Source organism: Alnus glutinosa, chromosome 4 (genome assembly GCF_958979055.1).
Source record: "Alnus glutinosa chromosome 4, dhAlnGlut1.1, whole genome shotgun sequence".
In the NCBI taxonomy this organism is placed as follows: domain Eukaryota; kingdom Viridiplantae; phylum Streptophyta; class Magnoliopsida; order Fagales; family Betulaceae; genus Alnus; species Alnus glutinosa.
In genome coordinates, this window is record NC_084889.1 from 24,892,331 (window position 1) to 24,947,337 (window position 55,007).

Here is a 55,007-nt window from a genome sequence, read left to right on the forward strand (position 1 = left end):
AAGTCTTCGTAGTAATTTCTATTTCCTGTACGTTCTTATCACTTCAGAGAGCAGCAAACCTTACACTTTGCCTGTAATTTTTCGAGACTTTGTAGTAAGTTCCTATACTTCAGCTAAGCTTCAATACTCACTTTGGTGTTTCATGTTTGTATCATTAGGTAAAATTCTGGTTTCTTTTAAGAGCTTTTGATATTGTGCAGGGCTTTCCACTTAGTTTTAAGAGTTAAATACGTTTTGCTCCATATGGTTTAATGCCTTTATTTTTTGTTCCCTGTAATTCATTTCCTATCGTAGATGGTATCTCATTTATGTCTAAAGACGAAGATAGTACCTCTGTTCAAAAATTGATGGAAGTCCACGTGAACACCTCTCAAAAGCATTCTATGCATTAAAAAAAATTGAAAATTTAAAAAAAATAAAATAAAGGAGAGGTGGCTCGACCCACCCCCTTTTTCTCCCATGAGTCCCGTCCTCAATAGCCTTCACTCCTCGTGACCATGCCTTCCCATCCCATGTGACCTACCTTCTGATCATCACCGCCAAACCCACATTTTCGGTACTTTGCCCTTATCAGTTGCGTGTTACTCACTATCTTTCACTAGTTTCACCTTCTCAGATCTGTTTCGCATTATTTTTACAGTATTTGCATTCTTGATTTTTTAGATACAAAGCTAGCTCTAGTTCTATAAGATCTTTTTTATTTCTCCAAATGGTTGAATTTGAAAAGAAAAGAATTTGATGGAAATGGAGATTTCTTGTGGAACATCACCTATAAATAGGTCCGATCATCTGTAAATACCTACTTCTTTAATCGATCAAGAAACCTAAGGCCCAATAGTGCTGAGTCCCCCATCCAACATCCAAGAAGTAGGTATCCTTCAGGAAAGATCAAAGAGAAGGAGAAGGAGACCCTCAGCATGACACGGAGTGAGAAGAGGAAGCAAGTGCGAGGGAGGAGGTGGATGTGGCTGTCGGGATGGTCCCCGATCCCGTGGCAGCAATGATGGAGGGCTCGGCCATTCGGAGCAGCCACTCGAAGGTCTCGCCATCCGACCGGTGACCCAGCTCGCGCGTGAGCTGGAATATGCAAGCCACGCAGAGGGCTGGCATGTGGATCCGACAGCCGAGAAATTTGTAGAGCAGGAAAAATGAGGTGGCACGATCTAGTTTGAGATGAAGCGGCTGGGGGATCGAGCATATCACGCCATGGTTCATCATCCCCAAATGAGGAAGCCAATAAATTTTTTAACATTGATGGCATTGGGTTTGGTTGATAGAGATGAAAAAGTTATGGTGAGGAAAGAGAAGAGGAAGAGAAGCCAAGGAGCCCCCATGGATGAGTGGGAAAGTTCTCTTTTGCTGTTTATGGCAAAGCGGTGGCTTGAGCCACCCCTCCTTTATTTGTTTTTTTTTTTTTCTTTTTTTTTTCTCTATTTTTTAATGTTTTTTTTTAAGCTTTATTATTTTCAATTATTTTCAATTTTTTTAATGCATAAGATGTATGTCAGCTTCTTAGAAGTGTTGACATGAACTTCCATCAATTTTTGGACGGAAGTACCATTTCCGTCTTTAGCTATAAACAAAGTATCCTCTACGATACGAAATGAATCACAGGAGACAAAAAATAAAAGCGTTAAACTATAGCGGGATCAGACGTATTTAGCCCTAGTTTTAATTTATTATACAATTATGATTTAGTATGGCATTGTAAATTCATGATGAAGGCTATCACAGAAGATATTATGACATAGTTTAGGCAATCAAATTTAGTTGTCTTTAATAATAATGCGTATTGACAAGCTAATAATTGATACAATTCATGAAGGTTCTTAGTTATTATCCAACATTAAGAATTATGTTCAAAGAAAAGATCCATTTTTAGATTCTTTCAAGAAAAGGATGAATTTTAGTATGTACATTAAAGAATCATCTGTGATGACTCCATTGTAGTTGAATGATCTACCGGTGATATTGGTGGGGAAGACAAGAAAGGCTTGGGTGGGATTTGCAAGGAATCGAGGCTTCCTTTTAACATATCCACAACTCTACTCATGGATGGTCGGTTTGAGGGGTCCGTCTGTATGCACCACAAACTCACTATTATCAACTTCTTTGCACTTTCTTTATCTTCTTCATTCATAAGGCCATGCAATCCTAGTTCTTCATCTAGTTCAAGACGCTTGTAAATCCAATGTGGAAAAAATAATTCACTGGTGCGATCAACCCCGATTTCAATATTCTTTCTCCCCCAGACCATTTCTGAAACCATCATTCCATAGCTATAAACATCTGACTTGTGAGAGACTCTTCCGAAATTTCTACAAATTAGTTCTGGAGCTACATATCCTGGAGTTCCTCTTGCACCCGACATAGATATGATACTCTCTTCTTTAGCGCATATTTTTGCAAGGCCAAAATCAGAAATTTTTGGGCAGAAGTTCTCATCCAAAAGAATGTTGTGAGGTTTTATATCAAAATGCAAGATTCGTGTGTTGCAGCCTCTATGTAAGTACTCTAGTCCACGAGCAATGCCAAGTGCAATCTTGTGTATAGTCTCCCATTCCAATCGACAATCAGCCTTGGAGGGATTTTCTTTGTATATGAACTTCTCGAGAGATCCATTAGGCATAAATTCATAGATGAGAGCTCTTTTAGAACCCTCAAAACAAAAGCCCATAAGAGTGACAATGTTGACATGTGATGTCCTACTAATGCTTGCAACTTCGTTGATGAAGTCCTCTCCATTACCTCTTGATTCTTTTAGAACCTTCACTGCCACAAGACAACCATCTTGTAACTTCCCCTTGTAGACACCACCAAAGCCCCCTTCGCCTAATTTATTTTTGAATAAGTTGGTCATGTTCTTGATATCTGAGTAACTGTATCTTCTAATGGCAAGAGGTCCATTGTTCCTTAGAAAGGCCTCGACATTCTTGTGGGTTTCACTTTCCTTTTTCCAGATAATTTTACACAACAAGAGCATTCTCTTGAAGCAGCAAAATGTAAGCATCATAACTCCAACAGATAAAGCTGTGGCGACTGTAATCAAAGAATTAATATAAATTCTGAAATTAGGTAGTGAATAAACCAGATTAATTCAAACTAGCAAGCTATAGTTGGTTTTCTAAACCTTGAAAAAATCTCATTTTCTTGTCGTGGAACCAGACTAAAAATGAAGAAGCAAATAATAAGGTAGGCCTAGCATCCAGTACCTTAAGCAGAATAAAAGAGTTAACTTTCAATTGATACGCAGACCGGGAGCCTCAAACAAAAATCATGAATTATGAAAGTTATGTATATATTCCAAGTCATAGGGAACAAAAAATAAAAAATAAAAAATAAATCATAGGACGGCTTAATATAAGTTGAGAGCCAAGGAAAAAAGTTGAAATAAGAGGGTTTTAATGTTAATGTAACAATATAATAATTTTTTTATTGCATGAAATAATACTCCATGATTACCGGCCAATACTCCAAGTTGGAGCTAATTGGAGCGATCGATTACCAAAACTGTTAGCAAAACCTTATATCATTGCATGAAATAATACTCTTAAGGAATTGATAATTAGCCACACCCCACGGAAAGGGTACGTACAGTGGAAAGGGAGTTGGTATTTATATGTGTTGAAGAAAGGATCGATAGATCACTTCCGGAAGCAATTAATAATTCTTGTAATTAAGGTGTTCAAGCAAGTATCTTAACGTTAATATCAACTAGAAATTCGATTGAAGAAGTATCTTACCCAATCCTATTATTAATTTTACTTTGAAATTGCTGCGACTCCCTGCATGTAAAGTTGTAAAGAATATTAGTTTTAGTTGAAATAATAAAGCACTTAAGTGAAAGACTAACAGAGCCAAATTGACATGCTTTGAAATCTCAACAGTATTTATCGAAGATAATTCCACATAATATATCTTACAATAAGAAAGTTAATTCTATTACAAATAAGCCAGAGGGAGGAGTTGAATCTTAATCAGCTAAAGCTAGTGCTGCAGAAAGAGTGGATTGTGGATTGCGGCATGAAATGATATAGCAGCAAGTCATACATGCATGCATTACGAATAATAATTAGGTTTATATATGTGCATTCTTTTTGGATTACATGTGTGATACAAGCCTTAAAAAGAACTTACCTTCGAAAACGATTTTCAAGAGAAAAGTGCCTAAGAACTTAATGCACTTGGTTAAGATTACATTTAAGTAATATGGGACACTTACGATCGTAACAATGTGTGTATACGCGAGTGAGTGTGTATGGCCTTGCATATCTTTTGGCATTTACCTGCTCTACTTTTGCAATTGAATCAATCAGCAGAAGAATGGACGAAGCTAAGGGATCAGGACTGGAGCTCCCATGGCCCCCTCCTCCCACCAAAAAAATGGTCAAAAAGTTCTATTAGCATATTTAGGATATTATTTTAGATCCTTATTAATATGATGGTCCCCTTAAAAAAATTTCAATGCAGTCCGACCCCTTTAGAGTTAAGTTCATAATTTCATTCTTGCAGGTACAGTACTTAACAATCGGCCTAAATATATAACATACTATTTTCAAAAATTAGTATCTCAGTTTATTCAATTTTTTTTTTTTTTTTGGTTTCATAAGAAATAGGGCTAAATACATTTGATCCCTCCTATGGTTTAATGCTTTTATTTTTTGTCTCTTTTGGTTCATTTCGTATTGTAAATGGTACCTTATTTCTGGCTAAAGACGGAAATAATACTTCTGTCCAAAAATTGATAGAAGTCCACGTCAACACCTCTCAGGTGTTGGCACGTGTCCTATGCATTAAAAAAAAAAAAACTTAAAAAAAAAATGAAAATAATAAAACTTAGAAAAACTAAAAGCTTTAATTTTTTTTTTTTTTTTTTAAAAAAATAGAAGGTACTGGTTCATGCCGGTTTGGGGGTGGCCAAACTCCCATGGCCCAAATGGGGTGGTTCGGCCACCCCCACAAGGCCAAAGAACCAAAAAAGGGTTTGGCCCCTTGGGGGTGATTCGGACACCCTCACAAGGCCAAAGAGCATTAAAAAGAAAAATGGTTTAGGGGGTTTAGCCCTTGGGAGTGGCCGAAGGCCAAAGAGGAAAAAAAAAAGGGTTTAGAGGTTTGGCCCTTAGAGGTGGTCGAATCAGCTTTGCATTGACTTTATAGAAGGAAGTACTATCTCCGTCTATTAAAAATTTAATAGACATTAAAAAAAGTTTGGAAGGAAGTATTATCTTCGTCTTTCGCCATAACCAATATACCATCTGCGATACGAAATAAATCATAGAAAACAAAAAAATAAAATCATTCAACCCCATAGGGTAGAAACGTATTTAACCCTAAGTAATATTTAAAACCCGAAATTGACTTCTATCCGACATGGAACAATCCCAAATCCCAATCGATATATAATAGATCGAGGCATGAACATTCTAGTGATTTCCTCTCGTTTGACTGTGGACAAGTTATGGTGTTGACGTGGAACTATATATAACACCATGTAAGGCTGTAAGAGATGAGAAGAGCATTCTTCTGGGGCTTGGGGGACCCCGAGCATGACACCAGTCAATATAACTTTGGTGTTTAGCAGTCCGTTTAGTGTTCAGAGAGTTTGCCAAGTTTGACCCGTCAGTTGAACTTGCGACTTTTATGTTTTTTTTTTGCTAACCAATATCGATAAAGAAATTGGGTAAGGAAAGAAATGGCATTAAAATGAACTTGATTGCAACTTGCAAGTGAACTTTTGAAACTCTTAGTGCGATCAGTACATGTTTGCTCAATATATAGGGATGATTAACTTGGTAGAATGATAGTAAATTAGTGGTTCTCATAATTAATTCATCGGAAATTAGTTGAAAACAGCAAACACATAAACAGATCGAAAAGGGGAAAAAAATTGGGCTAATCAGATTGCAGCTGTCACAGAAAGTGAGGAAAAGATGAATCATTTCCAATTGAATGAACAAGTATGGTTCAGCCTAATTAAGCCATCCAATTAAGAAAGTGATCGAGAAGAGAGCAAGCATACCGGGCTTAATTTGGACATGAATAAGATTGCACTTGGTCACGGCAATAGCAGACAAACAGCTGCGTGGCGTTAGAACCGCATACCCCATCAGATGCCTCACACGGCCTACACAAACTCGCCAATACATCGTTGTATTCCACATCAAAACCTTGATTCATTGCCTTTTGAAGTACGTACTACCTCCGGAGCTCCATCCTCAGGGTCTTCAAGAAGAGCTCTAGCACTCCGGAGAATCGGAACCTTGATACTGTGGGGTTGCATTCCGCTACAAGTTGTGGAAGATGCTGGATGCCCAAGGGGGATTCGTCTACGATGTAAAGCATTACTTTTCCCATCACTAACTTCAAACTGGCTGCAATTAAATCTATTTGGGGCTGGAGGTATGTTGTCTTGAGGAGGCGGGCAGTCGTAGAGTAACGTTATGTCTTGAACGGTTGAAGCGTAATCAAACAAAGCGGAATTCAAAGTGGTATTGTGGAACTCTGGAAGTAGAGCACAAGGACCCTCGCAGATGTCCGACCTTGCAATTGTAAAGGTTCGAGTAGATGTGTTGATGTTTAGCACGCGGAATTCTAGTGCTTCAAATCTGAGAACTGGGTATTCATTGTTGCGGCAGTTGAGATTGTACCCATGCTGACCGCAATATTCAGGTCGGCTGTCTCCCCAGAAAGGGTACGGAATGTTGATCAGGCTTCCACAGTTATAGGGACGGTTGCACACCACAGAAGGTTTGTTCATCTCCGACGCAATAAGATGGTGGTAGTATTGTTAAGAAGAAGGAGAGGATGATGATGGAAGAAAGAGAGAGATGGACATGATCCATTGTTTCAAATATCTTGGAGAAAAGAATGAGGTGAGAGATGGGTTTGGAGATGATATTAATTGTAGAGGACGCAGCATAACGTTGACCGTTGAGTGGAGACTTGAATGTGATATTGATTACGTGTTTACACGCGGAAGCCAATCGATGGGATGCAAATATTTGTAATATTTGTAGTTGTATTCCTAAAATTACGGATATGACTTTTAGATATTACATATGTTATATTTTTGTTAATCGCATTCGTGCGTTTATTATGGTTATTCATGTCATTATTATGCGCTATCCGCATATTAGGTAATTGGACTTTAGGGCCTAGTTTAGCCTTTTGGATATCTATTAGGGCCTATTTTAAATGATTTTAAAAATAATTTAAATCAATTTTTAGTGTTTTGTACTTGTTTTAATTTTTTAAGCCCTAATCTTTTGAAAATATGTTAATTTCACATTATTTTCGTCTTTTTGTCAAAGTGTTATACAAGAAAGTAACACAACCAACCAAACAAATGTAAATATAACATATACTTAATTCGAAACGACGACATTTTGGTATTAAACACCAAAACAATATCATTTTGATGAATTTATTAAATATAACATATATAAAATATACAAAATATATATTATATATAAAGGGTATGCAAATGCGGTTAATAACCGCATCTGCATGCCCTAAAACCGTTATCCACACCGGTATTTGCGGATAACGGATGCGAACGATTAATATCCGCCCATATGTACACTCCTATTATAGATGAGCTTATTTTGTCACACTAACAATTAGCTTGTTTGAACTTTGCTGCGTCAAAAAGAGTGCAAATGTAAGTGCAGACCATTGCAAGTAACAAATTCTAGATAAGTATGAAATTAATCTACAGAGATTGGTAAATACTAAGTAAAATTCATTTATTTTGCAGAATAGTAAATTGAATTGATTTTATTATTGTTTCACTAAAAAAGTTGAGCGATTGAGAATTGTAAACTAAAATTAAATTAACTAAGCTAAATTAATATAAAGTGAATTGGAGAAAATTAATGAGAAACACTAAGGCTTAAAGGATTCATCTATTATGTATTCTTGAGACATATATTTTAACTCAATTAGGTAAAGAATCAACTCTCCAAATTGAAAAATAATACAATTGTGTATTAATCAAAGATAAAATAAATTAAACACAGATTGGTTGAGAATTTGATTTAATAACATGTTACAATAAATTAAGCATTTAATATATTTTCGAATGATAACATATCGAAAAAAAAAAAGAAAAAGCATTTGATATAAACAAAAATTATAATAAATTAAAATAAATTTTTAAAATGAAACTACTCTCAAATTGAAATCAGCCTCAAAATTTAATAATTTATTTATAAAGAACAAATAAAATAGTATGATAAAGAACGCATAATAAAGACACTAGGCTTTACCCTTAATTTAAAAATTTAGCTACTCGTAACTATGAAAATAAATTTGATAAGTAATATACTAAACATTAACGAAAATAATAAATTAAAGCGGAAGAAAAATTGCTCTATGTCTCAGCCTCCATAGCTAGAATAGTCGTGCAATGCTACTAGTGAGAGAGCAAAGAAAGAGTCTTCAAAAGTAATCGGAAGTTCTCCCTCTCTGTTGCCGGGTTGCTGCCTTTGATAATCAATCCCTTTTCTTTGGGACTGTAGCCAGCAGCCTAGTAGAATTATGAGACATTATGGGTCCCACGGTTTGGTTTCACATTTTTGCTTCTTTCAATCACTTCGGCTTTAACAAAGAGAAGTGATTGTTACACTTCAAGTGTACAACACCTTGCACCTTTATTTATTTAATCTTTTATTTCGTTTCTCAAAAGTTGACATACTCAAAAAGGGAAAAGGAACTTGAAATGGAGAGGATTCTTCCGGGGCTTGAAAAGTTGAATGACTTTAACGGATAAAATAAGCATATTTAAGCTATTATCAAACTTCAACAAGGAAAGGTGAATTTGATCATAAGTTTGGTGGGAATCTGGGCTGGTGATAGACGCAATAAAATGGCCAAAGGATCTCAACAGTATTTAACGAAGATAATTCCACATATATATCTTACAAAAAGAAAGTTAATTCTATTACGTACAAATAATCCAGAGGGAGTTGAATCTTAATCAGCTCATGTGGATTGTGGATTAATTGCGGCACGAAATGATATAGCAGCAAGTCATACATGCATGCATTACGAATAATAATTAGGTTTATGGGCATTCTTTTTGGATTACATGTGTGATATAAGCTTCAAGTAGAACTTACCTTCGAAAACAACTTGCAAGAAGAGAGTGCCTAAGAGCTTATAGGCCTTGCATGTCTTCTTACATTTACCTGCTCTACTTTTGCAATTAAATCAATCAGCAGAAGCAGAGACCGAACTAAGGTGGGCTGGGAGCCGCCATGGCCCCTCCCTGGCCCCCTCCTCCCACCAAAAAAAAATGGTCAAAATATTTTGTTCTGCAGAAGTTTGTTTGCTACAGAATGTTAGTAGCACATTGTTGTTTTTAGTGGAATTGGGGAAATTGTCGTTTCTACTCAACTACGTCGTTGGTGTGTACTGGAGTGAATATGTTGTATTGGTTTTTGTAAAATAGTCAAGCCCCTAAGGGGATGTTTGGATGCATGATTCTTCTCTATTTTTCTTAAGCTGATCAGAAATTTCCTTCATCTCAAACGCGTATAAATTTCTGGCCACCTGGTAAATGTGGGTGACTTGCTGTGGGACATGTTCTCACACAAGGCATGGCTTGGACAGTCCCAATTAATGGCGATTTTCTCTCTTTTAACTGTTGACAAGTAGTTAAGGTATTGGCGTGCACCTATGTAAGGCTGTAAGAAATTTCTTGATCCTGCCCTGCAGACAACTATATACTATGACCCAGTCAATTGGGATAATATTTTTATGTATGGTTCCAAATTTCTCCCAAAAACTTGCAACTTTTGGTACTGAACCACTGCAACCTGCAAGTGAACTCATGAAACTCAAAAGGGTAAGAGAAGAGAAGCAACAACTAGATCTCTGGTGTTTGTGATTAATCGCCTACCTTCAATATTATAGCATAAAACTCTATGAACAGAGTTTTTTTTATAGGGGGTATTATCGATAAAATTGCCCAGGGGAAATAATAACTCCAACAGCATCAACTGCTAGATTTCGGCAGAAATTAGATGAAAAGAGAAATGAATTGGCCGGGCCAATCGTCTTACACTTTTCCGATGGGTGATTTGATCAATCTTAGCTGTATTTTTGAAGTTTTGTATTGGTATGACTACTAGAAACGACAAAAGGATCAAGGCCCTTTGGCCTACCAAATTGATCGACCAACAAACCATAGCTATGGTAGGCGATTGTTAATTAACTGTTCGGAGTGCCAAATTAAAAAGAAGTTGATTATACCACTATGTGGCCTATAGCTAATTAAAGCATGAACCAAGAACAATACCGGTAAAAAGCCTAATCCAAGAAAGTGAGAGGAGAAGAGAGCATGCATACCGGGCGTTGGACATATATAAGAAGATTGCACTTGGTCACGGCAATAGCAGACAAACGGCTGCGTGGCGTTAGAACCGCATACCCCACCTGATTCCTCACACGGCGTACAGGGACTCGTCAATTCATTGTTATATTCCACATCAAAACCTTGATTCATTGCTTTTTGAAGTATAGTAAGTACTTCCTCCGGAGCTTCACCCTGAGGGTCTTCAAGAAGATCTGTAGAACTAGTATTCCGGAGAATCGGAACCTTGATACTGTGGTTGCATTTCTCTACAAGTTGTGGAAGATCATGAATGCCGAAGGGGTATAATTCGTCTATGATGTAAGCATTAATTTTCCCATCACTATCTCTAACGCAATTAAATCAATTTGGGGCTGGAGGTATGTTCTCTTGAGGAGGGCAGTCGTAGAGTAACGTTATGTGGAACTCTGGAGGTAGAGCACAAGGACCCTCCCAGAGGTCCGACCTTGCAATTGTAAAGGTTCGATTAGCTGTGTTGATGTTTAGCACGCGGAATACTAGTTCTTCAAATCTGAGAACTGGGTAGTCATTGTTGCGGCAGCTGAGATTGTATCCATGGTGACCGCAATATTCAGGTCGGCTGTCTCCCCAGAAAGGGTACGGAATGTTGAAGCTTCCACAGTTATAGGTACGGTTGCACATCACAAAACGATCGGCGCCGACGTCGTCGCTGTCGCAGAAAGATGGTGGTAGTATTGTTAAGAAGAAGGAGAGGATGACGGTGGAAGAAAGAGAGAGATGGACATGATTCATTGTTTAAAATATGACAGAGAAAAATGAATGAATGATAAAAAGTGAGAGATGGGTTTTGTAAATTAAAAGGGAGCATATTGTTGAATATTGGAGAGAGGTGGAATGTGAAATAGATTGCATGTTTGAATTGTCGTATCAGAGAGAGAGAAGACGTGACGCGCGTGGCTATTGAATCCGTACGTTAGAAACTTTGGTTGAAGTCAAGCTGGCGGGCGATGGCGGAGGTGAGGCTACGAAAGCACCATGGAGTTTCCTATTTTCCAATTCCACAAATAAAGATCGATAATTAAATTTCGCGGCATGTTCAACTTGTATAATGAAAGGCATATAAATATTCTTTCTTTTTCTTTTTTTGTTGCTTAACTTGCTTTCTTTTCAAACTTCAGATCTCAAAAAAACAAATCAAAGCAAAAGCCTAGAAACCCTTAATTTACCAAATGATTTCTCCAGAACTATTTTTGTTCTTGAAACCAACTTATTTTCAATGATCATCGAAGTGATATTTTGTTGTTGTTGTTGTTGTTTTTTTATTTTTATTTTTATTTTTTTTAACAAAAATAATAATAATAAAACAAAATTTTCTAATCAGAATGGAATCAGATTTAAACCAAATTTCTTAAAATGCTCTTATTTATACAAATAAATATCCCCAAATACCATTTGTTTTTTTTCCTAATTAACCACCAAAAAAAAAAAAAAAAAATCAATTCGTATTCGTGGTCTCAATATATATCATGAGAATGGTTGAGAATTACATTTGATCTCATGAGAACATCAGAACATGCATGGACTTCTCATCGATATTTTGCTCTGTCCAATCTCACCCCTCTAATTTTAATTAAACTTTTAGGGTCAGTTTGATAACATTTTTAAGCACTATATATGTTCGAGAAATGATTCCTACACTCATTTCTCACAACAGCCCCACAACAAGTTGATGTGGCTGGTAATATTTTCTTATTTTTTTACAAAAAGAAAAGAAAGCAAAACAAAAAAAATAATAAAATATTACCAACCACATCAGCTTGTTGTGAGGCTGTTGTGAGAAATAAGTGTAGGAATCATTTCTCTATATGTTCACTTCTCGACTCCTAAAAGAATTTTTTTTTTTTCAAAATCAGACGTGTATGTTTTCATCGCTAACACACTTTTCAAATAAAACACAAATCTCCGATCTTTTAAAAACTCAACATTTTGAAAAAAATAAAATAAAAAATTATTCTAAATATACCATCTATTAAAGAATGGGTTGGGCACCATCTAGCAACTACGTACCCAAAGTCCCCAATGCAATTAATTCAGTGGCATTTATTAATTATTGCTATATATATATATATATATATATATATATATATATATATATATATATATATATATATATATATATATATATATATTAGTTTTTTTTTTTTTTCCTCTTTCTAATTGAAAAGACAGGAGAGAGTGACTAGATTAGCTACTCTAACTTATTGTGACTATGGTAACACCTGCCGGCCTATTGGACACCGTTCAAAAAGAGCTTAAACGATGAAAATAGTAAGCAATCTTTCAAGATCAATTGAGGCATAACTTAACAATAGCCTAACCAATAAATTTAGCAACACCCAAGCCAATGAACAAGTCAAATAGTTCCAAACTCTTTCCATATATTGCAAGATTCGAACTTAAAACCTAACCACTGAAACAGTCCAAAATTTCACTATATCGTACCCTCGGTGGTAATTGCTTTCAAGTTCTTGAACAGAAGTAATTACGATCTTGACTATAGAACCGACAAAGGTTATAGGAGTACTCGAACAATAAAACCGTAGAACATAGAAAAATTACTTTCAACCTAGTAATCGCTTTCGTCACGTGGGTTCGAGTCTATGAGATTAGGCATAATGGTTTTGACCTAATATATATATATATATATATATAAATTTTTCGTTCATAGTAGAGACTGCATACGTAGCCTTAGAAAAAGTAACAAATTAAAAAAGAAGCTACAGAAATTAAAACCCTTGAAGTTACTGGTTTAATAATAATGAAGGGATGAAGGCATTGGTCATAGGTACAAGGGCATGCAAGTCTAGAAATCAAGGAGCGAGTTTATATATATAAAGAATAAAGTTTTTCTTTAAATTAGGTTAGAATTTTTTTTTTAATCTAATTTATTGAATTGATGTGTCTAATTTTAGACACACATGTTAACTTATTAGACTAATTTAAAGAAATTTAAAGAAAACTTTATGAAGGGTGGGTATTTTTATGAAAATTGTTTTAACTTTATGAATGGTATTTTTGTTATTGGGAGACATTAACATTGTTTTGGTAGTTTAATTAAGGGAAAAATAAACACAATTGATAATTTGGAAGGGACAATATTGATAATAAAATGGTAGTTTGATGGGGTATGTATACTTTTCCTAATTAACAAATACAGTTCTTAAAATGCATCTAAACTGTTGGCCTTTCAAGAAAGCCAAACTCCCGATCCCTTTTAAAAACAACTACTTAATTGGATATATACTTGCTTACTTCTTTAAATAAGTGCAGAAAACTCAACTTCCATGGCCTTAATATAAATAGCTCCAAGGCCTTATCACATAGCTATCAATAATAATGAATATAGAAAAAATATATGCAGATGTCAAAACAAGCAAGCAAAACAAAACAAAAGTACTAGAGAAAAAGAAATTAAAATATATGATGAAGTGAAAACAAGCAAGCAAAACAAACGACTGTGGAGAAACTGCGGGCGGCATTAACCAGGGATCTTACGCCAAGAATCAAATGTCTTGGCAATGGCCCCCAGTGAATACTAGCCTACCTAATACCACTAGGAGGAAGAGACATGAAAAGAATTAAATAAGTAAACAAAATATCTATGGGCATGTTGTACGTGCTAACAAAAATCCACCATATATATGAATATCCAAGGCAACTTGAAATCTAGGATAAGGATCTTTTTTAATTCTTAAGAATGGAAGGAGCTGAGCCTGTAATGCTCAAACTTAAGACAATTTATTTTAAATGAACCATCAAGATTACGCCATATCCTCTATTTTCAGGGAAGAAAAAAAAAGGGGGGGGGGTTCTTTCAACCTATCAGTCTATCACCCCCTCCCGTCAAGACTTTTTTGGGTGGTCGACAACTCCATGCCAAGCTCGTTATAAGATGGTGTACCACCCATTAAAAGTTTTGAAGGGGCGACCTTAACTAGCTTGCTTGGGCTAGTTGACCACTTCTTAAAACTTTTTTTTTTTTTTTTTTCTCGTAACTAGCAACCTTTTGAGATTTTTGAGGTGGTCAAGCCACCCACAAAAACTTTTAATGGTGGTTGGCCACCCCTTCAAGAGTTTTGAGAGTGATGTGACTACCTTCAAAAGCTTTGAACGTAGTCAATCATCCTTAAAAAAAACTTTTAATAATGGTCTGCCATACAAAGAAGAGGCGAGTTATGGCCGGGGTGACTAGCCAATTGCCCTCAAGATGAAGGCATGCAATTCCTAAAATCTTAACTATATATTTAAAGTAAACGGTCAAAATTATGCTGCGTCATCCATTGAAAAATAAAAATATTTTTCGAAAGAGGCTTATTTGGTCAATCACATTCACCCTAAGGGTGTCGTCGGCCACGGTCGAGCCACCTTCCTTAAAATGTCTTGAAAGACTGGTCGGAACACCCATTTTAGGGGTGATTATTTTTGGACTACAAATGAATAATACGTCAAAACTATTACCGTTCATTAAAATGAATTTTTTGAAGTTCCAACCCCTACAATTTTAACAATCACAGAAAATCCTAAATCCCTGAACAATTCATGTGGCATGATGCACGTGGATCCCATATGAGAACAGGCAGGTCATGTAATCATGCCATTGAATTTCTTAACAATTAACGTGTGCCTAACATGAGATTAGGCAGATCATGTAATCATGTCATGGAAAAAACACTTGTCAGAGCAATAAAGAGCATACCTTTGCAGCGTTCTCCACTGGTGCTGCCATCCTTGCATAAGCACAAGAACTGTGAACTGTTGTACCCACAATACCCACCGGAGCTCTCACAGGTACCGCACTCCTGAAGCGGCTTCCAATTAAGCCCAAACCCATTTTTTATGGCCCCAATAAAACCACCAGTCAGATTGCCAAGATCGATCTCCGTCCTCATCACAGTCGCCACCACTTTCTCCTGGCAAATACTTGCCCATTCAAACCCTGCCGCCGTCTCTTCCCCCTCCACAAAAACAAAAGACCGGTTCCCATTATATGATACCCCCAAGCATCCTATGTAAGGCACCGGTACGAGTGCTGTGTAGGAGGAACTGCAGTTAAAGTAAAAACTGAGGTTCAGATCTCCACCGGAAAAGTTCAATGGCAGCGTGCCGAGAGTAACGTTTTGACGCACCCTCGGACACGATTGGTTCGCGGTGTCGATGTCGACGAGGGTGAGGGTGTATTGAGTATAATCTATTTCCTTTACGTGGTATGTATTGCCGGGCAAAGCAAGTATAGGTTTCTCGCCAACCGACGGGCACGTGAGACCGAAGCCCTTGTAGCCACAATATGATTCATCGGAAGTGGCGTTATCATCGTGCAGCCAAAAGGGGTAGCTGATCAGTACATCACCGCAATGGTGCGGGGCGCATAGTGGTGAGAAAGAAGTAGAATTGGTGGCTAAGGAGTGGAGGAAGAAGAGGGAGAGAATAAGGAGGAGCAAGCTTAGAGGCTGTGACATTGTTAAATGTTTGAAACGATGATACACAAATTGAAGTTGGTAAACTTATATATATATATATATAAGCTTGTGTTGGAATTGCAGAATGGTCCTTTTTTTTGTGCTATTTACTATTTAGATCTCAACCCCAATAAGATAAACCTGAGTTTGTGTGTTAAGGCTTGTTAATTCCGTACATGTGACAAAGTTTGCAACATCACATCCTTGAAAAAAAAAATTAAAAAAAAAATAAATTCATAGGTCTCGTTTGGTTTGTGAAATAAGTATTATAATAAAAAATTCAATAATTATTACTGGAAATGAAAAAGAGTGGAATAGAATAGTTATTCCTACTACTTAATTTGGTCATAACACATATTTTAATTGGAATCAAATCAAAATTATTAAAACCTCTCACATTATTTATTTATTTATTCTTAAAAAAAAAACTCAAATTATATATATATATATATATATATATATATATATATATATATATATATATATATATATAATTGAAAACTAGGTGGCCGCGACCACCCCCGAAGACCACTCAGGGGGTGGTCGCGGCCACCTTTGACTCTTTGGTGGGTGGCGTGGCCACCCTTGATGTTGCTTGGGGGTGGCACAGGTCACCCCGAAATGCTCTAGAGGTGGTTGCACTGTCCCTGGCTCCTTGTGGCTGACCGACCACCCCATAGATGTAAATTAGACTAGGTTTTTTTTTTTTTTTTTAAAATAATAATAAATTAAATATGAGAGGAAATAGAAATTAATGAGTTTTTTTTTTTTCCCTGAAAAATGTAGTCTATTTATAAAGGAATAACTATTCCTTTCATTTTTTAGAGGAATATATATTCTTCTTCGTAAGAGAATAGTTATTTAAATGAGAATACTATTATATGGAATAGATTCCTACTAAACAAAAGAATGACTATCATTCCATTTCAAGGGTCTATTATACGAACCAAACCGAGCCATATATATTCTTATCAAATTATCATCCTATTGAAAATATTCTTCAAACTATCATGCGTATCAATACTTCATAATTATTTTTGACTCGATTTTATGAGTAATCGTAGAAGAAGTAAACCACGGACACTGATTTTACATATTTTCCGACATTTAAAGCACTTAGTCTAGGGCTGAGTCGTTGCACTTAAGATAGATTTATATTTTGACTTATCATGTTAGAAAAAGTCTCTGAAATTCAAATGGTCAGCACCTCCATTTGGACCAAAACTATATGTAGGAAATGAATCTTTCATGAATAGTGGACGCGCTTTGTTTTGGATCGAAAGAAGTTCGACAAAAACTCCTCCACTTTTATACTTTTATTTTAATAAACCCTTCATCAAGTTTAACTTTTTTGAGGCCAGCTTATCGTGTGAATTAGGCAGTGACTTTTAAGGCCAAAAAGATTAGTCGATATTTCTTCACAATGTTCCAAGAAATCTTTGTATACTTCAAACTCATTGTGGGGTCCACCGAAGAAAGCATGTCTTAGCTGAGCAATATTAAACTGAAAAAGATCTCTCTCAGATAATTATCTTAAAAAAAAAATGGCAATAAAATATAAGGAGACGTGTAGCATTCCTTTCATATTCGTAATCCTCCGTCAACGTACACTTTAAGAATTTCTTAGATGTTTTTGTTAGTGTATTTCTGGGAAGGTAGAAAGGAAATGGAATCGACCAGAAGACCTCCGCGTCAAGGGGATAGCTCAATCAGCCAAAAATTACGCCTCATGAAACGAAAGTTATTAGTTTAAATCTCTAGTTACTCTCCTTTTATGTGAACATGTCAAAAAAAAAAAAAAAAAACCTCATTACTTTTGTCATAAATATAACCCACAACTATAATTTGTGTCATAAATATAAAATATTATTGACCGTTTAATACATAGTATTATGACATTTAATTCGACATATAAATTGCTCTGTCCGTAAGTTTGTTACGGAGGGACTATAAATATTATTTATCAGAAATGCTCGAGAGCTTTGAACTCATTATGGACATGAAACTTGAAATTAAAAAACCACTTTTATCTTATATATTTACTTAACATATAAGTTAATTATTTGAATTCTTCACTGTTACTTTCTTAATTAGTGGCCTGTCTTTTATATTTCCTTTTCTTTATAAAAGCTCAGGAAGGCAGTCATAGTAGGTGAATTGACACAAATTAAAAATAAATAAATAAACGACAGCAATAAATGTGTTTGGTATATGTTATTTATTTATTTATTCATTTTGGTTGCTTCAAGAAAGATGAAAGGGAAAATATTGCGAAGTGATAAGAACCTAATCAAACTTAAGCTATATTTGTTTCGCCGAAAATATTTGTAAATAAATAATTTTTATATTTTTTGGTGTTTGGTGAGATCCAAAATAATATTCAAGCTGAAATTATTTTTGGTTTGACCAAAAAACCTTCTCTAGTTTCTAATAAAATATGAGTCAAATGAATTTAATTTCTAAGTGACTTATTACTTAGAGATGATTGGGCTTAGGAATTTATTTCCTAAAGGGCTTAAGCCACTAAAGAGCTTTGGGCTTTTGAAATTTATTCCAATAGGCTTAATAGAAGTTAAATGAGCAATGAGCCTAAGGGATAAAACCTAAGTCCATACTTAAGAGTGTGCAGTAGTGGGGTAGGGTTAAAAACCCTAGGCCCAGGCACATGGGAGGAATATTTTCTCCTCATGACCGTGTGATGCAAGGTGAAGGAGAGTGTTTTTCTCCCATTGGCCGTGCATCCTAAAGGATAGGACTATGAGTCCTAATTCTTCTATGACTGTAGTCCTAGTTCTATTTTGACTCTAGTCTTAGTTTTTCTATGACTCAAATCATAATTCTATTACAGCTCCAGTTTATCTCCTATACCAACCGTGATTGTAAATTCAAGTCTACTAATAGAGGACCATAGTGAAGCGTAAATTACACATTCATTAATGATATAATTCATTGATTCATAAGTTGAAAAACTACGAGACTTCAAGTTTTACAAATATTTTTGTGAAAGACACAAGAATGTACAAGAGAGTCGTGACAGATATTCAAGAGAGAATATTTGGTTTTCTCCAGGGTTGGCAATTCGGGTTCACGGGTCGGGTTCGGGTCAACCCGACTGACCCGATTATATAAACGTGTCAACCCGAACACGACCCGATTAATAATCGGGTAACCCGAACACAACCCGACAAACCCGACTAAAAAACGTGTCACCCGTTTACCCGACACGACACGACCCGACACGGCATCAATTTCACTGTTTTCACATGTTTCAACCTTCAATTTTTTTTTTTTACCTTCAATTTTTTTTTTTAATCGGGTTATAATCGTGTTGGCGGGTCAACCCGCGTAATCGAGTTATAATCGTGTTGGCGGGTAATCGTGTTATCGGGTCAACCCATGCAATCGGGTCATAATCGTGTTGGCGGGTCAACCCACGGGTTAGCCCGCCAAACACGATTATAATCAGGTCATAATCGGGTCAACCCGATTATGACCCGAACCCGATTATAACAAACCCAAACCCGGTTTTTTCGTGTCGGGTTCGCGGGTCGTGTCAAAAATTGTCAACCCTAGTTTTCTCTAGTTTATGCCTCTACATATTCTATTGATTTGAAATAGTTTGTGAATTCATACTCATGATCATAATCAGTCATTAAAGAGAAGATCTGAACGTTTAATCAAGAACACCATGAACGTCAAGAACGTGTTCTTGCTCATTCAACATGCAAGGACATTTTCAGCCAAAAGTAAATAGCTGTACTTGCCTAGTAGAAGCCGAATTTGATTGTAAGTATCACGAACTTATGTCCTTGTTTAATCTATCCTTGTTTATCTTGAAGCAAAAATTTTCGTGGGATAGGTTTTATGCTGCGCTTACTCTGTATGTACAAAATTCCCAACAAATCAATTTTCAGCTAAAGCTTCTTAACTACCTCCTCTGACACAACATTGTCACAACTGTCACTGTTAATAATAATCTTGCAAACTTTCTCCGTGATCGTGGAGGTGGAGCGAAAAATATTCGTTTTTAACCAATCTTCTTCAGAGTCACCTTTTGGAGCGAGCAAGCTTTCTTTGACAACAAAAGTTTCGTTCCCATCTCCATACGAAATCTCATCTTCATTGCCATCATAAAAAACTGGATCTCCGATGTCAACTTCTTCTATTGTCTTATCTTCAATCAAGAGATTCTTGCATGTTCTAATGGTAGGTTTTCGGCAATCTATTGCTTGATGATCAGGCTCCCCACATTTGAAACAGCAGAGTTGGAGTTGAAACTCTAGCCTTTCATAAGTTGAGGATTAGGAGGAGGCTCTTGAGGACGAATTGTGATTTTTGATATAAATGTGTGTGTGTATAGACTCAATATTGGATAGTTAAAGATTCTATATATAAGCTTATAAGATATAGTATAAATAGACTATTTTATGATTAAAAAGATAATATGTGATTTATTACAAATATAAAGTTAATGATGTTAAGTTTTATAAGTTTATAAATAAAATTAATTTAAAAAAATTAACTCGAATGATAAAATATTAATAATAATAGTTAAGTAACTAATTACTAGTATGAATTTATTAGAAAATATCAACAATAAAGATATTTACTTTATATAAGAAATGGATAAATTAATTAAACAGTTCGTGAACAAGTTCGAATTGAACTCATTTAAAAAATAAATGAACTAAGTTTGAACATATTATTTAGTTTGATGATAAGTTTGAGCTCGGCTTATATTCAAAAAAAAATAAAAAAAAAATAAAAGAGATAATCTTGAACATTCAATACTCAAGTAAAATCAATTCGACTAATTGGTAAAATTCAGTGGTCTATTTGTAAGTACGGATACCATTATGTTATTGTCCGAATATGGTAAAATCTTACTGATCAAGGGAGCCCACATTGCTAATTTATGAGATATCAAGTATTGAGAAAGTAAAATCAATCAATGTACAAACTTATGTACCCATCATGTGGTAAATTGAACCGTAACTAAATTTTTTTTCTCCCTGCTTTGTAATATTTTCTTATTGTACTTAAAATAATAATAATAATAATAATAAAAGTATTGAGAAGGTGGCATTGGGCCCGTACCCAATATTCACAAATTAATGAGAACAAAAAAGTCAATCCTACTGTTACTAATTTGATTCTTCATGACACATAGGTTCTTATCATTTTTCATGATATGACAAGCTAGAGTACTAATCAAAGTCTAACACTCGTATTTCCGTGAATTACCAGCTCTAAAGGAAATTGAATCTGGATTTTTTTAATTTTTTTTTAGTTTGAAGGAAAAAGTAATACCAACTTGCATGTAGTGGGGTGACCTGAGTCAAAAAGGTAGGTCTCATGCCCTTCACCCATAGTTTAGGATTGGCTGGTTTTTGATTTGGAGTCGAAGCTTATATTTGAAGTGGGACTCTGTGTTGGATTTGGATCCATAAAAATTATTTTTTGAATTGCTAACAATTTGGACAAGTAATATAAGAGAGTTGATCATGTGTAACCCATTTGTCCAAATAAATTTTAAATTGTTCGGTCACCTTCCCGACATGTGGATCCCATGCATATAGGCTCTCTCACATTACCTAACTAAATTGCTATCAATTAGAACAAGTAATTTCCATGAATCCAGAGGTGTTTAACCTTTTGTAACATTCCAAACTTTTTTCACTAATTTTTTTATTAATCTGTTTCTTGAACAGGTCACACTTCTTATTGAAGTAATATTTTAGCAAGCACATTGTTAAATTTCATGATCCCCATATTTCATTATGATCCTTAAATATCAATATGATTAGAAATTAAGAAAAGTCATCTCACTTCAAAAATGGAAAAAATGATCTTGACAAAATATTAATCCCAGGAAAATTTTACTGATTAATTATTGTAATATTATAGAGAATTATTGTAATATTTTTTTCTTTTTAAAGTCTTCCAGTTGTTCTTAAATTGCTCGAATTAGTCTATCCATTTGCTCAATGCATTTGCAGCCCAAGTTTCGTCAGTTGAGCCGATTAAGTTGCTATCCAACAATGTCTTAAAAATGTACAAATCCAACAACCAACTCCAATTTAGGAAAAATTCAGATTATATTTTGAAGGGACAAATTTAACATTAGTACTTGTGGTTAACTTAAATTACAAATCGTTTCGTGCAGTATAAAAAATAATTTAGAAGTCATCGGGGTAAATCAAAAGAACAATTTAGTCACTACAATCAAATTCCGTCAAAACATTTGACGAATACTGTTAATGTTGCACGTTAACACTAATAGAATGATTACACGTGTCATTCATAATAAAAAAAATATTAAAATATTAAAAATATAAAACCTAAAACTTTAAAAATTTATTTATTTATTTTTTTAAAAAAAAGTAAAAAAGAAAAGGGATGGCTCCCAGCCCATGGGTTCTTATAAATAAATAATAAAAAAAAAAGAAAAAGAAAAAAAAAAAAGAACTTCTATTTTTTTTTACCAATTCATAGTGAAGCCTTCATAGTAACTTTTATTTCTTGTGTGTTCTTATCAACTCAGGGAACAACGTACAAACCTTACACTTTGCCTGCAATTTTTCGAGACTCTGTAATGAGTTCGTATCACATTTCCATTTGGGGTTTCAATTCATGTTTGTATCATTAGGTAAGATTCTGGTTAATTTTAAGTGCTTCTAATATTGTGTAGGGTTTTCCTCTTAGTTTTAATTTATTATACAATTATGATTTAGTATCGGTATTAAGATTATTTCCATTTAAAATGAAATTGATATTATATATCCATTTTACGGTCAGGATTTAAAGTTAATGCATCTAATGGTGTACGTGCATATTTTTATATTATTTAAATTTTTAAAAGAATGTGTCAACATTGACTTTATATACACCATTAGATACATCAACTTTAAATCATGTCCTTTAATTTGAAATGGATAGCCTCATTTTATTAAATGAAATGAAAAGGATCATATTCCAGGTACTTATATCAAAGTATGTAACAAATTACCAAGACTCACGGTATTGTAAATTCACGATGAAGGATATCACGACAGATATTATGACATAGTTTAGGCAATCAAATCTACTGTCTTTAATAATAATGCGCATTGGCAAGCTCATAACCGATACAATTCTTGGAGATTCTTGGTTCTTATCCAACATTAAGAATTCTATTCAAAGAAAAGATCCATTTTTAGATTCTTTCAAGAAAAGATACATTTTAGTACATTAAAGAATCATCTGTGACGAGTCTGATGACTCCATTGTAGTTGAATGATCTGTTGGTGATCTTGGTGGGGAAGACAAGAAAGGCTTGGGTGGGATTTGTAAGGAATCGAGGCTTCCTTTCAACATATCTACAACTTTACTCATCGATGGTCGGTTTGAGGGGTCCGTCTGTATGCACCACAAACTCACTATTATCATCTTCTTTGCACTTTCTTTATCTTCTTCATTCATAAGGCCATGCAATCCTAGTTCTTCATCTAGTTCAAGACGCCTGTAAATCCAATGTGGAAAAAATAATTCACTGGTACGATCAACCCCGATATCAATATTCTTTCTCCCCCCGACCATTTCTGAAACCATCATTCCGTAGCTATAAACATCTGACTTGTGAGAGACTCTTCCAAAATTTCTACAAATTAGTTCTGGAGCTACATATCCTATAGTTCCTCTTGCACCCAACATGGATATGATACTCTCTTCTTTAGCGCATATTTTTGCAAGGCCAAAATCAGAAATTTTTGGACAGAAGTTCTCATCCAAAAGAATGTTGTGAGGTTTTATATCAAAATGCAAGATTCGTGTGTTGCAGCCTTTATGTAAGTACTCTAGTCCACGAGCAATGCCAAGTGCAATCTTGTGTATAGTCTCCCATTCCAATTGACAATCAGCCTTGGAAGGATTTTCTTTGTATATGAACTTCTCGAGAGATCCATTAGGCATAAACTCATAGATGAGAGCTCTTTTAAAACCCTCAAAGCAAAAGCCCAAAAGAGTGACAATGTTGACATGGGAGGTCCTACTAATGCTTGCAACTTCGTTGATGAAGTCCTCTCCATTATCTTTTGATTCTTTTAGAACCTTCACTGCCACAGGACAACCATCTTGCAACTTCCCCTTGTAGACACCACCAAAGCCCCCTTGGCCTAATTTATCTCTGCAAAAGTTAGTCATTTTCTTGATATCTGAATAACTGTATCTTCTAATGGCAAGAGGTTCATTGTTCCTTAGAAAGGCCTCAACACTTTTTTGGGTTTGACTATCCTTCTTCCAAAAATAAATAATTTTACTTGATGAGAACTTTCTCTTGAAGCAGCATATTGTAACCATCAGAACTCCAACTCCAACAGATAAAGAGACTGTAATCAAAGAATATAAATTCTGAAATTATGTAGTGAATAAACCAGATTAATTCAAACTAGCTATAGTTGGTGTTCTAAACCTTGAAAAAATCTCATTTTCTTGTCATGGAACCAGACTAAAAAAGAAGAAGCAAATTATAAGGATGGCCTAGCATTCACGTACCTTAAGCAGAATAAAAGAGTTAACTTTCAATTGATACGCAGACTGGGAACCTCAGACAAAAATCATGAATTATGAAAGTATATATATATAATAAAATAAAATAAAAAGTTAAAGGATGGCTCAATATAAGTTGAGAGCCAAGGAAAAAAGTTAAAATAAGAGGGTTTTAATGTTAATATAGCAAAATAATAATTTTTGTATTGCATGAAATAATACTCAAGATTACCAATACTCCAAGCTAAGTTGGAGCGATCGATTACCAAAACTGATAGCAAAACCTTACATCGATCATTGCATGAAATAATACTCTTAAGGACTTGATAATTAGCCACGCCCCTAGGAAAGGGTACGGTGGAAAGGGAGTTGCTATTTATGTGTTAAAGAAACGATCCATAGATCACTTCCAGATGCAATTAATAATTCACGTAAGGTGTTCAAGCAAGTATCTTAATGTTAATATCAGCTAGAAATTCGATTGAAGAAGTATCTTACCCAATGCTATTTTTACATTTAATTTGATATTGCTGCGACTCCCTGCATGTAAAGTTGTAAAGAATATTAGTTTTACTTGAAATAATAAAGCACTTGAGTGAAAGACTAACAGATCGAGCCAAATTGACATGCTTTGAAATCTCAAACAGTATTTAACGAAGATAATTCCATGCATATATATATATATATATATATATATATATATATATATATATCTTACAATAAGAAAGTTAATTCTATTACAAATAAGCTAGAGGGAGGAGTTGAATCTTAATCAGCTAATTAAAGCTAGTGCTGCAGAAAGAGTGGATTGTGGATTGCGGATTGCGGCATGAAATGATATAGCATTAAGTCATACATGCATGCATTACGAATAATAATTAGGTTTATATGCGTTCTTTTTGGATTACATGTGTGATATAAGCCACAAGTAAAACTTACTTTCGAAAATAATTTGCAAGAGGAGAGTGCCTAAGAGCTTATTGGCCTTGCATATCTTCTTACATTTATCTACTCTATTTTTGCAATTGAATCAACCAGCAGAAGCAGGGACGGAGCTAAGGTGGGACTGGGAGCTGCCATGCATGGCCCCTCCCAGGCCCCCTCCTCCCACCCAAAAAAATGGTCAAAAATTTCTTTTAGCATATTTAGGGTATTTTTTTTAAAACCTTATTATGATAGTTCCCTTAAAAATTTTCAATCCAGTTCGACCCCTTTCGAGTTAAGTTCATAATTCCGTCTATGCAGGTACAGTACTTAACAATCGGCCTAATCAATATATAACATACTATTTTCAAAAATCAGCATCTTAGTTTGTTGGAAATAAATTTCACTCATCCCGGCCCAAGGAGGAGACAACAGGACTCCCGAAAAGTCCTATCCCAGGAGATATACACTAGCAACTGTTTTCGATAAATTAGATATCAGTTATCCCACTAAATCCAAATTAGGACTCTACTTCAAGTTGAATTGAAGTATGAGTAATAATTCAATCAGTAGTCCTATTCCCGGTATAATCGGGATAGGACTCCTAGTGATCATATCAGATATTTAATGAAGGATCAGAATCAAAATAGAACTCTTACAGCAGTTCTAGATCAACAAGGAGCAGGAAACTTAATTCAGGTACGTTGATCTCTACCAATTTGCCAATAAATAGGCTCATACCCCATGTATAAACAAAGACTCAATTTTTCATGCATTGAGCGGATTTTTTCCTCAAAAGTTAATTTAGGCATCGGAGTGATATCCTCGGAAGGGTCCCATAATTTTAATTGTTTTGCAGATATCTTGAGAAGCATGAAAAACTTCTCTCAAGAACTTCAAAAGAACATGCAGATTCACACCATACCAGAAACTGTACTAACACACAATTTATTCAATATTTTTTGGTTTAATAAGAAATTAATATTAAAAACGGTAAACTGACTTCTATCCGACATGGAAAAATCCCAAATCCCAATCAATATATAATAGAGGCATGAACATTCCTAGTGATTTGATTTCCTGTCTTTCGACTGTTTGACAAGTTATGGTGTTGACGTGGAACCACCATAGCTATGTAAGGCTGTAAGAGATGAGAAGAGCATTCTTCTGGGGGACCCCGAGCACGACCCCAGTCAATTTAACTTTGGTGTTTAGCAGTTTGATTAGTGTTTATAGTTTGCCAAGTTTGACCCATCAATTGAACTTGAGACATTTTTTTTTTTTTTTTTTTTTTTTCTAACCAATATTGATCAAAGAAATTGGGTAAGGAAAGAAATGGCATTAACAGACAATTATTGACTGAAAAAGAACATGTAGTGCTTATTTTATTTTTATTTTCTGAAAAAAAAAATGAACTTGCAACTTGCAAGTGAACTTTTAAAAATTGGTTGTAATTAACAAGTTGTAGATTTCGACATTAACCTAACAGTTGGTTTGGGAAACAAGGCTTATATATGCAATTTTTTTATGGGCTTTTCTTATTTAATTATTGAGAAAGATTATTAGAAATTTCATATCTTTCAAATTTTACAGATTTGGGATGGGGAATTATGTTTTTGTATCGTCTTTTATCTATCCTGCGTGCGATCAGTACATGTTTGCTCAATAGGGATGATTAACTTGGTGGAATGATAGTAAATTAGTGGTTCTCATTAATTCATCGGAAATTAGTTGAAAACAGCAAACACATAAACAGAAAAGAGGAAAAAAAAAATTGGGCTAATCAGATTGCAGCTGTCACAGAAAGTGAGAAAAAGATTAATCATTTCCTTGGCCTACCAAAGTCATGAATGAACAACAAGTATGGTTCAGCCTAAGCCATTCAATTAAGAAAGTGATCGAGAAGAGAAGAGAAGAGAAGAGAGCATGCATACCGGGCTTTTGACATGTATAAGATTGCACTTGGTCACGGCAATAGCAGACAAACCGCTCCGTGGCGTTAGAACCGCATACCCCACCTGATGCCTCACACGCCCTACAGGAAGTCGCCAATGCATCGTTGAATTCCACATCAAAACCTTGATTCATTGCTTGTTGAAGTACTACCTCCGGAGCTCCTTCAAGAAGAGCTCTAGCACTACTCCGGAGAATCGGAACCTTGATATTGTGGTTGCATTCCTCTACAAGTTGTGAAAGATTGATGCCCAAGGGGGATTCGTCTACGATGTAAGCATTAATTTTCCCATTACTAACTCCAAACTGGCTGCAATTAAATCTATTTGGGGCTGCAGGTTTGTTGTCTTGAGGAGGGCAGTCGTAGAGTAACGTTATGTTTTGAACGGTTGAAGCGTAATCAAACGTGTCATTCAAGGTGGTAGTTTGGAACAGTACTGAAGGTGGAGGACAAGGACCATCCCAGAGGTCCAACCTTGCAATGGTGAAGGTTCGATTAGCTGTGCTGATGTTTAGCACGCGGAATTCTAGTGCTTCAAATCTGAGAACTGGGTATTCATTGTTGCGGCAGCTGAGATTGTACCCATAATGACCGCAATATTCAGGTCGGCTGTCTCCCCAGAAAGGGTACGGAATGTTGATCATGCTTCCACAGTTATAGGGACGGTTGCACACCACAAAAGGTTGTTCATCTCCGACGCAGTAAGATGGTGGTAGTATTGTTAAGAAGGAGAGGATGATGATGGAAGAAAGAGAGAGATGGACATGATCCATTGTTTCAAATATCTTGGAGAAAAGAATGAGGTGAGAGATGGGTTTGGTGATGATATTAATTGTAGAGGACGCAGCATAACGTTGACCGTTGAGTGGAGACTTGAATGTGATATTGATTACGTGTTTACACGCGGAAGTCGATGGGATGCCGATATTTGTAATATTTGTAGTTCAATAGTGTGGATTGCACTAAATATCAAAATCAAAAATTTTACAACCAACCGCGGCTCTAACAAAGGTGTGGATTTTGCGAAATTCGATTGCTACTCCAATTAGCCATATACCACTATAATAAAATTTATGTTTTTTTTTTTCCCGTAGCAGGTAGCCATTTTTCAATTATTCATAAATTGTCTTATCAATTAGTAAATTTTGCTCTCAATTTTACAGTTTCACATAATTCTAATAACTAGGCTGCTTTAATGCAAATAGTATATATATATTAAAAAATAACTATCAATTAATAAATTATTGTTAGGTGTGACAAAATAAATTGCAATTTACGCTTATGTTTTAAACGATAATTAAAATTTGTTGAATTGTTTATTTATTTCGTTACTTATATTCTTTAACATTTTTACTTAATATAGCTCGAGTAAGTGATTAAATAGATCTATCTTTTTATATCTAACAAATTTTTTTAACCCAATCTGTTTTATTATGTATTTTTAATAGAACATATAAAGTGTTATTGTGAGAATCACGTACTCTTATGACATATATCGATTTAATAAATATTTTAAATAAAAAAGTTTTCTACAAGCTAATTTGAAAGAAAACTTTAACATAATTTTTCTGTAAAAAAGAAAAAAAAGGGGGGGGGGTCTATTTCGGGCAAAGTTAAGTTTAAGAGGATGAATGGCAAATTGGTCATCTGGAATGCAGTGACACTGAATAATGTATGGTGCTAGGTCAAATCTGGAATTCAAGGCAAGGAATAACGTGTCATCGGAAATACGACTCGCGGTGATTTGGTCACCCAAATCGTACAAAGTTGAATCATTTTGCATGGATGATTGACTGTTCTAGTTTCTCTATTATGTAGGGCAAGCATGGCAGGGATTTTTCTATGGCTCCCCAGCCTTGATCCTCCGTAATAAATTGAAGCTCTAAAACAAAGGAATTAAAATATATTATTTTGGAAATATTTAGTCTAACATCAGGAACTTTTTCCTCTGAAATTGACAATATTCAAAGGCAAGATCCTACTCCTCTTAACAAAGCCAGAGAAGACTCCCTCAAAGCTATCCAAAAAAAAAAGAGGAGGAATATATATGGGTGCCTGTATGAAGAAAATGGGTGTGGCTGATCTGGTTCTTGCTAATCCTAGGAGATGGTATGAAGAAAAATTAAGGCAACTCTTTGATCAGGATTTGATGGAGAATATCCTGAAAATACATATCTCTCACATGTTAGAGAACACATGACAACTTATTAGACCTGTTTGTAGGAACTTCCTGTCCCTAACTAAAATGCATAACAATGTGGGAGATGCTCTTAGTGGATCATGATTTTTTACTCCCCTAATGTCACTACAAGAAATTTGATCATTAGCGGCGAGCGCATTATGGCCGCTAATAATACCCAATTAGCGGCGAGAAATATCTCGTCGTTAATATTGGACGCTAATCATGCACTATTAGCGGCAACATCAATGTGGCCGCTAATACACAAAAACATTAATATTAACGTTGAATTTCACGTCGCCGCTAATATGTGGTAGCAAATACTTTGGCGGGAATTTTGGGAACTTATTAGGGCGACATTGATCGCTGCTAATAATAAAAACATTAGCAGCAACTTAAAGTCGCCGCTAATAATATCACATTAGCGGCCACTTTATGAGGTGGCTGCTAATAGTATACTATTAGCAGCAACATTTGTCATCGCCGCTAATAGTTAATGAAAAAAAAAAGAAAAAGAAATAAAAGTATTATCGGTGCTTGTGTGAAGTTATTAGCGTCGGCCCACAGGTTGCCGCTAATAATGTTCATTAGAGGCCACTTTTTGAGGTGGCTGCTAATAATATACTATTAACGGCGAGATTATCAGCGGCAGCATTTTGTGCCACCACTAATAATTCTTTATTGTGAAGATATTAGCAGCGACGATTTATTCGCCGCTAATAATCTCCCATTAGCGGCCACCTTTAAAGGTAGCCGCTAATCATGTGTTATTAGCAGCCACTATAAAAGTGGCCGCTAATAGTTAATGGAAAAAAAAAAAATAAAAATAATAATAAAAGTGGTATTGGATAGAATATCCAAACGATCCTAATGCATTACTCCAATCAATTGTGGTAGAGTTCGATCGATCAAATTCAACATAGTGAAGGTTCGATCGAACGTCTTATCGATCCTAGTTTACTAGTCCGATCAATCATTATAGGATAATATGATCGATAGAAGATCCGATTAATCCTAATGCATTACTTCGATGGATTTAACATTAGATCGATCCTAGTTCATTAGTCCGATCAATCGTTATAGAGTTTGATCGATCAAATTAGCAGCATTACATCTGATCGATTCTAATACATTAGTCCGATCAATCGTGGTAGAGTTCGATTGATCAAATTCGAAGTGAAGGTTCGATCAGATATCGGATTGATCCTATTGTCCTAGTCCAATCGATCCTAGTATGATAATATGATCGATAGATGATCCAATCGACCTTAGTGCATTACTTCAATCAATTGAACATCAGATCGATCCTAGTGCATTAGTCTGATCAATCATGATAGAGTTCGATCGATCAAATTTGACATAGTGAAGGTTCAATTGAACGTCTAATTGATCGTAGTGTATTGGTCCGATAAATCACGATAGGATAATATAATCAATAGAAGATCAGATCGATCTTAGTGCATTACTTTGATGAATCTAACATCAGATCGATCCTAGTGCCTTAGTCAGATCAATCGTGATAGAGTTTGATCGATCGATCAAATTTGACATACTGAAGGTTCGATTGAACGTCTAATCGATCATAGTGTACTAGTTTGATTGATCATGGTAGGATAATATGATCGATAGAATATCCGATTGATCCTAATGCATTACTTCGATGGATCAAACGTCTAATCGATCATAGTATACTAGTTTGATTGATCATGATAGGATAATATGATCGATAGAAAATTTGATCGATCCTAATGCATTACTTTGATGGATCTAACATTCGATCAATCCTAGCTCAATAGTCCAATCAATCATGATAGAGTTAGATCGATCAAATTAGCGGCGACACATCCAATCGATTAATTCGATCAATCGTGGTAGAGTTTGATCGATCAAATTCGACATAGTAAAGGTTCGATCGAACGTCAGATCGATCCTAGTGCACTAGTCCGATCGATCATTCTAAGTGTATTACTCCAATCAATCAAACATATGATCAACCCTATTGCATTAGACGGATTAATCAAGATAGAGTTTGATCAATCAAGATGCTCTAATGGTGCATTTTTCCATTTTTTAAAAATAAAATAAAAATAAAAAAATTGTTTTTTAAGGGAAAAATACAATTTTGCCTCCTAAACTATCAGTCATTCTATGGATAGCCCCCCAAACTACCAACGCTTGGACTCTAGCCTTCCAAATTATTGATAATGCACCTTTTTTTAAAGGCTGATTAGTGAGATTATCAACGATCGTTGTGACTTATATTATGATTGTTGAACCGAGGTCCTAGATGAAATGAAGCAAGTGTTAAAAAACCATGTGATGGTACGATTCCCATTGTTTATTTGTAGTATGCCAATTGTTACAAATAAGGTCACAAAGTTTTGACCATCGCTTGTGTAATTACTATGTTTTAGAGTTACTTCAAGTTGGATGAAAATAATGAAACACACATGGATGCCTTATATTTTGGTTTAAGTAAAAGCTATTCACAGACTCGCTCAAACCTGCACTTGTATAACTAAAAAAAGCATTTCAAAGGCATTAATTTGGAAGATTCGACTGCGGTGGCCAATGTAATAGCCAAGGCGAGGACCACTTTTCTTAAAGATGTTCGTCAGGAACAATGGCCTTTGATTTGTGACTCATTTGATCACCCACATGGAAGGTAAATTTATATTCTTAAACTGATTAGTTAATTAAGATTTATTATATTTGATTACAATTGTAAGAAATGTAATGAATATTTGATTTTTAGTTGAACACAATCACGAGAAGTGTAGTCAAAATGCGGCTAATAGAAGCGAAATAAAAACAAATCACACTACTAGCACCTACTCATTCGTTAACATTCTTCACAAGAAGGTAAGAAGTTTAAAGTATATGTCTGATCAAAGTAATTTTAGTTTATTACCATTAATTATATGTTTTATGTGTAGAAAAAAATAACTGGTGCCAAGCCTTGTGCTCTCGAATTTTATAGTGATACACACAAGAAGAATGACGGGTCTTTTATGAAAGAAGTTGTTGAGAACTTATATGTAAGTAAATAAAATGATTATTCGTAACGAATATAAATAATTAACTTGTGTGAATGATTTAGTTAATGTTCATTTTTCTTGTGCAAAATAAAATGGAAGCAAGAGTAAACTCAGACAGCGTGAATTGCACTGAAGAAGAGATATTCTCTCAAGTGTTAGGGGTTTCACGCTCAAGACATGTTTGAGGGATGGGGTGTGGTGTCAGGCCTACCCGGTCAAATTCTTCTCGAGCACGTTCCACAAGACAAATTGACATTCATGAGGAATGCAAGAAGCATCGGCAAGAGATTGAGGCATCACATCAAAGGATGTGTGAAGAGATGGCCGCATCGCAGGTAGAGATGGCCGAATCACAGGAAAGGGTGCGGGAAGAGATTTGGGCAGAGATGCGGCCAGAGATACAGGCAGAGATGGAAAGAGTACTATCACAATTTCGAGGGTTAGAGAACTTTTCCAATCGCAAGAATTTTCATACACACACATATTTGATATGTAATTGTTAGACAGATTATTGATTATGATATGAAGTCTAATCTTACTAGGCATGAAGGGAGCTCTACCGGAGGTCAATGAAGCAAAGACGAAATTTGAGGGCACTTTGGCTGTAGTTTTTCTTAGTCTTTCTATAATAGTATAAAAGAATCGAACAATTTTGGTTTCTATTTAGTATAAAAGATTCGGACAATTATGTTTTGTATCTAGCATAAAAGATTCGAACAATCATGGTTTGTGTTACAAGGTAAGAGATTGAGACAATTTTTTCATTAAAGAACATCGAATAGTAAACTTCCCTTGACATGTTTACCAAGATTAAAAACTCTGAGTAAACAAAGTAAGGGAGTAAAATTATATTACAAAATTTTCTTTTTAAGTTTATACAGGATGGCAAGAGAGAAAGAAGGACAAGAAATTGCGGTGCTAAAGGGCTCAAGTGATCGTTGGTAAGTTATTTCAATCCCATTGTCATTCACTTATTTGTGGAAGTATTGTAAGATGTAGAAAGCAGAAGGCTCATTACAAGGTAAGAGATTAAGACAAATTTTCCGTTTAAAAACTTTGAATGTTAAACTTCCATTGACATGTTTATCAAGGTTAAAGAACTTTGAGTAAAATAAGTAAGGGAGTAAAATTATATAACAATTTTTTTTATTTTTTTTATTTTTAAGTGTATGTAGGATGGCAAGAGAGAAAGATGGGCTAGAAATTGCGGTGCTAAAGGGCTCAAGTGATCAATGTTAAGTTATGTCATACACTTATTGGTGGAAGTACTGTAAAATGTAGCAAGCAGGAGGCTTGCATGGAGTTAAAAGGATGAGTACAAATTATTTGGAGTGTTTGGCTAGTGGCTATATATGTTCAATGGTTGTTGGTTGTTATAACTATTGGTTGGATATATGGTTCCCAGTTTTGCCAAAGTGTCTTAACATTTCACTATTTACAGGTTGTGGTTTTGGTTGTTTTGTGGCTAGTTTGAACAAGCATATGCCTTATAAATGTACTATGATTGTAGATCTTTTGTAGGAAAAAAGCGAACTCTTGAAAATAGGCAACCCATTTGGCATTTCTGTGGCTAAGATTCTGTTGGCCCTTGATATACTTGTATGCCTTATGATTAGTGATAAGGATGAACTCCTTTTGCACTAGGTAATGATGTCAATGCTTCAAAGACTGTACAATGGCGAAGAACTCCAAGTCATATGTGGAATAGTTATTCTTGGACCCTCACAACTTCTCATTGAGAAAGGCAATCACACTCCCCTCTTGGCTTAGGACACCGCCAATGCCAACGCCAACGCGAAATGTATCATAGTTGACTTCGAAAATCTACTCGAAGTATGAAGAGTCAGAACATGTGCTTCTATCATTTTATGCTTCACCAATTGAGACCTTGAATCGACTTCTTCAGTCCATTGGAAAGTTCAGCCCTTTAAGCACTCTACAATTGCTGCAATCAATATGCTAAAATTTCGGATGAACCTTCGGTAGAATGATGCCAATCCGTAATGTAATGTCCAGGACATTGTTTAATAATTAAAGTATAAAATTTAAGTAAATAATTAATTAAGATTAATTTAGTGTCCTTAAAAATGCAAAATGATATTTTGAAGTCCAAAAGAAAATAGAAAAGGAAAATTAAGTAAAACAAAAGGGGGACACATTTAATACATGATGGCCAAATGGCCATTAAAGAAAAGAAAAGAAAAAAAAAATAAAAAAAAAATAAGAAAGAATAAACAAGGCGCACTGGGCCTTATATTATGGAAAGAGGCAGTGCTGCCTCTTTCCTATTTGACCCGTGATGGACAAAAGGGGATTTTTTAAGTTCCTTTGATTTTTTTCACCTTAAAACACTGATCTATGAAGATCCAACTGTCCAAACTCAAATCCGATTTCAGAAACGTGATCTACGAAGTCCGATCTACGTTTCTACCAATCATTTTGAGGTAAATAGTTAAATTCATATTTTGAAATTTTTAATTAAATCTAGCAAAATATGAGTTTAATCTTGATTTTTCTTTAGGTATTGTGCTACTTGGAGCTTGCTTGTGGTTCCCCAAACTTTACATATTATTTTGGTGGATTTTGGTAAGTTCCCTAAACCCTAACTTTTGGATTATATGTTTTAATTGGGATTTCTTAAGCCTAACCCTAAGTAAACCTTATAGGTTAGTATTATTAGTATTTAAATAGCAATATTATGTTATGGGTTAGTAAAATAAATTATGGGTTACTTTTGGAAAACTTAATTTGTTGGGTTAAATTAATTTGGAGGTTTTTAAGTGATTAAAATCTAGATCGTTAAATTATGTTAATAAGTTAGTAATTGTGGTAAAAAGATTAATGAACATAATAATAGAGTTAATGATATTGAAAAAATATTAGTAAAAATAATTTATAGAATAGTGAAATGTAACTTGGGGCTAATATTTAATGTTATAGGTAATTAATTAAAATGTGATTTTAATATCTAACCCTTAGTAAATACTTTGGGTTAGTATTATTTGAGTTTAGTTAGTATGTATAATTTATGGGTAGATGTTTGGAACCCTAGAAATTATATGGGTTTTTCACAGGTTAGCTCTTGAGCAGTTTAAGAGCTAAATGTGAGTCTAATATTAGAAAATGTCGAGTAATGTGCAATGTATTATTTTTCAGTGATGCATTGCAAGGTAGTGTCTAGGAAATATAGTGCTTAACATTCGCCCAGCCAGGTGATATTTTACTCACTGAAAAACTGTTATTTTTATGTATTATAGATTTGCAAAATATATATGTTGTTTTATAAATCCAAACCAACTGTATGTTGAATATATCTGTTTTGCTTGATTTGAGTACTTTAGAGTATGTTCAAATATATCAATGATAGTTTCAGAATCTAGTATTGTGTTGCATGATTTGGATGAAGTATTGAATTATTTAGCAAAGTATGATTTATCAACATGATACAATAAGACAATATTTACTGGTCAAGCACAGAGCATAGAGCATAAGCATACAGTAACCCAGTAGTAACACAACAGTAACCCAGCAGCAGCCAAGTAACAGCTCAGTTCAGCAGTTTAACAGCAGCACATCAGCATGCATAGCATATATAACATGATTTAAATTGTGTGATGTTTTCATGATATAGAATAATGTAGTTTTTATGCTAGACATATTAATATGCCTAAGACTTTTAATGGCAAAGAGCTTATGTATATTGTTATCGTCTAGTTTCATGATTTAAGAACATTGAGCTTGGACGTACAAGGGTATTGTCATTGTTCGGTATGAGTAATACAGTGTCCTGGGAATAGGTAGATGGATTGTCATAGACATAAAGTTGTAATGCCCTAGGATTCGGTGTTAACCATATTCGGAAAATGATAGTAAGCTCGTACTAAAGAGTGAGATGACATGTTTTAAGCTTGGTGTACTTTGATGTGACGCTATTGGTTGGGATATCAGTGTGACTTGGGAGTAGGTAAATGGATTGTCGTGATACATCAGTAAGAAGTGCTTGGATATCAGAGTTTCACTCTAGTAGCCGCATGGACAACTATGTGCCATAGACATGAAGTTGCAATGCCTTGAGGCACGGTGATATCACAGTTAATAACGTTAGATCTCTGTGCATTTGAGCTACCAGCATAAAAGTATTATTGTAGGTGGGTGTATACGTAATTGCTTCCAAGCCATTGGAACTTCTACGTATGAGTCCAACTACATAGTATGTTTTAAATGTTTTCTAATAGTCGATGTTTGCTATATCAGCTATGGGGGTTTTCAAAACAAAGGTTTATAAATTTGGTAGCTGTTATAGTGCTCGCATGACTATAAAAAGAAAGTTGGTTCATTGCGAAAACTCAGTTAGTTTAATATCACTAAGGTCTTGGTATATTTTATATGGAGACGATGGGCTCATAATTCCACCTGTGCGGATGCGGCAACCCTCACAATCGTGCAGACATTGATGCTTTGGTTGCAGGTTTTGCGGATATAGATATTGACTTGTCCACCTAGCGTATGGAATGCTATGATTGGAGCACATCGCGACAGTCATAAGTCACGGACTTATGGGTAGTTCGCATTGTGGGTATTTTATTTATGGCTCGTGTCCTACGTGGCATATGTATTTGTTGAGCCTGTAATTTTAGTATGTAGTTAGTGTAATATGTTTTATAAGCTTTAATCAGTTAGACATGTAAATGGCTCTTGTTGTTGATAACAATTGTGTATTAGATGTATTTCCGCTTTTGATATGTGTTTCACTACTCATTAATATTTATATTCCGCTGTGTTAGATGTAACTCTGAATATTAGGTACATGTTATGGACTGTGTACATTATGTTGGCTGAGCGATACGTAGTCGTGCCACTGTGAAGATCCGTTTGTATGATTTCAAAAAAAAAAAAAAAAAAACAGGTCGTCACATGTAGAAGCTTCGGACATCATGTACATTCTTGGGTGTTGGCCTCTAGAATTGCGGTCATCTTAGACTCATCTCTTGAACACCATCAATAGACACAACAAAACCAAGGAAAGTAACACTGGTAGTGAGAAAGGAATAGTTTTTTTTTTTTTTTTTTTTTTTTTTTTTTTTTTTTTTTTTTTTCGATTGACGTATAAATACTTTTTTCATAGTGTTTCAAAAACCTTCCTGAGATGCTCTAGGTGTGTCTCCTGCAAAGAGCTATAAATGAGGATATCGTCAAAATACACTAAAAGGAACTTCCCCATGTAAGGTCGCTGCACCTGATGCATGAACTGCATGAATGTTTTGGGCTCGTTGGATAGTCCAAAAGGCATGACCATCCACTCCTACAACCCATAATGTGTCTGGAACGCTATTTTCCACTCATCTCTAGGCATGATTCTAATCTGGTGATACCCTATTGTAACATCAATTTTGGAAAAAACCTTAAAACCCACTAACTGATACAACATGTCGTCTAAGTAGGGAATTGAGAATCTATACTTCATCGTGATTCGATTGATAGTTCTCCTGTCAACACATGCCCATGAGCCATCCTTCTTTGGAACTAAGAGAGCGGGAACTGCACATGGACTCATGCTCTTTCAAATGTAACGTCTTTTCGACAACTCTGTCACTTAGCGTTGTAACTCTTTGGAATCCTTTTGACTGAGGCGATAAGTTGGTCGATTTGGCAAGCTTGACCCCGACACGAAGTCAATGTGGTGTTCCATATCTCTCATGGGTGGCAAACCAAGGAATAGTTCCTCTGGAATCAAATTAACACCTCTCATAACTCCATTGACACATCATCATCTACTCTAGGACCTTCTGAACGTGGCATCAAGGCATGCACAACGCCATCTTCTTCGACTTCCTCCAAAAATCGAGACATTAACAGGAGATTAACACCCTTCTTTGCCACTAGGAATGACTCCCTTTTCGTCGAGGTGCTAACATCACATTCTTTCCCTTGATGCTCAAGGTATAGGTATTTTTCCGGACATCATTAACAACGCTCCGATCATACTGTCAATGTAACACCCAAGAAATTTCTTAGGATGACTAAGAATATTTTAATATAAATATTAGTTTTAAGTTTGATCAAATATATTTGGAAAATATATTTAATGTCTAAATTTATCTTCTCAGTTTGAATTGAGAAGTGGTTGGTTTGAACTAGGTTTTTATTCGCATTATGGATAATTTGACATTTAAGATTTAAATAATTTGACTTAAAAGAAAAATGGATTAATTAAAATAGTGTGAATATGTATGTAGTTTGTACAAAGATAAACTAATAGGTTTTTATTTATTAAAAGAAAAGTGGTCCCTCTCTGTCACGTACTAAGGAGCTTAAGTTCAAAAAACAAAAAAAAAAAAAAAAAAAAAAAAAAAAAAGAAAAGAAAAGAAAAGAAAAGAAAGAGATGAAGAATAGTCAAAGAATTGTCATGTTGACTCAATGAGGACTTTTGAAACATGCTTTGTAATAATTAGGGGTGTACAAGCGGTTGAACCGACGGTTATTGGCTAAAACCGCTCACCGCCTAGGAATTTATTGCATTTTAACAACCGCTAACCGCCTAGACAGAGGCTGTTATTTTTATAACCATTGGTTAGCGGTTATTGTGTTTATAACCAGCGGTTTTAAAACCACTTTTCAATTTGGGTTTTGAATCGGTTTTGGGCCGATTTTTGTGCAAATTTTAATTTTTTCGAAAAAAGAATTTAATAATTTTTGGACCTTTTTGCCTTTTGGTACAAAATTAACAAATCCAAATCCAAATAGCCACATACTCCAAAACATTACAAATCTAAATAAGTTAATAACCATTTACAAATCTAAAACAAAAAAATTACAAATCCAAATAACAACATTTCAAATTTTCAATAACCAAAACATTAGAAATCCAAATTCTCCAAAACATTACAAATCCAAATAACTAAATACATACACACAAACACAAATCCAAAACCCAAACATTACAAATCGAAATAATCACATACTCCAAAACATTACAAATAACCAAATACAAACAAATCCAAAAACAAAACATTACAATAACCTTCATTACTAACATCCTTCTAGATAAAGTCCAAGGATGATTCGGTCCTTGATAGAGTGTCATCTACAAAAAAAAAAGAAAAAAAAAAAGAAGAATCTTTAGTTAATTGAAAAGTTTCATAAATAATAATTGCACAAATGAAAATTTTCAACTAATTCACAAACATTTACCTTCTTCGTCATAACTTTCCACAAATTCCTCCAACTCCCGAATGTCAATTGGAGTATTCCTTATCCAATTTTGTTTGCAAACCAACGCCTTAACGGTAAGTGGAGACAATGTACTCCTAAAGGGATCTTGAAAAATAGATGACTTCTATTTTAACTGTGTGTGTGCACAATATGTTAACAAAATAATATAAGTGCGGGATTAAATGACACAAGAATTTTGTTAACAAAGTGGAAACTCAATTAAAAGAAAAACCACTCCGGGGCAGCCAAATCCAGGATATCCACTATTCAGAAGATAAAGCTAGTACATAGACAGTAACACTCACATACCTGATGCAGCGATCGTATCTAGCACTCCGATGTGTAACCCAACACGAACACCTCCCAACTAAGTCACCTACTTGAAGGGGTCTTCAATAGAATCCTTTACTTTGGGGCCAACCCCTAAGATAGACTTCAATTTCAGCACATCAGCAACACACAACGGCAACGGCTAGAGAGTGAGCAGATCTTCAATATCTCCCTAAACACCCTCTCTAAGCTACAAGGAATTCACTACCGAATTCTGTACATAAGGCATGCCTAGAGCTCTCTTTATATAGGCTTTACAAATCCTATTTCAACTCAAATTCGGAGTCTCTGGCACGCATGTCCAGACAATCAACTGTTTCTGTGTCTAAAAAGAAATTCTGAAACTTCTCGAATTCTGGCGGGCCATCCGCACGCTGGGCCGTCCAGAAGTTTCTATTGCCCGACCAGATGTTCAAGTTGTATTATTTTTTGTTAGCTTTCCAATGACACCAATTTCGTCCCAATTCGATATTTGAGCAGAAAGTTATGATCAAAATACTTGAGGTCATCTAGACGGTATTGCCCTAGCGTCCAGATGGTTACACTTCTGCTGCACGCAATTTCCATAAAAAGGTCTGAGCGTCCAGACCATGGAGTCTGACGTCCAGATGGTTGAACGTCTTCTGCACGACTTGCCTTATCAAGGATAGCATCCGGACGGGAACACTACATTGTCCAGACGGTTGCAGCTATCTTCCCATATCTGTGTTTTGGAAAGAAATCATTTTACTTATTGAACACTAAAAGCCGTCCGGGCGTGTTGCTGAGACGTTCGAATGGATGTAACCGAGAATAGTTCGAAGCTTCTGGACACAGATGGGAGGTTCGGACGGAAATTTCTCGTCGTCCGGACGGATGATGCTTGGACATTTGAGCGTCCGGATGGATGCAAAGGACTTGAACTTTAGTGTCTTGAATTCTGCATAGAGTCTTCTTGAAGTACGAAACTGAGATGCAGACTCTGAATCCCAGTATAATAAGCATCATTACATAGAAGTGATTTTGTCCAATAGAATGTAGCCAATCACAAACTAACAGATCCAATATACGTCCCCTAGACAATGTACTCCTTGTTGTTGAAGTCGTTCTTGGGTGGTATTCCTTTGGGACGAGGTTGCAATAGAACTTCCTAAATTAAACGAAGGAAAATTAATCAACAGATTCAACACCTTAACAGATCCAAACATGGAATGAAAGCGAGAGAAAGAGAAGGCTGAAAAGATTACGGAGTACCAGACTAACAGTGCTTGAGCTGAGCGGAGAGGAACGACTGAACAGCAGTCGGGCAACGGCGGGCCGAGAGGCTGACGGCGGAGAAGAGAAACCCTAAGCTTGAAAGAGAGAGAAACTAAGAAGAAAGTCGAGAAGCTGAGAAAGGCTAGAGGGCAAAATAATGAAATGAAACCATAAAGGCTAAAAGATGTTTATAAAAATCTTGTTTTAAGGTTTTCTGTCCAAAACGGCGTTGTTTTGGGATTCATCAATTCCCAAAACGACGCCCCTCGGCCCTCTCCCAGGTTTTTAAGTTTTATATATATAAGCGGTTAGTGATTATAACTGCTTTTCCCAAACCCTATAACTGCTAACCGCCTTCGCTTAGGCGGTTAGCGGTTATTTATAACCTTTTTTTAAAGCGGTTATGCGGTTAGTAGTTATTTATAACCTTTTTTTTTAAAGTGGTGATGCGGTTAGTAGTTATAACCACTCCGTTTGTACACCCCTAGTAATAACTTCACCACTTTGTTTAGTAGATTGTAGAAACTCACGTTAAAACTCTGGTGTTTTCTTTTGAAAAGATGAGATACGACTGAAATCTGAAGCAAGTGGTTAAAATTAAAATCACGGGACCTACTATACTGTTCTACCGCTTAAAGCTTTTACAAAAGTTTCAAACTTGCCCAAAACCTTGCCTATAAATAGATTGAATTTGTATCATTATTTTCATTCAAAAATTTATGTCCTTGCGTACAGAAAATCTGCAAAAGTAAAAAAAGAAAAAAAGAAAAAAAAAAGAAAGAGAAGTGATAAATATTTAGAATAGTAATAAGATTTGGAGCTACTTGAAATGGGAGTGCTAGGCATAATTTTTTTTATCCCTAGTTTATGTCAATTCTAGTTATTAGAATTTAAATTATATCAATATAATGTCTAAATTGCTCAGGAAAGTGTGATTGAATATCTTAGGGAATGATATTATATTCAATCATCCTTTTCAATATTACAAATGCGTCATTGTGCTGCCTAAATATTATTAGGTATTTTAAATAGCACCTTTTGTAATTCCCAAGAATGTTAGAAATTTTAGATAAATATTATACTAGTGTCGTAGTAATTCTCGTGTGAAAATACGTGGTAAAGCTACATAGCCGTTATGATGTCTGAATGACATTATGACATTTTAGATACATGTTGTTATGATGTCCGTTCTTAGACAGAGTATAAGGAAAATAATCAATGGTCTAAATATTAGCTTTTTAAAATTAATATTAGACTACTATACTGTCGCGTGTGGGCACAATAAATTGCAGTGAGTTGTTAAAGACAAGAAGAGCATTTAGACAGTCTGCGAAGTGGTAAGTATAACTACTTACTGAGAAATGATACTATTTTTATGAGTATTTTACTTATTGAAGTGTTTGATAAAGTTTTTGAAGTATGATTATTACAATTACATGAGCTAGAGCATTTTATGAATAACATGATTATATGTTTTTAATTATTTTCACATGTGTTGAAATGAAAGATGATGATTATGAGAATAAAAGAATGATTTTAAGAGAGACATTATTGCATACAGTTGAACAATGAGAATAAGAGACAGTAAAACTCGGAAGACAGAAAGTCTTCTTAAGTTAAATATGAAGCCAGAAGGTTGTCCTATGCTAACTGTCGAAGCCGAAGGTGCCTTCTAGGTTAAATAATAAGCCAAAAGGTCTTCCTAAAGTTGAATGTAAAGGCAGAAGGCTTTCCTATGTTAACTGTGGAAGCTGAAGGTGCCTTCCAAGTTAAATAAGAAGCCAAAAGGTCTTAATGAAAAGTTAGAGGGTTTTCTTATGTGAATTGTAGAAGCTGAAGGTACCTTCCATATAAAATAAGAAACCATAAAGTTTTCCAGAAATAATTTTTAAACGAGGAGCCGAAGATGTCTCCTATAGACTTTAACCGAGGAGCCGAAGGTGCTCCTGATAGCAGTAAACGAAAGGTTCAAGTCCTTTAGAAAGCTGGAGGAGCCACAAAAGTCTCATAGAGGAAAATGAGAGACGGTTGCATTGCATCTAATGAATAATGTGATTTATATATTTTAGTGATCGGATTTGTGATCTGATTCATTTCTTTATATTTATACACATATGCGTTTTATGAGATGCAAGTAACATGTATATTGATATATGTATAAAGCTATAATATACATATTAAAGAAATATCAAAGAAAAGATAAGTGGATTTTATTATGTATTATTAAACAGCTCTACAATGTTTATCTTATCAGCTATGAATTAAATAAAATGATTCTTTTTGGTAAACCTTACATAGCTGTTATTATAATCACCATGTTCGAGATATTTTATAAAAAGATTGCTCATATTTGGAAATGCTCAATAATTCTTATACTTATTGAGACCGTCGACTTATTAATCCACCTATGTAAATGTGGCAACACCACAATTACATAGAAATTGATGCAAGTATAGAAGAGGATGAGGATGATCCATATGTCTGTCTAAGGTATTATGGATAAGGTTTTCTTGTGTCTTAGTTTATGGTAAATAAAATGAAAATGTCTATTTATGGAATGTACTTATAGTTAGACATGTTCTAACTACTTTTGGCGTATAGCTACTTATGTGTTGTAGGTGGCACTTTAGTCTAGTGTTGTTCATATCATGTAAAGTACAATGTACAAATCGATATAATTTAGAAGTCATAATTTTAGCTTTGATGTGTTTTGAGAAGGTTATCTTTAAGATATATAAACTCTGCTATGAGATATATAAACTCTGATGATATTAAGGTTGAGATAGTAGTGCTTAGTGTAAATTGGAGATTTTCAATTCCGTTTTTCATTAAGTAAAGGCGGGGTGGTACAATTAAGGCTGCCAAATAATAAATGACATGCATCCATAGACACTTCATTGCACCATGCATCATTGAAATATTTTCAACAAATTGATAAACAAACCAAACACCTTCTATCCATTGTTTCCTCACTTCCCTTCTTCAACCAGGAGAATTTGTATGGTTTTGGATGGTGATCATGTTGGGATTGGTGTCCAAAACTCCAATTACATTGATGATTCTTTCTATAATTATATAATATTGAACATTGGACATATACATTAACGATTTTTACATGTGTATATATGTTTGAATGTTTTCATATTATATACATGCAAGGTCCCTAAGTTACATTGTATTTGAGTATGGAGTTAGTAATGAGATTATCACGCAGAAGATCATAGTCATAGGCCCTTATAATTTAAAAAAGATTATTCATAATCATAAATAGAACTGGGAAACCCTATAGCCTATAACATGTCAACCTCAACGATCTATCTTGATTAGGAGAAGCAGGTAGGGTGTCGGGTTGATATGTTGGTGTAAGAGCAAGGTAGTGCCATGCACTGAACGAACTACGTGAGTCATTATACTTTCAACACTGTGATAAAGAATGATGTACATGCACGACGACTTATAACAATTACTCAAAATCCTGAGAAGATTGTAAACTTAAATGTAAAGTATAGGTCTGTTTGATGTATACATGAGTGAGATCAATCATGGTCAACATCTTCGTGCATTGGGTGATCACATGTAGCATTCTGAGAACACATTCTTTAAGAAGGAATCCAAATCCTTTGACAAGAACAAAGTGATAAGGAATATTCTCCTTGATGTAGATTTAATAAGAATGATTATCCTAAAGCTCTGGCTGAGTGTTTCAGTGGGATATACCAAAAATTTATTTTGTGCAAAGTGAGATTAAAACTCAGGGTACAAAAAGGATAATCATGTAATTAAATCAGGTTATCAAGACAAAGATGTAGTGAACAAAATTACAGTGTATTGACTTTGGTTAAACTAAGAAATGATTCCATGAAAGGGTAATATGTAATAAATAAGTATGTCACAAGGATTAATTCATTAAATCGAAAATACATATTAGATTGTAGTCACATTTGTAAAGTGGAATGAATTGTGATTAATAATGTCATGTGATATTGTCATAGACCTATTGCAGCTAATTGTATTTTTCCCTTTAGGTCTCTGTTTGAGCTGATGTAAAATTGACTATATAATTTGAGCCTCGATTATGCATTAATTTATTTGGATTGTTTTATTTAATAAAACATGGGTCAAATTTCCTAATTGGCTTATTACTTATAATAGTTAAGGGGGCATTGGGCCTAAGGCATAAAATTCAGGCCCATGCTTAAGAGTTTATAGTAGTGGGCTAGGGTTAAAACCCTAGGCCTAGAAGCATGGAGAGAATATTTTCTCCCCATGGTCGTGTGATGCAAGGCCAAGGGGAGTGTTTTTCTCCCTTTGGCCGTGCATGCTAAAGGATAGGACTAGGAGTCCAAGTTCATCTATGACTTTAGTCCTAGTTCTGTTTTGATTCCAATCTTACTTCTTCTATGACTTTAGTCCTAGTTCTACTACAACTCCAGTTGATCTTCTATACCAACCGTGATTGTAAATCAAAGTCTATAAATAGAAGACTATAGTGAAGCGTAAATTACACATTCACTAATGATAGAATTCATTGATTCATAAGTTGAAAAACTGCGAGACTCAAGTTTCAAAAATATTTTTGTGAAATACACAAGAATATATAAGAAAGTCGTGAGAAATATTCAAGAGATAATATTTGGTTTTCTCAAGTTTATGCTCCTACTTATTCTATTGATTTGAAATAGTTTGTGAATCCATACTCACGATCATAATCAGTCATCAAAGAGGAAATCCGAATGTTTTATCAAGAACACCATGAACATCAAAAATGTGTTCTTACTCATTCAACATGCAAGGACATTTTCAACCAAAAGTAAATAACCTTACCTGCCTAGGAGAGGCCGAATTCGATTGTAAGTATCATGAATTTGTATACTTGTTTGCTGCAATTACTCTGCATGTACATGATCCCCAACAAATTAGTTTTCAGCTGAAGCTTCTTAACTACCTCCTCTGATACAAATTCTCACAAAAGCCACTGTCAATAATAATCTTGCAAACCTGCTCCACGATCGTGCAAATGGTATGAAAAATATTCGTTCTTAACCAATCTTCTTTATAGTCATCTTTTGGAGGGAGCAAGATTTTTATGACAACAAGAGTCTCGTTCCCATCTCCATACAAAATCTCATCTTCATTGCTCTAATGTCCAAGAAATTTTGTAGTAATTAAAATACGAAATTTGGGTAAATAATTAATTAAAGTTAATTTAGTGTCTTTAAAATACAAGAGAATGTTTTTAAGTCCAAATAAAAGAAATTACAAAAGAAAATAGGGAATAAAAATAATAACAATAGAAAAAAGAAAGAAAGAGGTATTATATATATATATATATATATATATTTGTGGGGCGACCTGCGCCCCACATGAAATGAAGAAGGCCGTATGGCCTATTAAAAGAAGAACAAAGGAAAGGCCATTTGGCCTTTCCAAATCTGAGGCATGGCCTCTTTTGTCATAATAAAATATATATAATAAACTGAAGGGCTGACTGGCCCTTCACTTATTAAAAGAAAACAAAAGAGGCATGCTGCCTCTTTTTCTCTTAGAGCCGAGAGAAAAAGAAAAAGAAAAGAAGGGGAAGAGTTCTCATTTCTGTTCATTGAAAGAAATCACGATCTACGAAAATCCAACGGCCCGATCTTCGATCCGCCATCGGAAATGTGATCCTTGCACTCGGATCTACATTCCTACCGTTCGATTTGTGGTAAAAGACTAAACTCATGGTTTTGTGATTTCTGAGTAAAATCTTATAAATGAGTTTAATCACCAATGTTCTTTAGGTATTTGGGATTGTTGAAACTTGCTTGAAGCTACCCAAACCTTGGGTTTTGGTTTGGTGATCTTGTGGTGAGTTTTCTTCAAACCTTAACTTTTAGTTATTTGATTTTAGTTGTATTTTAGGGGATTAACCATTAGTAAATGCTATGGGTTAATAATATTATGATTAAGGTAGTGTTTTATAATTATGGGTTAAGTTTGGAAAATTCTAAGTTGATGGGTAAAATTAATTTGAGGGTTTTGAAGTGTTTAAAACATAGATTGTGAATTAATGGATAAATTGCATTTGAAGTGTTAAATAATTTCAAATCATCTATGGGTTTGCATGAAAAATAGGCATTTATGGAATTAGGTCATAAAAATAATAATTTGTATAAATTGAAAAATTTTAATTGCAAATTTAAGAATTTTTCCATGTATAGGTTTAGTTAATTAGTGGGAAATTCGTGTCGTAGCCTTTGAGCGATTCAAAGTGCTAATTGTTATAGTTGTTGGTTAAATAGCTAAATGGTGCATTGTGTTGTAATTATAGCGGCACTTTGCGGGTCAAACCTAGGATTGTTGGAACCAAGAGTATGAGCAACCCAAGGTGAGTATTCTACTCACTTAGAAACTACTATTTTCATATATTATAGAATTGCAAAATATATGTGTTTTATAAATCCGAACCAACTGTATGTTGACAATATGTTTTGGATGTGTTAAGTAGTTTCAATTATGTTGAAGTATCAATGATGTTTATGAGAAATGATGTGTGATTGAAAATTGTGATTTGAACTGATTTGAAGGATTTGATTGTGAGATGTTGTTGGGATTTAAATTAAGGAAATATTGATAGAAGAATTGATGCGTTAAATTGTTTATGGATTTATATTGTAAGCATGATTTAAAGGCATAATTCAAGAAATGAAATGTATTGTTTTAAGGCATAAGCATATGAATGTTAAATATGCATCGAAGTGAGGTTTACAGCCCACGGGAAACTATACTTGGGTTAATTCCCTTGAGGCTTGGATTAATTTCCATGAGGAACTTGGGTTAATTCCCATGAGGCATGGATTAATTTCCATGAGAAAACCTGCATGAGCATGTATAGCATTGTTTTTATAAGTGATGTTTTTATACTATGAGTAGTTTTGCTAGACGTATTAGTATGCATAAGAGTCTCAATGGAAAAGAGCTTATATATATTTTTATCGGATGGTTGCATGATTTAAATGCTATTGTTTTTCTAAGTCTCACTGAATCAAATGTATTATAGTAGGTGAGGATGTATGTAGTTGTATCCAATAATGGAACTTCTACGTATAAGTCTCAGCTGCATACTATGCTTTAAATGTTTTATATTAGTCGGTATGCTACATCAGCTATGGGGGTTTTCAAACAAAAGCTTATAAAATTGGTGGCTGTTATAGTGTACGCATGACTAAAAAGGCAAAGTTGGTTCTTTGCGAAAGCTGAGTAAATAGTATACCTCTGAGGTCTTAGTGTAATTATTTATGCTAAGACGGTGGACTCATAATTTCACATATACAGATATGGCAAACCCCCACAACCGTATTGAGGACGTCCCTTTGGTTGCAGGTACTCCAGAGTTAGATGACGATCCAGTAGCGTTATATCTGGGATATTACGACTGAGGCACACCGTGACAGTTGTAATGGGTTGGACTATGGTGTCCACTGTTTTGGTATATTTTGTATATGGCTTGTGAGGTGGGTGTCACGTATTCTTTTGTTATAAGCCATTCTTTTGTTATATGTGTATGGCTCTTTTGTAAAATCAACAGGTTATGTTTTAGTTGTACTTTTCCGCTGAAATTATGATGGTATCATTATGTTTTCCGCTGTTAGATATAACTCCGACTATCAGGTACATGTTATGGGCCGTGTGTTGGCTGAGCGACAAATAGTCGTGCCACTGTGACAACTTGTTTTATGTTTGTATAAAAATAAAAAAAAAAAAAAAAAAAAATCGGGTGGTCACAGCTTATGGTATCAGAGCAGTTAGCTCTAGGGTTGGTTAGAAAAGCGGATAAGCGGAAAACCTAGGGTTGTGTTAGAGTTTAAAGGTAACAAAAGAGCCTTAGGATCAAAAAAAAAAAAACTTTAACTCAGATAAAAGAAAATTTTAGGATTCTTGTTTGCATTTTATGGATATTATGATGTGTTTAATATTCCTTTCGCGATGTTGTTTATGTGGCATTTCATTGTGCAGACAAGAACATGCCGCCTAGGCAACGTAAGCCTCCATGTCGCTATAGAGATGAAGAATCGATGCATGGAAGTGGTGGTGAAGCACCTCCACCTCCTCCACCTCCTCCTCCACCACCTCCACCTTTTCCTCCGCCTCCTCCTCCACCCATGCCGGATTTGGGGCAATTCGTGGCAGCTTTGATAGCCGCCATACCGAGGCAAGTAGAGAATGTTGATGCCATTGGTTGTTCCTCCATCGCTTTCTTTAAACACAATCCCCCTGTGTTTAATGGGAGTGAGGGACCACTTGAAGCTGATGAATGGATCACAACTTTTGAAGACCTAGCTGATACACTCAATTGCACGGAAGATCAGAGGGTCAATTACGCATGGCTGTCACTTAAGGGTAAAGCTCGTCACTGGTGGAAGGCCACAAAGACTCTACTCACAGAAGAGTTGGTCATGGAGTTCCTATCACATGGGAACACTTCAAGAAAGAGTTTAATGATCGTTTTTTCCCTCGAGCACAGCGACAACGATGTGCGTGAGAATTTCAAGATCTGAAGTAAGGGGCGATGTCAGTTGAACAGTATTTGGCTGAGTTCCTTAAACTTTCGAGGTATGCTCCACGCCTCATCCCCGATGAAGAGACCAAGATTGAGAGGTTTCATGACGACTTGTCACCACGAATCCTTGATAGGGTCATCTGCTTCAAGGTCACCGAGTATGCCGAGATGGTGCACCTTGCCACCATGGCCCAGAAGGGAATTAAAAATGCGGTTGCCGATTTTGTAAATAGAAAGCGGTCAATGTCTTCAGGGGCACCTCCCCCACCCCCATCCAAAAGACATGCTACGAATAGCAGTGCTGGGTCTATTGGGAGTAGGGGCACCTCTGGTAGTCAGGGTAGTGGCAGTTATCCACAGTGTAGCAAATGCGGGAGGCCGCATAGAGGAGGATGCAAACTGGGAATGAATGTGTGCTTCTAGTGTGGCAAGACTGGCCACTTTGCTAGAGAGGGTCCGCAAGCAAGTATGGGAAGAGGACAAGGGTCGCAGACAAGCACCAATCAGCCAAGGCAGACAGCTCCAGCAAGGGTGTTTGCACTCACACCAGACAATGTCTTTGCTGAGGAGAACACTACCGATATAGTCATAGGTACAATTCCTTTGTTTGGTAGTGTTGCTTGCGTGTTGTTTGATTCGGGTGCTACGCACTCGTTTATCTCCTTATCATATGTGAAGTTGTGTAGAATGAGTACCAATCCATTAGAATAGAATATATGTGTGGCCACTCCTGTTGGTAACACCATTACTTGTAGAAAATGTGTGGACAAATGTCCTATTGTAATTGAAGGGAGAACCTTGCCAGCAAAGCTAGCAGTATTCAGCATGTTGGGCTTCAACGTCATTCTTGACATGGATTGGCTATCGAAATACAAAGCTAACATTGATTGCCATAGGAAGGAAGTCACATTCCGACCTCATGGTATGGAAGAGTTCAAGTTCCAAGGGTCTAGAGTGCAAGCGACTCCTCCACTTCTCTCTGTGGTCCAAGCAATCAAGAGTGTCAAAGACGGTGCACAAGCTTATTTGGCTTATGTTCAAGCCAAGCCTGAAGTCAAGGTGAAATTGGAAGACATTCCGGTGGTATGCAACTATCCGGATGTTTTTTCTGAAATCACAGGACTGCCTCCTGATCGAGAAGTTGAGTTCTCTATCGACCTTATACCGGGGACTTAGCCTATCCACAAGGCACCCTATCGTATGGCTCCGACTGAGTTGAGAGAATTGAAAGAACAACTTCAAGAGTTGCTTGATCAAGGTTTCATTCGGCCTAATATATCTCCATGGGGAGGGCCGGTTTTGTTTGTGAAGAAGAAGGATGGGTCTATGCGGATGTGCATAGATTACCATGAGTTGAACAGGGTGACAGTTAAAAATAAATATCCCTTACCAAGGATCGACGACTTGTTCGATCAACTCAAGGGAGCTTCGGTATTCTCGAAGATAGATCTGCTTTCGGGGTACCATCAACTCAGGGTACGAGAAGAAGACATTCCAAAGACAGCAATCCGAACACGGTATGGCCATTACGAGTTCTTGGTGATGCCATTTAGATTAACAAATGCACCGTCAGTGTTTATGGACTTGATAAATCGTGTATTCCATGAGTACTTGGATTCTTTTGTGGTAGTTTTCATTGATGACATATTAGTCTACTCGACTAATCATGTTGAACACGAGGTACACGTGAAGACAGTGATAAAGAAGGTAAGAGAAAAGAAGATGTTTGCTAAATTGAAAAAGTGCATGCGAGTTATGGCTTGAAGAAGTGTCATTCTTGGGTCATGTTGTGAGCAAGAATGGACTTGCAGTGGATCTAGCAAAAGTGCAAGCTGTGGTTGAGTGGGAATGACCTATGAGCGTGCGGGAGATTTGTAGCTTCTTGGGCTTAGCAGGTTACTACAGGAGATTTATCGAGGGGTTCTCTTCATTGTCAGGGCCACTCACTGCCCTCACAAAGAAGAATGCTCCATTCGTTTGGAGTGATAAATGCGAAGCAAGCTTCCAAGAGCTGAAGCGTAGACTAGTTACAGCACTTGTGCTTACACTGCCCATGGAGTTTTTTGGGTATGTTGTGTATACAGATGCGTCCAAGAGGGATTGGGATGCGTGCTTATGCAACAGGGCCGAGTGGTAGCCTAGCCTCAAGACAGCTGAAAGAACATGAGAAGAACTACCCTACTCATGACTTGGAGTTAGCAGCAGTTGTCTATGCACTGAAAATATGGAGGCCCTACCTCTATGGTGAAGAGTGCGAAATTCACACTGATCACCAGAGTCTCAAGTATATTTTCACTCAAAGGGACTTAAACATGAGGCAGCGCAGATGGCTTGAAGCGTTGAAAGACTACGATAGCAAGATGTTTTATTATCCTGCTAAAGCCAATGTAGTTGCAGACGCATTAAGCAGAAAGTCTCGTGATGATGAGACTAATCCTGAGGAGCTTATGGACCGACTGTCACAACAGTTCGCCATGGTACAGATTGATAAGGTAATCACAGGTGGTCCTCCTATTGTGGCAGCACTTGTAATACAACCGCATAGTTTGGACAGAATCAGACTCGCGCAAGAATATGATCTTGAGCTGCAGGATCTCATTAATAGGACACGCCGTGATGAAGCAATGGGGTTCTATCTCACAGGTTAGGGAATGTTAAAGACAAGCAATGAGAGGATTGTTATCCCTAATAATGCTAAGTTGAGAAGAAACATCTTTGATGAAGCTCATCAGACACGATATATTGTTCACCCAGGCAATAACAAGATGTACCAGGATCTAAAAAAGAAGTTTTGGTGGTGTGGCATGAAAATGGATATTGCTGAATATGTTGCACAGTGCCATTCCTGCCAACTTGTGAAAGCTGAACATCAGAGATCTGCAGGGTTACTTAAGCCACTTGAAGTGCCTATGTGGAAATGGGACCAAATTTCTATGGATTTTGTCGTTGGTCTTCCAAAAGCACCAAGCGAACAAGATGCTATATGGGTCATTGTTGACAGATTGATGAAGTGTGCCCATTTCCTCCCCATCAAAGTTACAGATTCAATGGACAAGCTAGCAGAGTTATATATGCGGGAGATTGTCAGGCTGCATGGAGTGCCTATCTCCATTGTGTCAGATCGTGATCCACGGTTCACTTCAAGATTTTGGGAGAAATTGCAGAGTGCTATGGGGACGAAGTTGAACTTTAGCACCGCTTATCATCCGCAAACCAACGGCCAATCCGAGAGAACCATTCAGACTCTCGAGGATATGCTTAGGTTGTGCGTGTTGGATTTTAATGGGAGTTGGATACGTCATTTGTCATTAGTTGAATTTGGTTATAATAACAGTTTCCAAGCAACTATTGGCATGGCACCGTACAAGGCATTATATGGGCGCAAATGTCGATCACCTTTGTATTGGGATGAAGTCGGCGAGAGACAACTACTGGGGCCTGAGTTGGTGCAAGAAACGAAGGAAAAGATTGCCCTCATCTGAAAGTGTATGCTCACCGCTCAAAATTGACAGAAAAGCTATACGGATAAGCATCGCCGTGAGCTCGAGTTCGCAGTTGGGGACCTTGTATATCTCAAGGTGTCGCCAATACGGAATGTGTATCGTTTTGGCAACAAAGGCAAGCTCAATCCAAGGTATGTTGGACCATTCCAAGTGCTAAAAAGAGTAAGCCCACTAGCATACAAGATCGAAATGCCTCCTAATTTGGTGGGCGTTCACGATGTTTTTCACGTCTCTCAGTTGCGGAAATGTGTTCACGATCCATCACAGGTGATTAGTCACGAACCTCTTAATATTCAGCCGATCCTGACATATGAGGAGTTGCCTGTGCAAATTCTGGATCACAAAGAGCACCCGTTGAGAACCAAGTCCATCCCTCTCGTGAAAGTTTTATGGCGAAATCATGGAGTTGAGGAAGCTTCATGGGAGCTTGAGCAGCAGATGCGGGATAAAAATCTTCACTTGTTTGAGTGAACCCAGGTATGTTTAGCGGATTCAGACTGAGTTGTATTTCATTTCATGTAAATGGCATGTTTGCATGATCGCGTAATAGTTGAACGTTCAAATTTCGAGGATGAAATTTTTATAAGGAGGGAGGGATGTAATGTCCAAGAAATTTTGTAGTAATTAAAATACGAAATTTGGGTAAATAATTAATTAAAGTTAATTTAGTGTCTTTAAAATACAAGAGAATGTTTTTAAGTCCAAATAAAAGAAATTACAAAAGAAAATAGGGAATAAAAATAATAAAAAAAAGGAAAAAGAAAAGAAAGAGGTATTTTATATATATATATATAACAAACTAAAGGGCCGACTGGCCTTTCTCTTATTAAAAGAAAACAAAAGAGGCATGCTGGCTCTTTTTCTCTTAGAGACGAGAGAAAAAGAAAAAGAAAAGAAAGGGAAGAGTTCTCATTTCTGTTCATTTAAAGAAATCGCAATCTACAAAAATCCAACGGCCCGATCTTTGATCCGTCTTCGAAAATGTGATCCTTGCACTCGGATCTACGTTCCTACCGTTCGCTTTGTGGTAAAAGACTAAACTCATGGTTTTGTGATTTTTGAGTAAAATCCTATAAATGAGTTTAATCCCCTATGTTCTTTAGGTATTTGGGATTGTTGGAACTTGCTTAAAGCTACCCAAACCTTGGGTTTTTGTTTGGTGATCTTGTGGTGAGTTTTCTTCAAACCTTAACTTTTAGTTATTTGATTTTAGTTGTATGTTAGGGAATTAACCCTTAGTAAATGCTATGGGTTAATGATATTATGATTAAGGTAGTGTTTTATAATTATGGGTTAAGTTTGAAAAATCCTAAGTTGATGGGTAAAATTAATTTGAGGGTTTTGAAGTGTTTAAAACATAGATTGTGAATTAATGGATTAATTGCATATGAAGTGTTAAATAATTTCAAATCATCTATGGGTTTGCATGAAAAATAGGCATTTATGGAATTAGGTCATAAAAATAATAATTTGTATAAATTGAAAAATTTTAATTGCAAATTTAGGAATTTTTCCATGTATAGGTTTAGTTAATTAGCGGGAAATTCGTGTCGTAGCCTTTGAGCGATTTAAAGTGCTAATTGTTATAGTTGTTGGTTAAATAGCTAAATGGTGCATTGTGTTGTAATTATAGCGGCACTTTGCGGGTCAAACCTAGGATTGTTGGAACCAAGAGTACGAGCAACCCAAGGTGAGTATTCTACTCACTGAGAA

General features: G+C 35.7%; 3 protein-coding genes and 1 long non-coding RNA gene across 4 annotated transcripts; 1 reads left to right on the plus strand and 3 right to left on the minus strand.

Moving 5' to 3' along the window:
• Positions 1-1,816: 1,816 nt before the first annotated feature.
• LOC133865931 (LEAF RUST 10 DISEASE-RESISTANCE LOCUS RECEPTOR-LIKE PROTEIN KINASE-like 2.1) lies at positions 1,817-15,886 on the minus strand. The gene is made up of 3 exons (XM_062302457.1): positions 15,093-15,886; positions 3,744-3,785; positions 1,817-3,039 (listed from the first exon to the last, which is right to left on the minus strand). The coding sequence occupies exons 1-3, from the start codon at positions 15,850-15,852 to the stop codon at positions 1,919-1,921; spliced, it is 1,923 nt and encodes a 640-aa protein (XP_062158441.1). The 5' UTR covers positions 15,853-15,886; the 3' UTR covers positions 1,817-1,918.
• On the minus strand, positions 6,025-7,047 carry LOC133865933 (LEAF RUST 10 DISEASE-RESISTANCE LOCUS RECEPTOR-LIKE PROTEIN KINASE-like 2.8). Its single transcript, XM_062302458.1, has one exon. It carries the CDS (start codon positions 6,755-6,757, stop codon positions 6,161-6,163), a length of 597 nt encoding a protein of 198 aa, XP_062158442.1. The 5' UTR covers positions 6,758-7,047; the 3' UTR covers positions 6,025-6,160.
• A 7,060-nt stretch (positions 15,887-22,946) lies between the features above and the next one.
• On the minus strand, positions 22,947-28,070 carry LOC133865486 (LEAF RUST 10 DISEASE-RESISTANCE LOCUS RECEPTOR-LIKE PROTEIN KINASE-like 2.1). Its single transcript, XM_062301898.1, has 3 exons — positions 27,237-28,070; positions 24,877-24,918; positions 22,947-24,218 (listed from the first exon to the last, which is right to left on the minus strand). The coding sequence occupies exons 1-3, from the start codon at positions 28,027-28,029 to the stop codon at positions 23,083-23,085; spliced, it is 1,971 nt and encodes a 656-aa protein (XP_062157882.1). The 5' UTR covers positions 28,030-28,070; the 3' UTR covers positions 22,947-23,082.
• Positions 28,071-47,031: 18,961 nt separating this feature from the next.
• LOC133865528 (uncharacterized) lies at positions 47,032-48,779 on the plus strand. The gene is made up of 3 exons (XR_009899764.1): positions 47,032-47,099; positions 47,563-47,619; positions 48,615-48,779. It is a non-coding gene; the product is annotated as an uncharacterized LOC133865528 (long non-coding RNA).
• Positions 48,780-55,007: the final 6,228 nt, after the last annotated feature.

What these genes read in the sequence shown, in the direction of transcription:
- LOC133865933 (XM_062302458.1), bottom strand. Translation starts at nt 6,757, where the DNA reads ATGAACAAACCTTCTGTGGTGTGCAACCGTCCCTATAACTGTGGAAGC.
- LOC133865931 (XM_062302457.1), bottom strand. Translation starts at nt 15,852, where the DNA reads ATGTCACAGCCTCTAAGCTTGCTCCTCCTTATTCTCTCCCTCTTCTTC. An exon ending in CAGTGGAGAACGCTGCAAAG is followed by an intron (nt 3,786 to 15,092) that starts GTATGCTCTTTA and finishes CTTTACATGCAG; the next exon opens with GGAGTCGCAGCAATTTCAAA. An exon ending in AAAATTAATAATAGGATTGG is followed by an intron (nt 3,040 to 3,743) that starts GTAAGATACTTC and finishes CTTTGATTACAG; the next exon opens with TCGCCACAGCTTTATCTGTT.
- LOC133865486 (XM_062301898.1), bottom strand. Translation starts at nt 28,029, where the DNA reads ATGGATCATGTCCATCTCTCTCTTTCTTCCATCATCATCCTCTCCTTC. An exon ending in TTATACATGTCAAAAGCCCG is followed by an intron (nt 24,919 to 27,236) that starts GTATGCATGCTC and finishes CTTTACATGCAG; the next exon opens with GGAGTCGCAGCAATATCAAA. An exon ending in AAATGTAAAAATAGCATTGG is followed by an intron (nt 24,219 to 24,876) that starts GTAAGATACTTC and finishes CTTTGATTACAG; the next exon opens with TCTCTTTATCTGTTGGAGTT.